Raw genomic sequence first — 72,089 nt, forward strand, 5'->3', positions numbered from 1 at the left:
CTAAAACAAGACAAAATTATCCACTAAACATAAGCTCTAAAACGTATATCTTAAGAGCTGTGAGCACATATTCATCTTTGCTGGTGTGAAACACATCTCTTCTACTGGAGAAAGCGCTCAATGCTCGTAAGGTATGTACGCACTTTAGGGCTCATGTTTACTGATCTTTTTTTTCCTTGTTTTGGTGTAAGGCACCTGTCCCCAAATTTCTAAACGACATCTTGAAACACCCTGTAAATCTGCAAAATTATATAATTGTACGACATGACGTTCAGGAGATACGTCGTCATAAACATTGAGCTTCGTGAAACTGGCAACATCAAGGCGAAATTTGATACAGATACAGGGAAAATATGTGTGAAATATGTTAAATATACGTGAAATATGACATGTGCGTTCGTAGGTTAAGCTGCGGGTAAAAAGCTCCTCCTAAACCCCTGGATCGATTTCATCTCTAATTTGATACACATGTTACTTACTACCTGGAGATACTGAGGAGGTAAGAACCGCCAGCCTCCTATTGGGGTGCAGGTGATGGACAGAAAAGGGTTGGGGAGGAGGATATGAAGAGACTGAGAGGAGTAAAGAGGCGAAGGACACAGATGGGAGGAGAAGCAGATGGGCAGAGAGAGAGAGAGAGAAGAGAGGAGGAGATGGATAGAGAGGGTGGATGAATATCAATTGGATAGAGACAGAGGAGGAGAAAAGGATAGAAAAGGGGAAAAGGAGAATGGTAGAGAGAGAGAGAGAGAGAGAGAGAGAGAGAGAGAGAGAGAGAGAGAAGGAGGACAAAGGAAGGAGATGAACAGAGATACGGGGAAGGAGGACTAATAGAAAACTGGAATAAATGTGTACCTGGGCAATGCTGTGTACATAGCGGGTAATTAAAAATAAATTAAAAAAGCCTTGCTGTGGTGATAGCAGTGAGTCGGTAGTGGTTTAAGAAATCTGTACAGCCTGCCGCGAGATTGGCCCGTCAGTTAGGAAACAACAGCGCCGGATGGCGAGGCGTTTGTGAGAGCAGGCAAGTAGCCGAGGGCGTTCCCCGTAATCTGCTGTGAAACGTGGCAGGGCGGCGGTTATGAGGGCAGTGGGTGCAGGCGGGCGCTCGCTCGCACAGTGGCAGCGAACAGAGGCAGCAGCAGCAGTTGTCCAACCCCCACTCCCTCCCACAGCCACCCACTCGCCGCCAGTTCCCGCCCCGCTAAACTCGCCCGTTTCATATCTCCACACCTCCGCCTGCGCGCAGTTTCTCGCCTCACGTGTAAGTGCCTGTTGGCCGCCAGTTATGAAAGAGATATGCGCAGCTGTCCGATACGCAACTTTGAAGCTTCAGGTGGCCGAAATTTAGTTCGCATTTTCAGAAAACTACCATCACTCTGACGTTTTAATTTTCTTAATGCTGAGCAATAGATACATCATGACAACCTCGAGTGCCGTACACATCGAGTTCTTTAAAGAAGCTACCTTTTTTCTTTAACAGTAGACGTAGAGTACAAATACAGTATGTTTGATTACAGAAAAGATGTATAACGAGATGGATGAAAGAAGTTTTGCCATTGGCATCATTCAATAGATACATATATAGACCAGATAAACTCATGTTCGTGACATCAGTAAGCTGGCTATCCACGAAACATAATTGCATCAAGAATACCGAAGTCTATCCGGACAACATAGAAACACGTAACATACATCATGCAAGGAAAATCTGACATATGCAGTATACCAGTGCGGTACTGCATAGTGTACATGTAACAGACGTTGTAGGCAGAGGTCATGAACAGACGTCATCTAACATCTATTGGGTTGGTGCATAAGTTCGCACCGTATTTCCGTAAGTTTAATAAACATTACAGTAATTGGTTCACTCTGACTCGTTCGCTTTACATTTTGAGATAGTCGTTTAACATATTAAGGCTTCATATTGCCTGCCTAAGTTCATCTATCTTTGCGAATGTCTTTCCTGCATTCTGATTTTAGGCTATATGTCCTACCTGATTTAGCAGTCCTGGCTTACAGTAGAACTTAGGCACCTGCCTTCTTTTTTTGTTATATATATATATATATATATATATATATATATATATATATATATATATATATATATATATATATATATATATATATATTCCCCGTCTTTAGTCAGAAGACTGGTTAGCTAGACCTCTCAGCACTAGTCCATCCAATGTAAGCCTCTTCGTCTCTGCAGAACTATTGCAACCCACATTTATTCGAACCTCCTTGTTGTAACCAACCCTTGGTCTCGTTCTACAACTTTTATCCCTCCCGTACCCTGCTCCTATACACTTCCCTACATTACCACACTGACGAGTCCTTGACGCCTCAAGAGGTATCCTATCATCTTTCAGCCGCGTTACGGTTTAAATTTCTTTTTCCCTAGTTCGATTCAGTACATTCTCATTAGTAGTCAAACCTGCTCGTCTAATTTCGGCATTTTTCTACAGCACTGCATTACAAATCTTTTTGTTATCTTCTTGTCTGAAGTATTTACTGTTCACGTTCCACTTCCGTACAAGACTACACACTAGGTAAACACCTTCAGAAATGTCTTCCTGACACTTAAGAATATATTAGATGTTAATAAATCCACCTGTTTCAGAAATGCTTTCCTTGGTATTGCCAGAGTGCAATTTACATCCTCTTTACTTCGGCGATCATGAGTTATTTTACTGCCCAAATGGAGAGGGTCAGCAGCTACAACTTTGTCTTACTTCTTGTCTTCACTACCTAACAAAAAGCCGAAGTATCCATAAGACATAATCGGATGTCAATATAAGTACGTTTCGTACAGTCCATTGGCAGGTATGTAAATGATTCGAGTTGCAAATTCCCTGTGACAGGTAAAACAGCCACCAGAGAGCTTTTGTATCCTTTGTGTTTAGTGTTGTTACCATACATGAGTGGCCTGAACTGCGTCAGATGTTGATGATCACTGTTACGGACTCGAACATGCAGCTTACTCGTGTGTGTCAGCAACTGACTACATTACCAGGTTTGAAGCCCATTTGGCGGGCTTGGCTTGTCGCATAGTGTAATGTACAGGTTTTCAGATGTGACAGTCACCCGACGTTGGACTGCATGGCAACGTGAAAGCATGAGTAATAGTAGTCAAGGGTCCGATCGACCACGCCTGACCACAAGGAAGGATCATTGTTTTGCGCACCAAGTATATTTGCGCCTGCCATCCTGCCGTCCAGCAAAAGTAATGGACTGAATGCAACATTCTGCTCATCTTGCACTGTTGGACAGAGGCTAGAAGCAGCCACACTAGGGGATCAGTGAGACATGTGTAAGCTACTGTTAATACTACGAAACAATCGGCAACGTTTGCAGTGATTCCATCAATGAGAAGCATGGACTATTGATGAATGGGGTTACGTTGCGTACAGCGATGAATCGCGGTTCCGAACTAACAAGATTACGGTCGTCAACATGTACGGTAGCAACGTGGTAAGAGGTCCCAGTCCTCCTTTGTTTTGGAGAGGCACGAAAGAGTTATTCCTGGCGTCATAGCGTGAGGAGCCATCAAATATGACGTCAGGTCATGACTGATAGTTACAGAGAACTCTGACGGCACAACGGTACTTCACAGACATCCTGCGTCATCTATTATTTCTGATCCAACAACAACATGGTGTCATATTTCAACAGGACAACACTCGTCCAGACATGGCACGTGTCCCAATGAACTGTCTGCGTTATGTCTACGTACAGCCGTGCCCGCATGATCCCCAGATATGTCTTCGATAGAATACGTGTGGGACGACCGCTGACGTCAAATCCGTCCAAGTGAAAGTATTCAGGATATCAGGGACCAGTCAAAAGCTGAGGACCAGTTTGCGTCAGGGGAGGATGTAACGTCTTTATTACACTTTACAATAGAATTAGTGCGTACTTTCAGGCCAGAGAGGGTGCAACGTCATACTGAAAAGTGGGTTCCTACTGACAAGTTTTTTGTAAATCACTAAAATAATATCAAATAACCTCTCAACCTTTGAAGTTTCATTCCGCTTCCTCCTCCCCTTCTGTGCGCTTCACTTTCTTTGTCAGGCAGCTTAATTGAGCAAATTCCATTACCCTTTCTTCACTTCTTTTTATGTTCATCCTTGCCGCAGAGAAGCTACAGCTGAAAGTTGACGATCACTTCCAAGGATACGTCGAGTAGGCCGAGCTGCTCGCAACAGCGACGCAGGTAGGCATCCGGGATTCATTCCAGTACAGTGTGGTGTATGAGGAGCCATCAAATATGACGTCAGGTCATGACTGATAGTTACAGGGAACTCACTTAGACGGATTTGACGTCAGCGGTCGTCCCACACGTATTCTATCGAAGACATATCTGGGGATCATGCGGGCACGGGCAGTACCTAGACATAACGCAGACAGTTCATTGGGACACGTGCCATGTCTGGACGAGTGTTGTCCTGTTGAAATATGACACCATGTTGTTGTTGGATCAGAAATAATAGATGACGCAGGATGTCTGTGAAGTACCGTCATTCCATTCTCCTTATTGTATTCGAACCTGCATTGTACCTACACTTTCTTCTTCCCATTATTGGCTCTCATTCATAACTCTGCTCTCGACGAATCTGGCTTTGTTTACAAATCACGTGTTCATGTTAGGAGACAACAGAAAACTATCTACGACCGATGACTAGCATTCCGGTATACCTAGTATTGTTTGCACCATGTCGCGTGTCTCACTGTGACACTGCGCCTCCCCCTCCCCCCCCCCCCCCCCCCCCACTCCACTGGATGCGTAGCAGTAACTGTTTCTCAACTGACTCATAGAACTCTGCGTCTGCAGTATTACTTGCAGCGAACAAGAGTAAAACGTATATCGATGATGTTTCGTTGAATGGTTCGCAAGTTGACGCTGACGCTTGTTGATGGTCCAACATTGAAATCTGTAGAAATTTGCGGAAGGGTTGCACTTCTGTCACGTTGAACGATGTTCTTCATTCGTCGTTGGTCCCGTTGTTGTAGGATCTTTTTCCAGCCACAGCGATGTCGGAGATTTGATGTTTTACCGGATTCCTGATACTCACGGTACACTCGTGAAATTGTCATACGGGAAAATCCCCACTGCATCGTTACCTCGAAGATGCTGTGACCCATCGCTCGTTCCCCGACTATAATACCACGTTCAAACCCACTTAAATCTTGATAACCTGCCATTGTAGTAGCAATAAACGATCTAACAACGGCGCCAGATACTTGTTGTCTTATATAGACGTTGCCGACAGCAGCGCCGTATTCTGCCTGTTTACATATCTTTATATTTGAGTACGCATGCCTATATCAGTTTATTTGGCGCTTCAGTGTATTTTACAACGTCATGAGACGGGAACATCAGTCTGACTAAGATAGTGAAAATGGAAATTTCAGGTTAACTTCTGATTTGTTAAAATGATTATCATCAGAAAACTTCATACGGATTAATACAACTCAAACCATCTGCTGCACTTAATACAGTGACATTCTGCTCGATTCTTTAGTCGACAGTTCGACAATATTTAAAAAAAAACACAGAAATATCAACGATGTTTGGTGACAGAAACAACGACTTGCTAACTTCCGATAGGGGATCAAACATGGGAGGTGAACGTAGTCAGAATGCTGTAAATTGATCTCACTCTCTTACTTTGCTACACGGTTCGCTGGAAAACCTAACAGTGACACTGTCTCCACATATAACATCTAACTGTGAGGAAAACAGTAACAGCTTATCTCCTATCGCTGAGCAGAATAAAAACAGAGGAGAAGTTTGCACATTTCGTAATTAATTTAAGAAATATAGCTCGCTCTCTCAAGGTATGATGGTGTGGCCACTCTCATTACAAATTCCAATATTATTCATTCCTATTCAAGTGAGTGGCAGGTCCGCCCCGGTAGCTGCGCGGTCAGCGCAAGGGCCCGGGATCGATTGCCGGCCGAATCAGAGAGTGAGATCAGAGAGTGCGTGTTGTGTTGTCCTTACATTCGTACCGTCACAACTGAGATTCCACTACTGAGTTGGCTGAATGGGCACAGCCGGGAAGTTAACAGAAAAAAAAGTGAAAGGCAGCAGAATTTTCAGACTACAGCCTGTCTGACAAAAACGACTATCAAAAGGCCTCTTCTGACTCCGTGCCGTCTGCCCTTACAAACACAGAATAGGAGACACTTCATAGGTGCAACCGCTCAGTGCCAACTACCTCACAACAACATGAACTGCTTTACAGCGCGAGTCCCCTTAGGACAGCCCACATCTGTCCACAACAGACTGACCGACTTCGTACAACTGACTCTCCTTCTTCTTTTCAAATTCTACGTTCTCATGTGGCCCTATCCGTTCAGTGGCCGATCTACCGCTTCCAAGGACCAAAAGGAAAATTTAAGTACTTCGGATGTAGCAATATCGAAATTTATTAAAGTGCAATCGGAAAATAGAAGCTAAGAACTCTCCCGTAATCCCGTACTTCATCCAGATACAGGATGGCTGAAACAACAGATACCTTTCAACTCTCGTATCAAATAGCGACTTGTACAACTAAGTGTTGTTAGAAAATAAGAGAAATACACCAATGAAGTAGAAACATCTCTAATATATATATATATATATATATATATATATATATATATATATATATATATACAACTGCGTTTTTTTTAAAATAGGAACCCCCATTTTTATTACATATTCGTGGAGTACGTAAAGAAGTATGAATGTTTTACTTGGACTACTTTTGTCGCTTTGTGAAAGATGGCGCTGTAATAGTCACAAACATATGGGTCTCAGTTTTAGACGAACAGTTGGTAACAGGTAGGTTTTTTAAATTAAAATACAGAACGTAGGTACGTTTGAACATTTTATTTCGGTTGTTCCAATGTGATACATGTACCTTTGTGAACTTATCGTTTCTGAGAACGCATGCTGTTACAGCGTGATTATCTGTAAATACCTAAATACCACATTAATGCAAAAAAAATGCTCAAAATGATGTCCGTCAACCTCAGAGCATTTGGCAATACGTTTAACGACATTCCTCTGAACAGTGGGTAGTTCGCCGTCCGTAATGTCCGCACATACGGACATTATATATGTTTGAAGAAAATACACGCAACTGTGTTTCGTTCAAGGTCCAACGTGGTAGTTATTTCTGGTTCAGAACTTCGTGTATGTAACACTCTCTGTGGCCCATGAAAGACTTTGAAGATGAACGACAGTAGCAGTGACGGGGTGTCTTGTGGCGGTGGTGTTGCAGATCAGCTTCTTCCTGACGTCGTACGTGCTGCCGCTGCTGCTGATCGTGAGCCTGTACCTGCGCATGCTGATGCGGCTGTGGCGCGCCGGGGCGCCTGGCGGCCACCTCTCCGCCGAGAGCCGGCGCGGCAAGAAGCGCGTCACGCGCATGGTCGTCGTCGTGGTCGCCATCTTCGCCGTCTGCTGGTGTCCCATACAGGTGAGCACTTCATAAAGTCTCTCACTATGGAACACGATCGCTTACAGCTATTTTGTCTAAAACTGACATGGTGAGACCGTGGCTGTGTATAAATAATGTAGGTTCATTCTTACAAAGAAGAAGACAGCAACCAGCCACTAGTGGCAGGTTGCTGTGTTCTTCTTTGTAAGAATCAACCTACATTAACGATCGCTTACAGTTACACTGAGGGCAGTGGGAAGTGCTATGCCATGAACATCTTGACCGAATGATGCCAAACTGATACCCCAATATTATTTCATCCTTATGCGAGCTTATTTTTAACACAGGAAAAACTATTCTTACAGATGAACGATGACGTACGAGGGTCGTTCAGTAAGTAATACCCCACATTTTTTTTTTTTTTTTGAAAGAGGCATTAATATACACAGACAAACGGTCTTATTGGTGCTTCATGTTTGATGATTGTACTGCGCGACGGTGAAACTGCGAACCCTTATGGCAGATGTCAGACCTGTAGTACATCGTCAAAATGCGGTCTACATAAGACTCACATTACAAGCAGCGCGCTGTTATTGAATTATCGTGCGCAGAAAAAGAAACCGCGGGGAGCATCCATAAACGTCTGAGTGCCGTGTATGGCGATGCTTTAGTTGATAAAAGTGTGGTATCGATAGCAACGATGCCACGGCATAGGTTCGTAAGTTGGCACTACGAGTCACCGACGACAGCGCACTCTAGCCGGAGCGGGAGAGCTCTACGATCTCCGCTCCAGTTTCAGCCCATTTGATCAAGAGCAGACGGCCGGGACACTCAGCTTGAGCTTCGCACCTCATTGCAAAGTTATGTAATATGTTTGCATATGTTTATACACTGGTTGGTTCAAATGGCTCTGAGCACTATGGGACTTAACATCTGTGGTCATCAGTCCCCTAGAACTTAGAACTACTTAAACCTAACTAACCTACGGACATCACACACATCCATGCCCGAGGCAGGATTCGAACCTCCGACCGTTTATACACTGGTAAAGGTGCTTTAACTGTATTTGAAGTACCGACGCGTTTATCTTTTCGTGCTCCTACCCACGCGCCGCCTTCCAGGCGGGATACAAAGAAAGTACTGTTGGGCGATAGGTAAATAAAGTTACAGCATAAGGAAATGCAGAATCAGAGCTACATGATCAGCCACGCTCGGGACGTCCTGTCACAGCCACTGCTCCAGACACGCTGAATCGTGCAGATGCAATTATTCGTGCCGACTAGCGCATCACAAGTCGACAATTGTCTCTACAGTAGTCGGTCAGCATTGGACGTGCATCTGCACTGACCGAAACTCTCAGATATTCAAAGAGGTGCTCGCGATGGGCTCCACGAATGCTCACAGCGGACCACAAAATTCAAAGAAAGGCCATTTGATCTGAATCATTGGAGCGTTTTTAGACCGACGGAGAGGTCGTTCTGTCACGGATCGTTATGGGGCACGAAAGCTGGGTGCACCAGTTTGCGCCGGAAACATGGCTACGCCTACGGGACAAGAGCTTTTACAACGTTGGTGTACGGTCATAGAAGGTGATGGAGACTACGTAGAAAAAGAGGACGTGGACGAGACATGTTGATGTACATTGCCACCAAATTCTGACTCTTAACAAAAAATACGTTCTGAGAAAAAAAAGTGTGGCATTACTTATTGAACGACCTTCGTAACTACATCATGTCTACTGTGTCTAACTTGAATGGATTTTTGGAGACGTAGATCGCAACGCACAATGTCCAGACGACGTTCTAGGCACCTTATCGCCACCTTTCAGTCATATTCATGGCTACCACTTGCTTGCATGTAACGCGAATCTTTCGTCCAGGACAAAGTTCCAGACAACTGAGTAAAAGCGCCAGTTACTCCTGTATAAAAGGAAGGTGAAAGAACGGACCCTCACAGTCACAGGCCGATATTCGTAACATCCGGTTACTGCGGAATCCTTGAACACATGCTGAATTAGAAGGTAACAGAATTGGTTGAGACAGAAAAGCTTCTTGCAATTTTGTCATATGATGACATGGCTGGAGACCGTGGCTGTTGTTTGAAGACAAATGTTGATAGTGTTGAGACAGCAACCAGCCACAAATTTATTTTCAGTTCCTTTATTCAAAAGGTACCGTTACCAGTTTCGAATCGTTATGATTCATTTTCTCGTTACAATGTTTTTTTTTATAGATTGTCATAAAATATAAATAGTACATAATTATAAGCACGCCACACGGATGGTTGCGTTACAGATTTACACCGGGATGTGACTTACGTGAAATGTCGGTTTAGAGTGTTTGTTTTCATTGCATTCATCCAACAGATGTGAATACATTCCCAGTGCATTCTTATCGTTGCACACGTAAATTTTTCTCACTGAACACTTTAGATTTGTCACAGAAAAGATTTCTAGCACACACCACATCTTTTGATACAATACAAAATGCTTACAAACATATGACTGACAAAAATGCTACAATATATCGTCACATCATGAAGATGTCCCATGTTTGGATAAAGATAATAAATTCACTTATGCGACTGAAACGCCTTCTACACTAGTACAGAGAGATATTGATTTTGTGAGTTTTAGAGCGAATACTGTTACATTAATTACAAAGTTGATACTTTTGAGTACTGTATAGGTAAGACAGTACATTATTTATTTACATTTAGCATCATGAGAATTGTAGGAACATAAATTTGCTACTTGATCTGCAGATAGGCGTAGGAATATTATTTGCTTTGGAGGGTTGAAAATATTTATGGAAAATTTTCACGAAAGGGGTGTTAGCTAACACTGTTTGTTCATTAAGGATATAGTCTGGGGTGCTGTTTTTGTGTTCGTGTATCTCAGTTTCTTCTAATATATTCATAGTGGCTCCTTTTTCTGTTAGATGTAAAAATTTTAAGTTGTTCTCAATGTTTCTCACTGAATGGTTTTCTTCAGCAATATGAGCTGCAATTGCATCTTCTGTCCACAAATCAGTACGAATTTAAAAAGCACTCGATGCGACAAATCAGCTCGTCCTCTTCTAACATGATACCCCACAAACCATGAATGGAGGGCAACAGGCAGATTCCATAACCGTAGTTTTCCGGCGAGCTTTTAACACGGAGCCCCTCTGAAGGCTGTTGACAAGGGTCCGAGCTTACGGATTATGTTCCCAGACAGGGATATAGGAGGCTGTAAGATGAAGATCAACAAAAGCAAAACGAGGATAATGGAATGTAGTCGAATTAAGTCGGGTGATGCTGAGGGAATTAGATTAGGAAATAAGACACTTAAAGTAGTAAAGGAGTTTTGCTATTTGGGGAGCAAAATAACAGATGACGGTCGAAGAAGAGAGGATATAAAATGTAGACTGGCAATGGCAAGGAAAGCGTTTCTGAAAAAGAGAAATTTGTTAACATCGAGTATAGATTCTGAAGGAATTTGCATGGAGTGTAGCCATGTATGGAAGTGAAACATGGACGATAACCAGTTTGGACAAGAAGAGAATAGAAGCTTTCGAAATGTGGTGCTACAGAAGAATGCTCAAGATTAGATGGGTGGGTCATATAACTAATGAGGAGGTACTGAATAGGATTGGGGAGAAGAGATGTTTGTGGCACAACTTGACTAGAAGAAGGGATCGGTTGGTATGACATGTTCTGAGGCATCAAGGGATCACCAATTTAGTATTGGAGGGCAGCGTGGAGGGTAAAAATCGTAGAGGGAGACCAAGAGATGAATACACTAAACAGATTCAGAAGGATGTAGTTTGTAGTAGGTACTGGGAGATGAAGAAGCTTGCACAGGACAGAGTAGCATGGAGAGCTGCATCAAACCAGTCTCAAGACTGAAGACCACAACAACAACAACAGGTGAGCAGCTCGAAGACTTTTTTAGTACCACAGCCCACTACGTTGTCATCGACAGCGAGTGTTCACCAGAGACAGGGGTACAGTCAGGAGAGCCCCAGAGAAGTCTCATAGGACCGCTCTTGTTCCCTGCGTACATAATTGATCTGGCAGACAGGCTGAACATCAATTTACAGCTGTTTCCTGATGACGCTCTGGTGTACGGGCAGGTGTCGTCCTTGAGTGACTAGGGGGATACTACATGACCTAGACAGAATTTCTAGTGGGTGTGCTGAATGGCAACGTGTTCGCAATATATAAAAACGTAAGTTAATTCAGACGAGTAAGGAAAACCATCATGTAACGTTCGAGTACAGCATCAGTAATGTGATGATTCGCACAGTCACATCGATTAATCATCTAGACGTAACGTTGCAAACTAATACTAAATGGAAGGAGCATGTAAGGGCGCTAATAGGAAAGGCAATGGTCGACTGCGTCTTGTTGGAAGTGTAGTTCGTCTATAATGGAGACGGAGTACAGAACTAGAGCAACGCATTGCGGAGTACTGTTCGAGTGTTTGCTTACGTAGATAACAGCCTAAAAGAAAATAACAAACAAATAAATAATGTTTGCGATCACCACCAGATCGATTAAAGGAAGACATCGAAGCAATTCAGAGGCATCCTGCTGGATTTGTTACGGGGAGGTTCGATCAGCACGCAAGTAATGCGAAATGCTTTGTGATCACAAACGGTAATCCCTGCAAGGAAGACGACGCTCTTTTTGCGAGGGTCTATTGCGGAAATTTAGAGAATCCGCATTTGAGGCCAACTGCAAATCGACTCTACTTCCGCCAACGTACATTTCGCGTAAGGACCACGAAGATGCAATGCGAGAAATCAGGGCTCGCACGGAGGGTTATAGACAGTCGCTTCCCTCTCGCTCTATTTGTGAGCGGAACAAGAAAGGAAATAAGTAGTGATAGTGGTACGTTGTACCCTCCTCTATGAACCGTATGGTGGCTTGCGCAGTGTGTGTGTGTGTGTGTGTGTGTGTGTGTGTGTGTGTAGATCTAGATGTAGGACATGGTGGCATTATGCTGACAGATTACATACAGTTGGCTGTAGTACTTTGTCTGCAAAACCACTTGTGACGAGATGGAATCTAAACACAGTGTGGCAAGAAAGTCAAAGTAGGGGTCTTTCCAGAGGACTACGCCCCGAGAACATTAGGATTGTTCTGATGTCTCTGACGAAAAAACGGATGAGAAACGTTGAAATTCCAGAAGGGGTTATATGCGAAGTGTCGCCACGTACTGTCGGGTACATATTAGTGGAAGCTGCGCTCAGATCTCGTATTCCTATACGTCGTTTACTGCTGACAACATATCACAGAGGCTGTAATACGAGAGTCAAAGGGACTTATGACCTTGAATTTCAGTACCTTTCACTCCAAACCAACCAGTAAACCAGAGTCAATTGTAGCACTGAGGGGCACTCCATGAAAGGTAGCTTGCTATAAATACAGCAAAATGTAAGTTAATGCAGAAGAACACTAACGTTTGAATATAGCTTTAGTAATGTGGTGCTTCACACAGTCACGTCGATTAACAATCAGATGTAACGTTGCGAACTGATAAGAAACGGAAGGGGCATGTAAGATCGCTAGCAGGAAAGGTAATGCTCGACGTCGGTGTGTTGGGAGGGAAAGTGTATGTCGTCTATACAGGAGACAGAGCGTAGAACGTTAGTGCTAGTGCTAGACTTGAGCCACGTGAATATGGTGGGAGACTGCATTATAATATAATTATACATGTGTTGAGTAGTTTTAGAACACAAGAGAAATACAAAATCTTCGCTGATCAGACTGACAGATGCTCCATGTATAAATTTATTGTATTACTTCCTAGTCAAACATGAGGCCAACTTGACAACAACAGGAATTACGAAAGTCAAGAGAATCTCAGAGTGAAGAACACTTGATGTGATCTTCAGTCCAAAGACTGTTTGATGTAGCTCTCCATGCTACTCTATCATTTGCAAGCCCTTTCATCTCGAAGTACCTACTGCAACCTACACCCCTCTGAATCCGCTTACATTATTCATCCGTCGGTCTCCCTCTACGACTCCCCCTCCCCCTCACGCTCCCCTCCAGTACTGATTTGATGATCCTTTGAGCCTCAGAATGTGTCTTCTAGTCAGATTGTACCACAATTTTGTCTTCTCCCCAATTCTTTCCAGTACCTCCACGTTAGTTACGTGATCTACCCATCTAATCTTCAGCATTCTTCTGTAGCACCACATTTCAAAAGCAGCTAGTCTCTTCTTGTCTAAATTGTTTATCGTCCACGTTTCACTTCCATACATGGCTACACTCCATACAAATACTTTCAGAAACGACTTCCTGACACTTAAATCTATACTTGATGTTAACAAATTTCTCTTCTTCAGAAACGCTTTCCTTGCCATCGCCAGTCTATATTTTATATCCGCTCTACTTCGACCATCGTGAGTTATTTTGCTCCCAAATAGCAAAACTCATTTACTATTTTAAGCGTCTCATTTCCTAATCTAATTTTCTCAGCATCACCTGATTTATTTCAACTACATTCCATTATCCTCGTTTTGCTTTTGTTGATGTTCATCTTATATCCTCCTTTCAAGATACTGTCCATTACGTTCAACTTCTCTTCCAAGTCCTTTGCTCTTTCTGACAGAATCACAATGTCATCGGCAAGCCTTAAAGTTTTTATTTCTTCTCCCTGGACTTTAATTCCTACTCAAAATTTTTCTCTTCTTTCCTTTACTGCTTGCTCAGTATACAAACTGAATAACATCGCGTATAGGGTACAACCCTGTCTCACTCCCTTCTCAACGACTGTTTTCCTTTCGTGCCTCTCGACTGTTAAACTGCCATCTGGTTTCTGTACAAATTTTAAATAGCCTTTTGTTCCCTGTATTTTGCCCCTGCCACCTTTATAATTTGAAGGAGAGTTATGCAATCAACATTGTCACAGCTTCCTCTAAGTCTACAAATGCTAGAAACGTAAGTTTGCCTTTCTTTAACCTCTCTTCTATGAGCAGTCGTAGGGTAGTATTGCCTCGCGTATCCCTACATTTCTCCGGAATCCAAACTGACCTTCCCCGAGGTCGACATCTACCAGTTTTTCCATTGAACTGTAAAGAATTCGCGTTAGTATTTTGCATCCGTGAGTTATTAAACTGATCTTTCGGTAATTTTCACACCTGTCAGCATCTGCTCTCTTTCGAATAGGGATTATTATATTCCTCTTGAAGTCTGAGGGTATTTCCCCTGTCTCATACATCTTGCTCACTAAATGGAAGAGTTCTGTCGTGGCTGGCTCTCCGAAGGCGATCAGTAGCTCTAACGGAATGTTGTCTATTCCCGGGGCCTTGTTTCGACTTAAGTCTTTCAGTGTTTTCTCAAATTCTTCACACAATATCGTATCTCCCTTCTCATCTTCCTCTACACCCTCTTCCCTTTCCATAATATTGTCCTCAAGTACATCTTCCTTGTACAGACCTATATACTCCATCCACCTTCTTGCTTCCCCTTCTTTTAGGACTGGTTTTCCATCTGAGTTCTTGATATTCATACTCTTAGTTCTCTTATCTCCAAAGCTCTCTTTAATTTTCCTGTAGGCAGCATCTATCTTACCCCATGTGATGTATGTTTCTACATCCTTACATTTGTCCTCTAGCTACTCCTGCTTAACTATTTTGCACTTCCTGCCGATCTCATCTTTTAAACGTTTGTATTCTCTTTCGCCTGCTTCATTTATTGCATTTTTATATTTTCTTCTTTCATCGATTAAATTTATCTCTTGTGTTACTCAAGGATTTCTACTAGCCCCCGTCTTTTTACCTACTTGATCCTCTGCTGCCTTCATTATATCATCTCTCAGAGCTACCCATTAATCTTCTACTGTATTCTTTTTCCATGTTCTTGTCACTCGTTCTCTGATTCTCCCTCTGAAACCTTCTGCAACCTCTGCTGTTTTCAGCTTGTCCAGGTTCCATCTCCATAAATTCCTGTCTTTTTGCAGCTTCTTCAGTTTTAATCTGCAAATGTGGACACGTGTGAATTCTGAGTACATCTTTTGTGCGTAGCCCATTTTCAGAATATTAACCTTATGAGAACATAAAATGATTTATACTCAGCCGGAAAACGCGAAGTCCTGGCCAAATGTTCCATGATTGTGGAGAAAACAGTTCCAACCAAGAACTATATTTTTCACAATACTAGCAAGAAGCACCTTCATAGGTTCAATATAGCTCATGAGCCTTGAAAAGGATTTCTACCCCTCTTAGAATGACATGTGACTCCTGGTCATTCCCACGTTGACGTACATTTAATGGTTGGTTTATCGATTTAACAAACGTTACAAATTGGATTGGATGAACATTAGACTACAATAAAAAGCGAATGGAAACAACAAAATGAATCAGATTTTTTACATGACCCTTGCCAGTCGGTATCACCCTGAGGTTCTGCACGCTGTGAAGGCAGACGCCGAGAAATCCTAGAAACAAATGGCAACGCACCACGCTATCCCTTAAAACTTATGGTAAGAGAAACCGCTTAAGATGACTTTTCCATCGCTAATCTTTGTGTCAGCAAAAACGTTGGTACACCAGTTTTTTAATGACCTAGAAATGTATCAGATACCGGTATGTACGTGATGGAACGATATGAGAAATGATGAAATAAGCGAAGATGAAACGGACTTATTACAACCAGAGATTTACCATTCTTCACTGAAGCATCTGAGGATATCAACAACTTATTTCCGAATTCGTCGTTTTAATTCATACAGTTCTTCAGTAATCCCTGTAACCTCAACTCTTATGGTAGACCCACACAAAAAGTGCATAAACTTGCTAATGGGCGCTAAAACTGTTTGTAGCTCATCCATCCTGAACAACAGCAATAAATTGTCTAATGTCGGAGACAGTGGAACAGCATATATCCTTGTGATAACAGGATTATCTAACATTTACCGCACTGCTGTCACTGACACCCTCGCATCAACACACTGTCGTACATTCCACTTTACAGAAATAATGCGCTACCGAAATCCCGTGAGCTGTGGCCAGGGGATGTCTCCGAAATATCTTTTGCTCTAGGGATGCTCAGCCTACGAGGTATGTAAGTGAACTTCTGTGAAATCTGTAAAATGGCGGATAGCTGCTGGCAGGGTTGAAACTAAGCGGCTATAAGTAATTCTCTCGGGGAAAATGATAGGCGTACATCTATAGTTATTCTAGCCATTTCATGAGCTTCTGTTGAGACATGCTGTCCTGAACTATGAACCAGCCTGTGCGATGCCTGTCTTAACTCATAGGGACAAGGTAGTGTGATACCTTCAAATACTAATATGTTTAAAGTGGATCGATGGAGTACACTAGAAATGCATTAAATACCTGTAAAACTGAATGCCAAATACTTAACATGTACATTTATTATATAACCTCCTAGTTAAACGTGAGACTCACGTGGTCATCAAAGAAAGATGCGAGTAATACAAATGCTCCTCGGAATATCTGAAAGCACACAGCACATACTGAGTCTCACATATGGTCAAAGCTCGGTCCGGAAAGGGTGTCCAAGCTACTTAACGAAACAAGTACCAACAAGCGATACTAAATGGTTATTCCAAAAACACGGATCCAGTTTAATTAATATTCACGAAATGTGAATCGCATATGAGTAATCTATATACAGATGAACACAAAGTTTCTAAGTTGACAGACACGGGTTATAATTCAGCAGTGTATCTCCCTCCTGCTGGTCATGTTCTCATTTTGACTCATGCGGTCGGCCCGTGCTTCGACCTTTGGTGAGACGACCAGTTTGTTGAAGTTGCTCGAAGCAACGCCTGGGGCTTTTCCTAGTAGGTGGAAGAATCAAAGATAAAATGCCCTCTGTGTTGAAACTGCTCGCTAACTTCTTCAAAACTCGAAGCACCGTGTGCTGGTGCACGGGTGCCGCCTTTCGACTGATGCGCACTGGCTGGCAACGGGCGCGAAGACGATCGCTGTCGTTTACAACTCGTTACCATTCTATCGGCGGTAAACGAAACTTTAGATCCTCTTTTTTTCCAAAGGTATATAAAGTATTCATTTCAGATTTGTAATTCATTAAATACAAATTAATTACATTGGATCCGTCCTTTTGAGTAATCGCCAATACCGAACTGGCGAGAAGGACCTACATAAGTTCAAAATAAATTATGACACTTGAATGGCACAGTCCTTATGTCCAGCATATATTGTTGTGCACTAATTTCTCCCTCTATTATCCCACATGGCGCTGACCATACTCAAAGTGAGATACATCTAACGAGTTGTTCAGCAATCTGGCGTAACGGGTATTCGTACGTATCTGATATTCGAAGCTCGAGTTAAACATGACGGCATGGATTGCGTAAGTCTGAGGGAAATAAAATAGGACAAGTTGTTGTTATTTTTAGCATAGTAAAAATAAGATGGCAAGCTTACAATTCTTACTCCATTTTCTTTTATCTCAACATGTTATTAAAACCCGTCTTTCTACGTATCACTGCGTTGGTTAGTTTTCTAACTGTAACAGTTCAGCTTTCAGAATCTTATCGCGTTAGTTTGTAAAGTCAGGCTTGGGTAACGCTATACTAAAAGAGAATAGGCGTGCATGTCCTGGAAGAATAAGATGGAAGAATCTGAAATGAACAAGAAGATAAGGAATGGAAAGAAACCGCGGACTGGATTGAAGAACAAGTATCAGAAGGTTTTACGTGTTCTTTGCTGGGCAGCAGGAAAGGAAGAAAAAGGAAACCAGAAGTAAGGAGTAACAAGTAAGGAGGAGCACAAGAGTCATCGGAGGTTGTCTCGAATGAAATACAGCCCACAGTTGTACTAAATTATGTTTATTTTAAACCTTGACCATGGATTCTGCTACAATAATATAGCCTTCTTCAGAAGTCACACACACTAATAAATGAAAAATGTCGTAGCCCAGCTGCGGCGTCAAGACCAATAAAACAACTTCAACAGACATAAGCCTGTTTCGGACAGAAGTAAAATTACAAATGGCAAATTTTACACAGAGCACAACATAATCATAGCTAACACTTGGTTTAAGAATCATGAAAGAAGGTTGTATACATGGAAGAACCCTGGAGATACTAAAAGTATCAGATAGATTATATAATGGTAAGACAGAGATTTAGGAACCAGGTTTTAAATTGTAAGACATTTCCAGGGGCAGATGTGGACTCTGACCACAATCTATTGGTTATGACCTGTAGATTAAAACTGAAGAAACTGCAAAAAGGTGGGAATTTAAGGAGATGGGACATGGAAAAACTGAAACAACCAGAGGTTGTACAGAGTTTCAGGGAGAGCATAAGGGAGCAATTGACAGGAATGGGGAAAAGAAATACAGTAGAAGAAGAATGGGTAGCTTTGAGGGATGAAGTAGTGAAGGCAGCAGAGGATCAAGTAGGTAAAAAGACGAGGGCTTGTAGAAATCCTTGGGTAACAGAAGAAATATTGAATTTAATTGATGAAAGGAGAAAATATAAAAATGCAGTAAATGACGCAAGCAAAAAGGAATACAAACGGCTCAAAAATGAGATCGACAGGAAGTCCGAAATGGCTAAGCAGGGATGGCTAGAAGACAAATGTAAGGATGTAGAGGCTTGTCTCACTAGGGGTAAGATAGATACTGCCTACAGGAAAATTAAAGAGACCTTTGTAGATGAGAGAACGACTTGTATAAATATCAAGAGCTCAGATGGAAACCCAGTTCTAAGCAAAGAAGGGAAAGCAGAAAGGTGGAAGGAGTATATAGAGGGTCTATACAAGGGCGATGTGCTCGAGGACAATATTATGGAAATGGAAGAGGATGTAGATGAAGGTGAAATGGGAGATACGATACTGCGTGAAGAGTTTGACAGAGCACTGAATGACCTGAGTCGAAACAAGGCCCCCGGAGTAGACAACATTCCATTGGAACTACTGACGGCCTTGGGAGAGCCAGTCCTGACAAAACTCTACCATCTGGTGAGCAAGATGTATGAAACAGGCGAAATACCCTCGGACTTAAAGAAGAATATAATAATTCCAATCACAAAGAAAGCAGGTGTTGACAGATGTGAAAATTACCGAACTATCAGTTTAAAAAGTCACAGCTGCAAAATACTAACACGAATTCTTTACAGACGAATGGAAAAACTAGTAGAAGCCAACCTCGGGGAAGATCAGTTTGGATTCCGTAGAAACACTGGAACACGTGAGGCAATACTGACCTTACGTCTTATCTTAGAAGAAAGATTAAGGAAAGGCAAACCTACGTTTCTAGCATTTGTAGACTTAGAGAAAGCTTTTGACAATGTTGACTGGAATACTTTCTTTCAAATTCTAAAGGTGGCAGGGGTAAAATACAGGGAGCGAAAGGCTATTTACAATTTGTACAGAAGCCAGATGGCAGTTATAAGAGTCGAGGGACATGAAAGGGAAGCAGTGGTTGGGAAGGGAGTAAGACAGGGTTGTAGCCTCTCCCCGATGTTGTTCAATCTGTGTATTGAGCAAGCAGTAAAGGAAACAAAAGAAAAATTCGGAGTAGGTATTAAAATCCATGGAGAAGAAATAAAAACTTTGAGGTTCGCTGATGACATTGTAATTTTGTCAGAGACAGCAAAGGACTTGGAAGAGCAGTTGAACGGAATGGACAGTGTCTTGAAAGGAGGATATAAGATGAACATCAACAAAAGCAAAACGAAGATAATGGAATGTAGTCGAATTAAGTCGTGTGATGCTGAGGGAATTAGATTAGGAAATGAGACACTTAAAGTAGTAAAGGAGTTTTGCTATTTGGGGAGCAAAATAACTGATGATGGTCGAAGTAGAGAGGATTTAAAATGTAGACTGGCAATGGCAAGCATATCGTTTCTGATGAAGAGAAATTTGTTAACATCGAGTATAGATTTAAGTGTCAGGAAGTCATTTCTGAAAGTATTTGTATGGAGTGTAGCCATGTATGGAAGTGAAACATGGACGATAAATAGTTTGGACAAGAAGAGAATAGAAGCATTCGAAATGTGGTGCTGCAGAAGAATGCTGAAGATTAGATGGGTAGATCACATAACTAATGAGGAAGTATTGAATAGGATTGGGGAGAAGAGAAGTTTGTGGCACAACTTGACCAGAAGACGGGATCGGTTGGTAGGACATGTTCTGAGGTATCAAGGGATCACCAATTTAGTATTGGAGGGCAGCGTGGAGGGTAAAAATCGTAGAGGGAGACCAAGAGATGAATACACAAAGCAGATTCAGAAGGATGTAGATTGCAGTAGGTACTGGGAGATCAAGAAGCTTGCGCAGGATAGAGTAACATGGAGAGCTGCATCAAACCAGTCTCAGGACTAAAGACCACAACAACAACAACCGTATGTCCTCCGCCACTACCACTGTTATACTGATCGGAGGTGTTGGACGTTTCCAGCATTCGTGACGGTGATTACGATAAGTAGTTTACTGGTGCACTGAAATCATTACCTACACCTAAAGAGCTATGTTCCATCTATGGAGAAGTAGGGAAAATAGGTGGAATTGTGGTGCACATGTGTTTGGTACTCTACTTGTTTTGAAGACGCTGCATATTCTGGACAAGACACGCCAAGAATAAGTTTGTGATTACTCGTTACCCAAGAAATGGTCAAACTAATTGTTGAACTGTGAGAATGAAAGTGATTACACATTCCAAGCTGTTAGAAATAAAAGTTTACTGTGCAGTCACTGGTTTATTTTCTCACAACCCGTTTAGAAGGTCCATGCCATAATCTTCAGGTGCAAAATTGTATTTTTACGTCCCTGGTGTTAATGTAGAGCACAGACCCATTTCCACAGCAGCAGATCAAATGCAAGGTAGGATATCTTTCGTCTTTTGCTGGTGATCAAGTGCTTTTTCAGGAAAGTAATGATAAAAAAACACCAATTTGTAGCAGTAAAGCATACGTGTAAGGAAAGTAGGGGATAAAATGCTGCCTACTGGTACGTGCAACAAGTAACAGTGTTTAGCATCTTTTGGATTCTACTTCCCTCTTATGTACACTTTACTCTTACAAATTCGTTATTTTAAGTTCCAGCTGCCTTTTCTGCAAAACCATTTTCTTCCATTCCCCTCAGGCCTGCTGTAACTTTGTTGGTCCATGTCATTTATGTTCCTGGGTTTCTATCAAAAACGTTAAAATCATTTTTGTTATTCTCATCTAACCTTTTTGGTGTCCATAGAATACAACTCTTCTCTTCCTCATTCATTCCAGTTTTTCATAAACTTATGTATTACTTCTTAATTTCCGTTTGTCATATTTGACTCAAACATTTTTCTGATTATTTCGTTTCCTTCTTTTCTATGTCACCTAATTGTCTGACTTTATTTAACGAAAGGCATTCTGAAGCACAAAGAAATTCTGTTCTAATAAACACGTTGTAGTGTCGGAGTTTTGCGTTTATGGACATAGATTCCTTGTTATGCAGATTCTTTCTTAACTGAGTAGCCACCTCCGGTTTCCTGTCGTCATTAAGTTAGCTTCTTTGTTCAAAGCATCTGGTTGTATTATTTCACATGAATATTTCAATTTTGTAGTCTTTTTTATTCTCTCACTATCAGTTTCCATGTATTTTGGTGGCTCCTTCGCATCTGCCATATACTCTTTATTCAGAAGATATTCATAGTCCCGCTTTTCAAGCTGTCTCCTGTAGGAGATTCATCTGCATTGTCGCATTTTCATAGATTCAGCTAGATGAAAAGATCGTCGGCAAAACCAAACAATAAATACACAGGTTATCCCCTTTTCCCCCTACAGCTGTTCTTTTAATTCCTTCTTCTTCTTTTCTAGTACACTATTCAAAAGCAGTGGGGACAATCCATCTCCTTGCCTTACACAAGTTTTATCACAAAAACCTTGGAGATTTCGCCTAAAAATTCACTTTTGCACTTTCTGATTGCAAATTTTAGATTAAAAATTTGTTCCACGCAGGATCGACCTACTTCAAAATCTCCTTGGACTCTTCTACTGTTCCAGTTGATTGTCCTCTCTGTTTTGTGATGCTTTTGAAAGAATTTTGTAACTCATTGCAAGGAGGAAAATTTCTCTATAGTTGTTGGGGTCAGTTTTCTCTTCTTTTTTGTGGATTGGGTGAATTAATGCTGTCTTATAATCCTATGGTATAGCTTCTGTTCCCCAGAGTTTTTGAAAGATTTCATGTAGCTTCTTGACTGTTCCAACAATTGCAGTTTTCCACATTTCAGCATTCACTAAATCTTCCCCTGGGGCTTTATAATTCTTCAAACCTTTAATGACACTTTAATTCTGAGTTTGTGTAAGCGCATCCTCGATTTTGTTCTTGAAATTTTGGTTTTGGTTTCTCACAATTTAAAAACAACTTGAAGTAGCTTGCAAATATTTTTCTTGGTTGTTTAGGGCGAATTCTCCGTCTTATTTCCTTTCCAGTCTGCACGTTGAAATTCCCTAGTACAATTTTAACGTTCTTCAATGGAACCTTTCATGGTTCGTGTTCCAGTGATTCCCAGAAGCTTTCCTCTTTTTCTGTATTCCCTTTAGTGTCCTCATTTATTGGAACAAGGCAGTTTGTAAAGGTAGAAGAGAACAGAAAGAATTGAGAGCCCTTCACTTGCAGGATAAGAACCTATGACCGAATTAACTATTGTTCTGCTTACCACGAGTCCTGTTCCTAGATATGGAATGCCTTTTCCCATTGGATTCTAGTCTTTCTTTCCATTCAGAATCCTGTATCCCTATGATTCTATCATCAATAGATATAGCTTCTTGAAGAGCCAAAAGTAGTATTTTCTATTCGTCTAATACTTTAATATCAGCTTTTCTTTCTCTGTTTTCAAAAGTGAATATTTGTTTAAGATGCCAAATAAGAATTTCCTCTTTGTTCTTGATTTTCCTGTAGGGTTCCAGAATATTGTGAGTTCTCTACCTTGCACGTTGCTCTAGGATTATGATGGGCTGGTTGCACCAGTTCCTGCGATGCAGGATTTCCTTCGTAGCTTACCTCCTGGGGTAGTTGCATTTGCAGAAATATCCGTCATGCATAAACTATTTGATCTTCTTGTTGGGGAACTGGTACGTGCCAATTCACATCTAAAACAGAGACTCCAGAGTGTTATTACAGCCACCCCTCACATGGGGTACTAATGCTGACCAAATGCCGCCCGATACGGGAACAAAGGCGTTTGGATTTTAGTTTGTAGCATTGGCGGCCGAAGACTTCCGGCATAAGAAGTCAGCCTCATTCTGCCAACGGCCTTGTCAAAGAGGTCGGAGGAGCGGATAGAGATTCAAGGCACTCTCTTGTCCTAGGGGTGGGAAATTGCCCCTAAAGGCGGAAGAATCAGCAATGATCAACGACATGAGGATGCAGAAGGCAATGGAAACCACTGCAGTAAAGACACGTAACGTGTATCCACAGGACATGTGACCTATAATTGAAGAAGTGTCATGATGATCTCTCCATTGGCAAAAGATTCCGGAATAGTCCCCCATTCGGATCCCTGGGAGGGGACTGCCAAGGGGGAGGTTACCTTGAGAAAAAGATTGAATAATCAACGAAAGGATAACGTTCTACGAGTCGGGGCGTGGAATGTCAGAAGCTTGAACGTGGTAGGGAAACTAGAAAATCTGAAAAGGGAAATGCAAAGGCTCAATCTAGATATAGTAGGGGTCAGTGAAGTGAAGTGGAAGGAAGACAAGGATTTCTGGTCAGATGAGTATCGGGTAATATCAACAGCAGCAGAAAATGGTATAACAGGTGTAGGATTCGTTATGAAGAGGAAGGTAGGGCAGAGGGTGTGTTACTATGAACAGTTCAGTGACCGGGTTGTTCTAATCAGAATCGACAGCAGACCAACACCGACAACGATAGTTCAGGTATACATGCCGAGGTCGCAAGCTGAAGATGAACAGATAGAGAAAGTGTATGAGGATATTGAAAGGGTAATGCAGTATGTAAAGGGGGACCAAAATCTAATAGTCATGGGTGACTGGAATGCAGTTGTAGGGGAAGGAGTAGAAGAAAAGGTTACAGGAGAATATGGGCTTGGGACTAGGACTGAAAGAGGAGAAAGACTAACTGAGTTCTGTAACAACTTTCAGCTAGTAATAGCGAATACCCTGTTCAAGAATCACAAGAGGAGGAGGTATACTTGGAAAAGGCCGGGAGATACGGGAAGAATTCAATTAGATTACATCATGGTCAGACAGAGATTCCGAAATCAGATATTGGATTGTAAGGCGTACCCAGGAGCAGATATAGACTCAGATCACAATATAGTAGTGATGAAAAGTAGGCTGAAGTTCAAGACAAAAAAATGGTTCAAATGGCTCTGAGCACTATGGGACTCAACTGCTGAGGTCATTAGTCCCCTAGTACTTAGAACTAGTTAAACCTAACTAACCTAAGAACATCACAAATATCCATGCCCGAGGCAGGATTCGAACCTGCGACCGTAGCGGTCTTGCGGTTCCAGACTGCAGCGCCTTCAACCGCACGGCCACTTCGGCCGGCAGTTCAAGACATTAGTCAGGAAGAATCAATACGCAAAGATATGGGATACGGAAGTACTAAGGAATGACGAGATACGTTTGAAGTTCTCTAACGCTATAGATACAGTAATAAGGAATAGCGCAGTAGGCAGTACAGTTGAAGAGGAATGGGCATCTCTAAAAAGGGCCATCACAGAAGTTGGGAAGGAAAACATAGGTACAAAGAAGGTAGCTGCGAAGAAACCATGGGTAACAGAAGAAATACTTCAGTTGATTGATGAAAGGAGGGAGTACAAACATGTTCCGGGAAAATCAAAAATACAGAAATACAAGTCGCTGAGGAATGAAATAAATAGGAAGTGCAGGGAAGCTAAGACGAAATGGCTGCAGGAAAAATGTGAAGACATCGAAAAAGATACGATTGTCGGAAGGACAGACTCAGCATACAGGAAAGTCAAAACAACCTTGGGTGACATTAAAAGCAACGGTGGTAACATTAAGAGTGCAACAGGAATTCCACTGTTAAATGCAGAGGAGAGAGCAGATAGGTGGAAAGAATACACTGAAAGCCTCTATGAGGGTGAAGATTTGTCTCATGTGATAGAAGAAGAAACAGGAGTCGATTTACAAGAGATAGGGGATCCAGTATTAGAATTGGAATTTAAAAGAGCTTTGGAGGACTTACGGTCAAATAAGGCAGAAGGGATAGATAACATTCCATCAGAATTTCTAAAATCATTGGGGGAAGTGGCAACAAAACGACTATTGACGCTTGTGTGTAGAATATATGAGTCTGGCGATATACCATCTGACTTTCGGAAAAGCATCATCCACACAATCCCGAAGACAGCAAGAGCTGACAAGTGCGAGAACTATCACACAATCAGCTTAACAGCTCATGCATCGAAGCTGCTTACAAGAGAAAATTGAGAATGCGCTAGATGACGATCAGTTTGGCTTTAGGAAACGTAAAGGGACGAGAGAGGCAATTCTGACGTTACGGCTAATAATGGAAGCAAGGCTAAAGAAAAATCAAGACACTTTCATAGGATTTGTCGACCTGGAAAAAGCGTTCGACAATATAAAATGGTGCAAGCTGTTCGAGATTCAGAAAAAAATAGGGGTAAGCTATAGGGAGAGACGGGTCATATACAATATGTACAACAAATAATAAGAGTGGACGATCAAGAACGAAGTGCTCGTATTAAGAAGGGTGTAAGACAAGGCTGTAGCCTTTCGCCCCTACTCTTCAATCTGTACATCGAGGAAGCAATGACGGAAATAAAAGAAAGGTTCAGGAGTGGAATTAAAATACAAGGTGAAAGGATATCAATGATACGATTCGCTGATGACATTGCTATCCTGAGTGAAAGTGAAGAAGAATTAAATGATCTGCTGAACGGAATGAACAGTCTAATGAGTACACAGTATGGTTTGAGAGTAAATCGGAGAAAGACGAAGGTAATGAGAAGTAGTAGAAATGAGAACAGCGAGAAACTTAACATCAGGATTGATGGTCACGAAGTCAATGAAGTTAAGGAATTCTGCTACCTAGGCAGTAAAATAACCAATGACGGACGGAGCAAGGAGGACATCAAAAGCAGACTCGCTATGGCAAAAAAAGCATTTCTGGCCAAGAGAAGTCTACTAATATCAAATACCGGCCTTAATTTGAGGAAGAAATTTCTGAGGATGTACGTCTGGAGTACAGCATTGTATGGTAGTGAAACATGGACTGTGGGAAAACCGGAACAGAAGAGAATCGAAGCATTTGAGATGTGGTGCTATAGACGAATGTTGAAAATTAGGTGGACTGATAAGGTAAGGAATGAGGAGGTTCTACGCAGAATCGGAGAGGAAAGGAATATGTGGAAAACACTGATAAGGAGAAGGGACGGGATGATAGGACATCTGATAAGACATGAGGGAATGACTTCCATGGTACTAGAGGGAGCTGTAGAGGGCAAAAACTGTAGAGGAAGACAGAGATTGGAATACGTCAAGCAAATAATTGAGGACGTAGGTTGCAAGTGCTACTCTGAGATGAAGAGGTTAGCACAGGAAAGGAATTCGTGGAGGGCCGCATCAAACCAGTCAGTAGACTGATGACCAAAAAAAAAAAAAAAAAAAAAACTTTCGCATTGCCGCTAAAACCAAGGTTTCCTCAGCGCCAGTTATGCCCTACCAGTGATTTTCATCACCGTCTTCACTGCCGTTGAGGTCTCCAACGTCAAACTAACAAGCGGACCGCACTAGGTACTATCACCGGGCCGGAGAACAGAGGGTTTTTTAAGGAGGTGTTAATCCTCCCCCTCCGCATCTCATCCTTTCTCAACCGAGCTTGCAACGCCATCGGTGGAGTTTTATTTATATTTATTAACGGCAAAGTGACACGTAATTTACACGGCGATTATTTTCACGCGCACATACTTAATAACTTCGCAAGCACAAAGTTCCCCAAACACTGGGGATAATTACCACGTGAGGGAGGGAATTCATCTTATATTTGCAGATAAACGTTATTGTACTGCTTGTCAGATTCACCGGTAAATGATTAAATATAGTAAAAGTAGAGATACTTCAACTATTTTGCTTTCAGTTGGTTTTAAGGGAAATTATGACGAATACATAAAAACAATCATTTGTGCTTAAGTAATCAGTTTTCCACCATTTTTCCTTAATTCTTGGTTGTCAAATTTTACAAATTCTGGAAAATTCCACTGAGTGAAAGTTTTATTGGAAAACTGCGCTGGAAACACCAAACTGCACAAAGTGAACCCACGTTCCTCTAAATATTTGCCAGCCCTCAGTAATATACGGTTCCGCATGGTGGTCGATGCAGACGCCACCGATTCCTGAAACAAATACCAGCACGCTATGTCACCTGAAGCTCTTAACTACCGGACGAAACGGCCAAAACTCAGTAAACAACCGCGAAGCAGTCTTACATCGAATAAGTTATGTGCCGCTGTGCGAACGAACTATTTCATTCCTATAGGCTTAGAGAGGTAGAAATTCATCCAGCCTTAACTCGTTTGTGATATAGAATTCTAAGTGATGATAAAAGTAGGAATGAGAATAAACACTCCTTCCAAAAAGAACCTACGAATGGCAAGACTCAATACTTTGTCCAGCACAGAGTTTTATTCTTCCAAGAATTTTCAGTCTGCACGATAGTTTAACGGGGATCTCAGTCGAAAAATTAGGGCGGTAAATTGACAGGCTGCAAAATAAAGCTAGATGCATACTGCGAAAGATGGGCTCTGTGATGTTATACCTCAGCCCTCGGCCATCTGAAAACGTCGACCTGTAGAGAAATGGAGATTGGCTGGAGCTGAGTCGTGACGTGGCAATCCCTATTGACTTTTGAGAGCTTGTAAAACTTGACAATGCAGCGGATCTAACTGGCAGATCTGCTACCTCTCTGATCTCCAGTTCTCGTTACTATGATCAGTAGCGAACGGAGGAGCCAGTATTAGCCGAGTCTGATCAATTTATTGGTGATTAATAACAACGGTCTAGAGGTGGGAAAATGGGACACGAGGAAGATGAGCAGAATCAAGATAGGTAGTGCGTTATTCAGCATTATTTCTGTAGGAGTACAAAAGAGTGGATGTAACATGAGGAACTGTGTCTTCCAAACAGGGAGCAAGTATTATATAATGCCTATCGTCGACATCGCACTTATACTGTAGGAAGTGTCAGTGAATTACGTAAAGTGACATTCTTTAAAATCGCGAAGGGCAGGAGAAGATCTTGGTACAGAGCCTTTCGGTGTCATTCAACATTTAAATCAAACATATCATTCGCACAGATCGGAGATTAGGTTAAATTAGCCAGTACAGAAGCAAGTAATTTAGATTTGTTGGAACTAGGCAAGATATTAAGGCGAATAAATGTTACCCTTTAGTTATTTTTTACTTTCAGCTTTTTATATTCAAATAATTAGTGTTTCAGCGCTGTTAAGTCTTTCTTCTAGTGGACTATGTATCGCAGGAACAAATGAACTTCAGAAAGTCTTTGTTGTTAGACAACGGCTCATAGGCACGGGTACTTAACTTTTACATCTACATGTACATTTATACTCCGCAAGCCACCCAACGGTGTGTGGCGGAGGGCACTTTACGTGCCATTGTCATTACCTCCCTTTCCTGTTCCAGTCGCGTATGGTTCGCGGGAAGAACGACTGTCTGAAAGCCTCCGTGCGCGCTCTAATCTCTCTAATTTTACATTCGTGATCTCCTCAGGAGGTATAAGTAGGGGGAAGCAATATATTCGATACCTCATCCAGTACCGAGCGAGGTGGCGCAGTGGCTAGCACACTGGACTCGCATTCGGGAGGACGACGGTTCAATCCCGCGTCCGGCCATCCTGATTTAGGTTTTCCGTGATTTCCCTAAATCACTCCAGGCAAATGCCGGGATGGTTCCTTTGAAAGGGCACGGCCGACTTCCTTCTCCGTCCTTCCCTAATCCGATGAGACCGATGACCTCGCTGTTTGGTCTCTTCCCCCCAAACCAACCAACCAACCTCATCCAGTAACGCGCCCTCTCGAAACCTGGCGAGCAAGCTACACCACGATGCAGAGCGCCTCTCTTGCAGAGTCTGCCACTTGAGTTTGTTTAACATCTCCGTAACGCTATCACGGTTACCAAATAACCCTGTGACGAAACGCGCCGCTCTTCTTTCGATCTTCTCTATCTCCTCCGTCAACCCGATCTGGTATGGATCCCACACTGATGAGCAATACTCGAGTATAGGCCGAACGAGTGTTTTGTAAGCCACCTCCTTTGTTGATGGACTACATTTTCTAAGCACTCTCCCAATGAATCTCAACCTGGGACCCGCCTTACCAACAATTAATTTTATATGATCATTCTACTTCAAATCGTTCCGCACGCGTACTCCCAGATATTTTGCAGAAGTAACTGCTACCAGTGTTTGTTCCGCTATCATATAATCATACAATAAAGGATCCTTCTTTCTATGTATTCGCAATACATTACATTTGTCTATGTTAAGGGTCAGTTGCCACTCCCTGCACCAAGGGCCTATCCGATGCAGATCTCCCTGCATTTCGCTACAATTTTCTAATGCTGCAACTTCTCTGTATACTACATCATCATCCGCGAAAAGCCGCATGGAACTTCCGACACTATCTACTAGGTCATTTATATACATTGTGAAAAGCAATGGTCCCATAACACTCCCCTGTGGCACGCCAGAGGTTACTTTAACGTCTGTAGACGTCTCTCCATTGATAACAACATGCTGTGGTCTGTTTGCTAAAAACTCTTCAATCCAGCCACACAGCTGGTCTGATATTCCGTAGGCTCTTACTTTGTTTATCAGGCGACAGTGCGGAACTGTATCGAACGCCTTCCGGAAGTCAAGAAAAATAGCATCTACCTGGGAGCCTGTATCTAATATTTTCTGGGTCTCATGAACAAATAAAGCGAGTTGGGTCTCACACGATCGTTGTTTCCGGAATCCATGTTGATTCCTACATAGTAGATTCTGGTTTTCCAAAAACGACATGATACTCGAGCAAAAAACATGTTCTAAAATTCTACAACTTTTCCTCTCGCTTGAAAGTTTCAAATATTGGTAGGGATTTTAGATTAATTAAGCCCACCTGTAAGTGTACCGCAGAGCTTCATGGTCCATGCATTCTAGGAGACAATATGGCTGGTAACATTAACTGCCGTGAAAATTTTTTCCAAGTGAACAAAGGAAGAGTTTTCGGGGTAATTAGTGGCAGGAAATAACTGTGCAAGTCTCTCTGTTTCTGCACAACTAGTGAAACCTGTATCTATGTGCACGTGCTTACTGTAGTACAGAATATCTTCCACCTGCAACTTCCCCCTCCTTCTTCCCCTTTACCGAACTGACTATTCTTTGACGCGTCAGGATGTGTCCTGTTCTGTACTTCCTTGAGAATTACTCAGACTACCCATCTCATCGTCGGCATACTTTTGTAGCAGTACATTTGAAAAGCATCTATTCTACTCTTCCCTGAACTGTCTCTAACAGCATCAGCAAACCTCAAAGTTTTTTGTTGCTTTTAGGTCATCCCATTCAACCATCTACATACGTAATATACTTCAAGCCGTCTTCCTGAACTTTAATTCGCTTTCCTAATTTCTGCTGGATTTCTTTTACTGCTTGCGTAATTTTCAGACTGAATAACAGCGGGGGGGAGACTGAAACCCTGCCTTCTCACCTCCTGTTCCATTTCATCTCCTTCCACTCTTATAACTGCTGTTTCTGTACAAGATGTAGATAACATTCTAATTCCTGCTTTGTATCCCTGCTGCCTTCAGAATTTCAAAGAGTATGTTCCAGTCAACACTGTCAAAAAATTTCTCCAAACCTAGAAATGCTGCAGACATAGTTCTATCTTTCTTCAGACTATCTTATAAGATAAGACAGTACTTCCTTGCATTTCCTCACATAACTGCAAAATCCAAACAGATCTTTCCCATGGCCAGCAGCTGCTAATGTTCCCATTCTTCCATATAGAGGGTAACTCAGCTGCTGCTACCAATGACATTTTATGCAAGCCTACATGACAGAACAATTTTGTTGGCCACAACGCTCTACAGATGTGAAGCACATGGTCAGAATCTCGCTGAATAATTGGTAAAATAGACGAAGACATCTTAGAGCTATTGCACAAATATTGTTTATGAAACTAGTTTAATTCATTAACGCAGCGTGTCATATATTAATCTTTTCATTGGGTTGTATACCGGGAAGTTGTTGTTTCCACGCTTCTCGTCAAAATGATATACGATGATGATGATGATGCTTGGTTTGTGGGGCGCTCAACTGCGCGGTTATCAGCGCTCGTACGAATTCCCAACCTTTGCTCAGCCCAATCGCGCCACTTCCAAGAATGATGATGAAATGATGAGGACAACACAAATACCCAGCCATCTCGACGCAGGCGAAAATTCCTGACCCCGCCGGGAATCGAAGCCGGGACCTCGTGCTCGGGAAGCGAGAACGCTACCGCGAGACCACGAGCTGCAGGCTCATTTTGATGTATCCAGACAATTTCATTGTATCTGATGATGAAACACGCTTCATAAGACAACGTTTCTAAACTATTTACGAAAGATTAAGTACTATAATCAGAGCAAACATCCAAAACTTGTATTACTACACCACTAATTAAACAGGAAAAAGTAAGGTACATCTTGATCCAAAAAAATGTGTAACTAATGGCCAATTCCACTTGTATTTTTTACAGTTTGATTCCGATTGCTAACATTCGCCCAGTGCTCCGAGAGGTAACTTAAACCGATTTTGTGGCTGTCATCTGTTTAGATAGTTTTCCTGATACAGTAATAGTGCGGTTGCGTAAAACGACATCGACAGAGGCAGCAGAGTGACCCATATAACTCGAATCAATATTTTGCAACCATGACTGTTACATAATGGTTCGTTAATATTCATACCAGTCAACGACTGCCTTCTTTATAACTGGAATTATTACATTGTTCTAGAAGTCTGCGGGAATTTTTGCTGTCTCACATAAATTGCACCCCAGGTAGAATGTCGTGATATGTTCTTCCAAGGACTTCAGTAATTCTAAGAGAATTTAGTCTGTTCCACATGCCTTGTTTCTAGGTAGGTCTTTTCCTAAGCCTCTCACATTTGTCTCTCAGTGTCTCACTTCTAATCTCTTGTTTATTTATTTTCTTTTCTCTTTAGATTATATCGTCTTCAAGTTCAGTACCTTTCTACAGACCTTCTGTATACTTCTCTTACTGCCAGCTTTCTTTTCTTTGTTCACTACTAGCCTGTCATCTGCGCTCTTGGTATTCACTCGCCTGCTTTTTTGCTCTGAACGATTATTCCATTTTCCTGTCGGCGGCATCTAATTTTCCCATATTCATCGAATGGTTTTACAGCTTTGCATTTTTTTTCTATAGCCATCACAGGTTTGTCTTTCTATAGATCGCGTGCTATCCAAGGATTTCCCCTATTTCATCTCTCAGAGTTAACCACTGGTTGTTATCATTTCCCCTATTTCAACCGTTAACTACTGCTCGCTTTGAGTCTCTCAACACCATCTGGTACTTTTCTTGATTTCTGCAATTCACAACCAACACTTTAACATCCGAGTCCACACCTTTCCCTAGAAATGAAGTGCAGCATAATATCTGATATCAGTATCTCTGTCTCACTGTCATAAAATCTGCCTGAAATCTTCCTGCACCATATCTCTTCCACGAACAGGACCTTCTCTCTTGATTTGTAAACGAAGTGTTAGTAGTGATTAAATTTTTTACTACATTCAGCCTTACGGTCTGAATAATTCATCTCATCACATAAAAGGTGTTCGGAAATTCCCGTTACAAATATCTCGGACTTAAGGGTGGAGTGAGTAGGAGCACACGCCTGAAAACGTACTGACTGCGTTCTACGACGGTTTCGGTTCAGATGCGTAACGCGTCCACATTTGCTGAGGGAAGGAGAAAAATCTCAGAGTTGCTCGTCCCGTTAAGCAGTAGGGTAGACAGGATGACGTGTATTCCGTCAGACGCTCACCTGATGTCACTTAACGCCTGCCTTGCTGTGAGACCTATTCAATGCCCGTGCATCTCCGATAGAGATATGCTGGTACGAGATCTGGCCGCTGTACTGAAGAGACACCACGTAGGCAGCAGAGTGTGTACCAGAACATGCTTCGTACGTCCAATGTAACAACGCTGGTGATCGCCACATCGAGCCGCTGTTGTAATGCATCAGCAGTGTTCTGTACCTACCGTACGCTGGCGTCCTTTTTATTTTGCATAATGTAAACACATAATGTTTAAGTGTTAATACAAAAAATGTCTTTAAGTTGTAAATAGATGTTTCGTTATGTTTCCTTTCGAAGTGTTACCTGATAAGCGTACTGCGTCACGCCGGATTTAATTTCTCAAGCAAAAGTGGATGTGTTAAAAATCTGAATTGCCACCATCGTAGAAAGAAAACGGCACATGGATTTCTATTCACAATATTATGTACTCACTCTTTTCTACAAGTCCTGGATGTTTGTAACGGGAATTTCTGAATACCCTCCATTATTTCAATCCTTCATCATCTGCGGAGCTGGAAGGCATGTGTGTTTGTACTACTGTGGCCGGCGTTGGGTTTGAAACTGCTTTGCATATGTCCAGGCGCTCACAATTTTCCTAATTTTCTCCTACAATTTCTCGTATTTGATTGTTTGTTCAAAACTCTGTTCTCACCTGACCAGAAGTCCTGTTCTTTCTACCACCAGACTTCACTAAGTTGCGCTATATCTAATTTCAGCTCAACCAGTTATCTTTTCAAATTCTCAGGTCTACATACCCGATTAAGGGACCTCAAATTTGATGCTGCGTCATATAGAACGCCAGTTTTGTCTTGATGGCAGCATCTTCCTGAACATTCGGATCCGCTGGAGATCCGAATGGATCTCGTTTATCTCAGAAATGTTTTACTGAAGAGCACGTCATCATTAAACCAGAAATTAGAGCTGCATGTTCTCCGGAAATATCACAGTTGTAGGGTCCCCTTGCTTTCAACCGTTCGTATTACCATCATAACAAGTCCACGTTGATTAATATTACAGGGACAGATTAGTTGATCATTCAGACTGTTGCTCAATTAAGGGCCGCAGCTTTGGCATGGGCCTGGGTTTAGCTTATAGGCAGTGGCGCATCCAATCTTGAGAAGACAATATGCAAAGAAATACAAGACCTGCGACATCGCACCCACGACACACATGCAAAGGGCATTCATGTCTCTCCTCACAGGTTAAACAGGCTCTTGTTTTCAAAATTACCGAACGCAGAAATAATGATCTAGTCTCAATGGGGAGTTGTTTATCAGACGCAGAAACTGCACTGAAACGGAGATAATGACAACAATGATCACTTATTCAACTTCTCCACATTAAATTAGTTAAATATCATACTATCACAAAATAACTATACACATGAAGGTGTTGTTGCCTAAAACACAAATTTTTAAAAGACAAAATAGAATTTTCAGTGAAATAGTTGTTTCTTTGGAATAATATGTTCAAGAATCCAGTAGGATATAATGTGATACCGTGAAATTATCGGCTGTCAGTAAGCTACCAAGCTGCCCTGCCAGCAACACGTCAATGAGCTTCATATGAAACGTACACGTGATAATGTTTGAAGTCTAGAAGGATGCTGGAATGGCGCACTCAGGGGAAAGGAAGATAGTTTAGTAATAATTACATGTCTATTTAATCTTTATAGAAGTACAGGAAAACTGTGGAACACAAATTTACTTAATGAGAACGACTGCAAACAAACTTGCGGTATTTAATCTCATGAAAAAATACCATAAGAACCCCACTCATAAATGCAGTACTCTTAAATATACGCTATGCAAGGTAACGAATCTCATTGGTAGAAATAACAGCATTTTGAACGAATCAGTTGGGAGCAGAATTCTGCTGATTCTCTACACTGGGTCGTGTCGGACCTCCTTCTGCCCGGCGTGCCGCAGCAACTGGACGTGGCATCGACTCAACAAGTTATTGGAAGTTCCCTGCAGAAATTTTGAGCCATTCTGCGTCTACAGCCGTCCAGAATTGCGAAAGTGTTGTCAGTGCAGGATTTTGTGCACGAACTGACTTCTCGTTTACGTCCCATGAATTTTCGATGGGATACATGTAGGAAGATCTTTGTGGCCACATCATTCGCTCGAACTGTCCAGAACGTTCTTCAAACCAATCGCGAACAATTGCGGCCTCATGACATTGCACGTTGTCATCCATAAATGTTCCATCGATGTTTAGGAACATGAAGTCCATGAATGGCTACAGATCGTCTCCAAGTAGCCGAACACAGCTATTTCCAGTCATTGATCGGTTCAGTTGGACCAGAGGACCCAGTCCATTACATGTAAACATTGCCCACACCATTGTGGAACCACTACCGGCTCGCATAATGCCTTGTTGACAACTTGGATCCATGGTTTCGTGGGGTCTGCCCAACAACCCTACCATCATTTCTTACCATCTGAAATCGGGAGTCATATGACCAGGCCACTGCTTTCCAGCCGTCTAGGGTCCAACCGATATGGTCACGAGCCCAGGCGAAGCTGTGCAGGCGCTGTGGTACTGTTAGCAAAGGCACCCGCGTCGATAGTCTGCTGCCATAGTCCATTAACGCGAAATTTCGCTGCACTGTCCTAACGGATACGTTTCTCAGACGTTCCAGGGGTTATTTCACACAATGTTGCTTGTCGGTTAGCACTGACAACTCTACGCAAACGCCGCTGCTCTCGATTCTTAAGTGAAGGTCCTCGACCACTGCGTTGTTCGTAGTGAGAAGTAATGCCTGAAATTTGGTGTTATCGGCACTCAGTTGACACTGTAGACCATGGAATATTGAATTCCTTAACGATTTCCGAGAGGGAACGTCCCATGCTTCTAGCTCCAACTATCATTCCCCGTTCAAAGAATGTTAATTTCCGTCGTGCTGGCATAATCACGTGGGACACCTCTTCACTTGAATCACCTGGGTGCAATGACAGCTCCGGAGCACTGCCCTTTTATACCTTCTGTACGCGATGCCACCGCCACCATCGCTATCCCACGATTTCTGTCACCTGAGCGTATATATACACATCAAAAAACAAATGTTTGCATCACCTCGGTTCCGAGAATTCTGAAACCTGTACAGAAAATTGAAATAGAGATCAACATAAACGTCAGTTCGGCCCTTTTTATTGCTCATGGAAACCACATATTGCATGTTGTACCACCATACAGCGAGGCCTCCAGAGGTGGTCGCCCTGATTGCTGCACATGTCAGTACCTCTAATACCCAGTAGCACATCCTCCTGCATTGATGCATGTCTGTATTTGTCGTGGCATACTATCCACAAGTTCATCAAGGCGCAGTTGATCCAGATTGTCCCACTCCTCAACGGCGATTCGGCGTAGATCCCTCGGAGTGGTTGGTGGGTCACGTCGTCCTTAAACGGCCCTTTTCAGTCTATTCCAGGCATGTTCGATAGAGCTCATGTCTGGAGAACATGCTGGCCACAATAGTCGAGCGATGTCGTTATCCTGAAAGAATACACAAGATGTGTACGATGGGGGCGCGGATTGTCGTCCATGAAGACGAATGCCTCGCCAATATGCTGCCGATATGGTTGCACTATCGGTCGGAGGATGACATTCACGGCTGGTCCCGGCGGAGATTCGAGTCCTCTCTCGGGCATGGGTGTGTGTGTGTTTGTCCTTAGGATAATTTAGGTTAAGTAGTGTGTAAGCTTAGGCAATGATGACCTTAGCAGTCCCATAAGATTTCAAACACATTTTTGATGACATTCACGTTTCGTACAGCCTTACGGCGCCTTCCATGACCACCAGCGGTGTACGTCGCCCCCACATAATGACACCCCAAAACAGCAGGGAACCTCTACCTTGCTGCTCTCGCTGGACAGTGCGTCTGATGCGTTCAGCCTGATCGTGTTACCTCCAAACACGTTTCCGGCATTTCTCTGGTTGAAGGCATATGCGACACTCATCGGTGAAGAGAACGTGATGCCAACACTGAGCGGTCCATTCGGCATGTTGTTGGGCCCATCTGTACCACGCTGCATGGACTTCGCCATGGACGCCAAGAGTGAAGTTGAGCATCATGCAGCCTATTGCGCACAGTTTGATTCGTAACACCACGTCCTGTGGCTGCACGAAAAGCATTATTCAACATGCTGGCGTTGCTTCCAGGGCTCCTCTGAGCCATAATCCGTAGGTAGCGATCACCCACTGCAGTAGCAGCCCTCGTGCGGCCTGAGCGAGGCAAGCTATCGACAGTTCCTGTCTCTCTGTATCTCCTCCACGTCCGAACAACGTCGCTTTGGTTCACTCCGAGACGCCTGGCCACTTCTCTTGTTGACAGTCCTTCCTGGCACGAAGTAAAAATGCGGACGCGATCGAACTGCGGTATTGACCGTCTAGGCATGGTTGAACTACAGACAACACGAGCCTTGTACCTCCTTCATGGTGGAATGACTGGAACTGATCGGTTATCGGACCCCCTCCGTCTAATAGGTGCTGCTCATACATGATTGTTTACAACTTTGGGTGGGTTTAGCCACATCTGCCGGCCGTAGTGGCCGTGCGGTTCTAGGCGCTGCAGTCTGGAACAGCGAGACGGCTACGGTCGCAGGTTCGAATCCTGCCTCGGGCATGGATGTGTGTGATGTCCTTAGGTTAGTTAGGTTTAACTAGTTCTAAGTTCTAGGGGACTAATGACCTCAGAAGTTGAGTCCCATAGTGCTCAGAGCCATTTTAACCATTTTTTTTAGTCACTTCTCTGAACAGTCAAAGGGACTGTGTCTGTGATACAATATCCACAGTCAACGTCTGTCTTCAGTTCTAGGAACCAAGGTGATGCAAAACATTTTTTTTTTTTTGTATGTGTATAATCTTTGACGATGTTGAAGTATTACTACTACATTCCGTTTAGAACTACTTTGAAAACGGAAGAGGAGAATTTAAAGTTACTTAGACAGTGAACTGGATAGAGGTGGAGCATTATCTGTGTTTTAAAAACGTGAAAAACGTAGGATATAGAGAGAGAAGTACTGTTGTAGGAAGCCGGCATTAGGAAGATAGCCACGGCATTGTCAGTGGAAGAGTGTCGGTATCCTATCCAGCTCATATAAGTATATCGAAATGAGAATGGTACAAATGAGATTTGAACACTGCTTTTTTCCAAATATGAGTCCAATAATTTAATCACAACACCTCACGTAGTCACCTGTTTTGGAAGGTGTCCTGTGTTGATCGACGCTAACTAGCAAAAAACTGGAGGACATTAAAGAACTAGCAGCAAAAGAAAAAAGGGGTAAGAGGTTAGGGTTTAATGTCATACCGAAGATAAGATCATTGGACACAGAGCACTAATTAGTATTTGGCAAAACAGCATTAAGAAATCGACTGTGGCCTGTGAAAGGATCCATTTTAGCACTCGCCTTTTCTTCGGAGAAACATTATACGTACTGGATACTTGTGCACAGCTACGTACTGCGGGAATATAGCCCAGCGTCCCACTGTTCTTGAAGTAGACTGATCCTGCGTAGATCTCACTTTTCATATTATCTAAAATAGGAGGTTAGTCCTTGACGCCAAATACTACGCTAATCGCCCGTCCTGTGTGAGAACCTAGAATGCTTATCGCAACGTTACGCTTGTTGAAGAATCGCATGGCGCGTAGTCACTCACTGTTATGTCTGTTGCACGAGTAAATACCGATAACGTCAAGACGTGCTCATCTCTTGTGCTGTCTCTTTTCATGTGTCTATCCTGACAATGTTGTTGATCGTTTGTGGTGTAATGTCTCTGGTCGCACTGACATTCTGTGTAATTTATTACCTTTGGCGCTCCATCGGTGTTAGTATTGACATGTTGAAGGACACCTTTGCTAAGACAGTAGCAGTGGCACTTCCCACTAGGCGCAAAGCCACGGGAGTGAGATATGTTTAATGACCCTTGGCTGTCACTTTCTCACGATATCTGTGCATCAGGCTTCAAAGCAGTGGGCACGAAACCAGTCGTTAGTGTTTTCCCATCGAAAGACCTTTTCTCTTTTGCGACCAGGTAGTTTCTAACTTCTTCTATTGCATTTGAACTCTGGCTCTCTGTATTTCTAAGCAGTATTCTGTTGTTTACTACAAAAAGTCTGTGTTCATTTCTGCCATATCCTCCTTTGCATCTTTCAGCCTGTTAATTTGGCGCTTCTGCTTTCCGTGTATTCTAGGGTTCCATAACGACTCCCTTTGGTGATACGTGTTTGACGTAGCTCTAGACCCTCTCTTTTTCTTAAGGATATTCTAAGTTTTTCAGGTTTCTTATATTTCTCCCCTATAGTTCCTTATTTTATTGTAATTTCTAATTCTTTCTGGCTCTCTAGAATCGTCCTCATAATTTCTTTCTTTTTATTTCCAAATTCTCTAAGTTTGTTTAACAGGAAAAATTCGACGGCATTCAAATATTTTGGTTTCATCACTGAACCGTAGTGCCAGAGTGTTGTATTGATTAAAATTGATATTTTGTTATAAAAATTTTGGCCTAAATAGTACACAGTTTCAAATACTTTTCTTGCTCTTTCCATTACTGCAGCAGCTAGTATCCATATTGGTGTTATCCATTGCTTTAAGTACTTAAGTTTCGGCCTTGTGTTACTTATAACTGGTAAGATATATTTGTGTAAGATCTGTTTTGTTCTATATCTTAGTTATATATTTTCAAATAATATTTTAATTCTGTCTTTTCAGTGATCCGCTTGTATCTTGGTAGTTTGTCTTCTGCCAGTATTACCATGTCATGTGCAAATGCCAGATAGCCGATTTTTACGTTAGAGCATCGTAATGTTATTATTGTTATTATTATCATTAGTGTTATTATTGTCGCCATTCAGAAAGGACAACGTGACCAAGTGCACTACGACAGCGCAGACGTGAAAATAGTAGAGAAACAGACAGTTCCAGACATAATAGATATCTTTAGAGAAGAAACAACGGCTTTACAAACCAACCCATCTCAGAAAGAAAGAAAGAAGGACTGTTTCCGCTCAATCGTCACTTAAGATTGTCGGTTTCTTAAACATAATTTTACAGTAATTGTTTCCAGTTGTGATTCGTATCGGTTAGTACATGTACATAGTACATTCTCCGCAAGTTACTGTAGATTGCGCTGCACACCTTTTGTCCTAGCAGAACATGCGATTTTCTGTCCTGTTCCGCAAGCGCCCACTGAACAATGCAAAATAATTATTTATTCCCATGATCCCTGTGTGAGATACACGATGATGACGGTAGAAAGTTCCCGCAGTGTTCCTCCAGTACAGGTTCCCCAAATTCACCCAATAGGCTTTCGAAAGAACTATGTCACCTTTCTTTTAGTGATTCACGTTTTAGTTACCTGAGTATTTCTGTTACAGTTTCATATGGGCTATGCTGACCTTCTATGATTCTAGCAACACATCTCTGATTTTGTTCAATCTCTGTTGCCATGCCTACTTGATAATCAAGAGGAACAATACTCTAGAGAAGATTCGTTTTCAATTGAAAGTGACTGTACATTGAGTAGCGATTCCTCAGGTGTGCCGTTAACTACATGTACAGTTAAAAAATTACTATCGCACTTGGAGCCGTGAGTAGAGCTTACCGATTTTTAGTTGATGTAAATAGAGCTACTTACGTTAGCGCAGATAATGTGAGAATATTTTTTATTTATGATGTCGCTGCTGGTTTGTTGCCTGCAGACCTTGTATCTACGCTGCCAGAAAAGAATGCAGGGCCATTAAGTAGTATGTTCATGGCATTGCAACATGTGCGTACTGAGGGGATGTAGTGTTAGTAATGCCTTGGCCACAGTCACCGGCGATCAGATGCCGCTCATGAGGCCACACTGTGAATCTTTTGGCACTGAGGGCAGTAACGGTGCTGAGCTTAGAGATGAACAGTGTTTGCAACATTCATTCTATGGCACAACAAACCCTCAACGATAAGTACATACTCCCGTCGAACAGCTTCAGCCATTCCCCCCAGGGGGTCCACAACTCTTCGGTGGATACATGCGTAGCGAGCACGGGACCCCGAGCTAATGTGGCCCTCCTTCCTTTCCGGGCTACATACCCTCCCTTTCCGCATCCTTCCCCGTCCCCCATCTTCACCCCCCCCCCCTCACCTTTGGCTCTTTCCTTCCCTTTCTCCCCCTCTGGGAGTATGGTTTGTGCCTACGTCCAGAGACGGACGCTCGAAACTGTTCCAAATTCCTTGCTTTCTCCACTTGCAAGTCTTCGTCCTTCCTCTGTCTTTCTCTTTTCCTTCCCTCTTCTCCTTGCCCTTTTCTCCGCTGCTGCGTTTGAGACCCCTCTTCTTTCCTTTCCCTTTCTCTTTTTTCCTCCCTATGCGTGTCTGAAGGCCGACCCACGCACTTCCATGCGTAGCCGGTGACGGGGTAACGCGTAATTCCCCCTCCCCCCCCGGGTAGACAGGTAGGACACGTACGTACCCCCTGGTAACGGCCAGGCCCAGGGAGGGGTGATTACCCGAGCTGATACCTTCCGAAAGTGCCGATTGGTCCCTCCGTCCGTTTGTCGGGAGGTGTGACCTGAGGTGTGAACAATCACCTAAGGCGGGAGTGCCCTCAGAGAAGGCTCCCACAAGGGAGGAGCGCGCCATCGGAGCCGCCGGTAATCATGGGGGATTCTTCTGCAATGGTTTCCTCACCTTCCACTATGTCTGCTCACAAGCGTAAGTTCACTGAGTCTCAGCCACAGACGGTTCTTCCATCGTTGCCACAGTTCCTTGTTGTTTCTCAGTCTGACGAAGGTCACGACTTCTCCAAGGTCAACCCTTTCATTATTCAGAAAGGTGTCACGCAATTGCAGGTCCTGTAAAGTCTTGTTCCAGATTACGGAATGGCACCCTGTTGTTAGAAACAGTCAGTGCCCTCCAAGCACAAAAATTGCTTCGTACTTCTCTACTACACACCTTCCCTGTCCGGGTGGAACCGCACCGTACTTTAAATTCCTCGCGTGGAGTCGTTTATACACGCTCCCTCGATGGATTGTCTGACGAAGAAATTCAGCACTACCTGTCTGACCAGGGCGTAACGGCTGTACATAGAGATATGAAAAGGGTTGACACGAACATCATTCCAACCCGCACTGCCTTCTTGACCTTTGACAAAGTTCAGCTCCCATCGAAAATCAAAGCAGGCTATGAGATAATTTCCGTTCGCCCTTACGTCCCAAACCCTACGCGTTGCTATCGGTGTCAGCGGTTCAATCACACCAGCCAGTCCTGTTCCAATCCGGCTAAATGTGTTACGTGTGGCAAGGATGCCCATGAGGGTGCTTGTCCACCTCCATACCCTCGCTGCATCAACTGTATGGGTGACCACGCTGCTTCCTCTCGAGATTGCCCCGTTTTTAAAGACGAAAAGCTCATCCAGGAAATCAGCGTGAAGGAAAAGGTGTCGACCTTTGCTGCTCGAAAATTATTCGCCAGTCGACAGCCCACTGTGCCTCAGACAGGAAAATACAGCACTGTCCTTGCTTCTCCTCGGCCAACAAAGGAGGCGACCACGCAGACTTGCGACCTCACCTTTAGTACCACGGTCGTCAAATCGGCCAGCGCAAAGATCGCCCGTTCAACCTCACCACTTTCGCCTGCCCACTCTCTGGCTCACCCTTCGTCGGGTTCTGCTAAATCTCGAGCCCAAAAGTCAGACACCAAGACTTCGAAACAAGAGCATACTCGTGAAGAGTTTTTACGTACCGCAACTCCCCAACCATAGCTTCCTCCTTCATATAAACATCATACTTCCAAGAAGGCTACAAAGAAACCCAGTTCCTCTCATTCTCTGCCAAGGCGTGTCCCATCTACAGCCCCACCTGGCGGAAATCGCCCTCGGCCGTGTTCTGTGTCGATGAGGCGCACTGCTGGCGGCCGATCAACCGGCCGATCGCTGGTGGCAGGAGCTGCTCCTGAACAACCTATGGATCAGGATCTTCTGCCTTCGGCTGAATGCCATACCATGCTGTCGGTCGCAAGCTCCGAGCAGTCGTTGAGTTGACAGCGACCTTGGTCACATTCCTCCATTTTCTGTTCACCCTATGTCCATTATCCACTGGAATATCCCCGGTATTCGAGCCAATCGGGATGAATTGTCCATCCTCTTACGATCCTACTCGCCGGTCATCTTCTGTCTTCAGGAAACAAAGCTGCGTCCCCATGACCGCTTTGTTCTCCCTCATTTTCAGTCCATCTGATATGATCTCCCCTCTGTTGAAGGCACTCCAGCACATAGAGGACTCATGATTCTTCTCCATGAAACTCTCCATTCTCACCCCATCCACTTAAACACTTCCAAGCTGTCGCCGTCCGTCTTTCCCTTTCCGGATACACGTTCTCTCTTTGTACTGTATACATTCCATCGTCCACACCAATGGCACGAGCTGATCTCCTTCATCTTCTTGGTCAGCTTCCACCCCCCTATTTGCTGGTTGGGGACTTCAATGCCCACCACCCGCTTTGGCGATCTTTACATCCTTGTCCACGTGGGTCACTCTTGCTAGACGTCTTCCACCAAGCGGATCTAGTTTGCCTCAACACTGGGGTCCCTACATTTTTGTCTGCCTCCGCGACAAATTTATCTCATTTGGACCTTGCAGTCGGTACTGTTCCGCTAGCTCGGCGCTTCGAATGGTTCGCCCTTGATGATACACACTCGAGTGACCACTTTCCATGTGTCCTTAGACTGCAGCCTCAAATGCCATACTTGCGCCCGCGACGCTGGAAGTTTGCCCAAGCTGATTGGACACTTTTTTCGTCTCTAGCGACATTCGATGACAGTCACTTTCCCAGCGTCGACGATGAGGTCACACATATTACCGACGTTATTCTTACAGCTGCGGAACATTCAATACCACGCACCTCCGAATTTCCCCGGCGCCCCCCAGTTCCTTGGTGGAACGAGGCATGCCGTGATGCAATACGTGAGCGGCGACGTGCTCTCCGCGTTTTCCGCCACCATCCTACTTTGGCCAACTGTATAGTTGGTTAGTGTTACAAGGCCAGATCAGTCAGTCATCCAGACTATTGTCCCTGAAGCTACTGGAAAGGTTGCTGCCCCTCTTTAGAAATCACGCGTTTGTCTGGCCTCTCAACAGGTACCCCTTCGTTGTGGTTGCACCTACGGTACAGCTACCTGTATCGCTGACGAGTGAGATGATAGATAGTTCAACATTGTAGGAGTTTATGATAACAAATTCAGACCAAATGAAACACACAGAATCTGGTGCCCAAAGAGTACACATTGTAGCCTCTCTGGCGCCAATCTGTGTGTGTATCCTCGCGTGCAAATGATCATAAAGGCGGGGAATGACATTCTGCTGTAGAATTCCCCAAGCATCTCGAGCCTTTTATCCTGCGCACCCTCTGGTCCACCGGATTCAGGACTGTCTGCGCTTGCTCCACCTGGGGGGCGTCTCGGTGGAGTTTCTCTGGCTCCCGGGACACGTTGGTATCTGTGGAAATGAGTCGGCGGATATTGCAGCCAAGGCTGCAGTCTCTCTTCTTCGGCCAGCTATTCAATCGAGTCCCTTCGCCTATCTACGGAGCGTTTTATGTCGTCGTGTTGTTCATTTATGGCACGCGCATTGGTCGACACTTCCCCATAATAAATTGCGGGACGTGAAAGCTCTTCCTTGTGCTTGGACCTCTTCCTCCCGAACGCGTCGTCGGGAGGAGGTAATTTTAACTAGACTCCGGATAGGGCACTACCTTTTTAGCCATCGACATCTTTCAAGCGGCGATCCTCCCCCACTCTGTCCCCACTGCTCTCAGCTGTGGACGGTAAGACACCTTTTAATTGAGAGCCCCTATTTTAATCCGTTACGCTCTCGTCTACACCTATCGCCTGATATATCGTCGATTTTAGCAGATGACACGCGCTCAGCCGACCGCGTTCTCAAGTTTATTAGTGCCAGTGAAATGACGTCAGTCATTTGAAGCTTTTTTTGGGGACAACCAACCCCTTTCTGTAGTGGATTTTTAAGCCTTCCTTCTGCTTTTAGTTTCTCCATTGCTGCTGGTTTTCAACTTCGGTTTTTTACTGTTTCCCACGTCACGGACCGGGCGCTAATGACCATAGCAGTTTTGCGCCCTAAAAAACCCAAAAAAAAAGCTTCAGCCATTTGAACAGGGTCACATTGTGGACCTGCGGCAAGCCGAATGTCCACATCGACGGATTGCTGCACATGATTGGCACATTGTATCGGCGCTGTGTCGGTGCTTTGAGCAGTTGTCTGAGGAACATTCCCACACCTGAAGATCAGGTCCTGGACGTCTGCGTAGTGCAGACGCACGTCAAGATCGACGCACTGTGGGAGTAGAGGTGGCCGACCGATCATCATCCAGGGACGAAATCTGGCCAGATGTTGCACCTGCTGTGTTATCAAGGACCATTGGGAACCGTCTGATAGCAGCAGCGTTAAGGTCACGTGTACCTCTGGCTGGGCTACTACTGACACCACGACACATGACTCCCCTGGTGGTGTGAAAGAGTTGAATGGAGACTGGAATGGCACTCTGTTGTCTACAGTGAGGAGAGTGGGTTCTGTCTGTATGCGAGTGATGGACGTACACGTGTACGGCGTAGATACAGTAAGAGGTCTATTCTGAAGTGTATTCGTGCAAGACACACACGTCCCACTTCAAGCGTCATAAAGTGGGGGGAAGGGGACGGGTTACGCATAATTTACAACTCGCGGTCACATTTAATGTTTCTGCATGGTAAAGTAACCAGTGCTCACAACATTGCACAAGTTGCTACCCCGTGCAATTGCCATTTCTTCGACAGGAAGGTGATGCGCTTTTCCAGCAGGACAATGCACGTCCACATACGGCTGCCGCGATGCAAGGTGCTCCTCGTGTTGTACACCGCTTGACCTGGCCGGCACGATCTCCAGATCTCTCGCCCATTGAACTTATGTGGGACACGACGCAGCCATAACTTACTCGCTCTACAGGCTCTGCAACAACCAGCATCGAATTGCAACCAAAGGCTCGAGATGCTTGGGGAATTCTACAGCAGAATGTCATTCCCCGCCTTTATGATCATTTGCACGCGAGGATACACACACAGATTGGCGCCAGAGAGGCTACAATGTGTACTCTTTGGGCACCAGATTCTGTGTGTTTCATTTGGTCTGAATTTGTTATCATAAACTCCTACAATGTTGAACTATCTATCATCTCACTCGTCAGCGATACAGATAGCTGTACCGTAGGTGCAACCACAACGAAGGGGTACCTGTTGAGAGGCCAGACAAACGTGTGATTTCTAAAGAGGGGCAGCAACCTTTCCAGTAGCTTCAGGGACAACAGTCTGGATGACTGACTGATCTGGCCTTGTAACACTAACCAAAAGGGCGTTGCTGTGATGGTACTGAGAACGGCTGAAAGCAAGGGGAAACTACAGCCGTAATTTTTCCCGAGGACATGCAGCTTTATTGTACGGTTAAATAATGAAGGCGTCTTCCAGAGGTAAAATAGTCCCCGATTCGGATCTCCTAGCAGAGACTACTCAGGAAGATGTCTTTATCAGCAGAAACAAAAGTAGTGTTCTACGGATCGGAGCGTGGAATGTCAGATTCCTTAGGTTACAAAATTTAAAAACGGAAATGGATAGGTTAAAGTTGTATCTAACTTTAACCTATCCATTAGTGAAGTTCGGTGGCAGGAGGAACAAGATTCCTGGTCTGGTGGATACAGGATTATACATACAAAATCAGGTAAGGGTAATGCTGGAGTATTTTTAATAATAAATAAAAAATAGGAACGCTGATAAACTACTACAAACAACGCAGTGAACGCATTATTGTAGCCAAGATAGACACAAAGCCCACGCCTACCACTGTAGCACATATTTATATGGCAACAAGCTCCGCAGGTGATGAAGAGATTGAAGAAATGTATGATGCGATAAAAGAAATTGTTCAGACAGTTAAGGAAGATCAAAATTAATAGTTATTGCGGGTCTGGAATTCGATAATAGGAAAAGGAAGAAGAGGAAAAGTAGTAGGTTAATATAGGCTGGGGATAAGGAATGAAAGAGGAAGCCGCCTGGTATACTTCTGCACAGAGCATAACTTAAACGTACCTGACACTTGGTTTAAGAATCATGAAAGAAACTTGTATACGTGGAACAGGTCTGGAGACACTGGAAAGTTTCAGATAGATTATATAATGGTAAGACAGAGACTTAGGAACCATGTTTTAAATTGTAAGAAATTTCCAGGGCCAGATGAGGACTCTGACCACAATCCTTTGGTTATGAACTGTAGACTGAAACCGAAGAAACCGCAAAAAGGTAGAGTTGGGATCTGGATAAACTGAAAGAACCAGAGGCAGTGCCGGCCGCGGTGGCCATGCGGTTCTAGGCGCTTCAGTCCGGAACCGCGCGACTGCTACGGTCGCAGGTTCAAATCCGGCCTCGGGCATGGATGTGTGTAATGTCCTTAGGTTAATTAGCTTTAAGTAGTTCTAAGTTCTAGGGGACTGATAACCGCAGATGTTAAGTCCCACAGTGCTCAGAGCCATTTGAACCAGAGGCAGTAGAGAGTTTCAGAGACAGCATTAGAGAACAATTGACAATGACCGGGGATAGAGATACAGTAGAAGAAGAATGGGTAGCTTTGGGAGATAAAGTAGTGAAGGCATCAGAAGACGAAGTCGGTAAAAAGACGGGCACGAGGGCTAGAGGGAGTCCATGGGTAACACAAAAGATATTGAATTTAATTGAATAAAGAACAAAATATAAAAATGCAGCAAATGAAGCATGCGAAAAGGAATACAACCGTCTCAAAACGAGGTCGACAGGAAGTGCAAAATGGCTAAGCAGGGATGGCTAGAAAACAAATGTAAGGATGTAGAAGCATGTATCACTAGGGGTGAGATAGATATTGCCTACAGGAAAATTAAAGAGAACTTTGGAGAAAAGAAAACCACCTATATGAATATCAAAGGTCAGATGAAAAACCAACCCTAAGCAAAGAAGGCAAAGCAGAAAGTTCGAAAGAGGGTCCATACAGGGAGGATGTACTTGAGGGCAATATTATGGAAATGGAAGATGACGTATATGAAGACGAAATGGGAAATATGATACTGGTTGAAAAATTTTACAGAGCACTGAAGGACCTAAGTCAAAACAATCCCCCGGGAGTAGACAACATTCCACTAGAACTACTAATAGTCTTGAGACAGCCAGCCATGGCAAAACTCTTCCATCTGGTGAGCAAGATGTATGAGGCAGACAAAATACCCTCGGACTTCAAAAAGAATATAATAATCCCAGTCCCAAAGAAAGCAGGTGCCTACAGGTGTGAAAATTACCGAACTATCAGTTTAATAAGCCACGGCAGCAAAATACTACCAAGAATTCTTTACAGACGAATGGAGAAACTGGTAAAAACCGACCTCGAGGAAGATCAGTTTGGATTCCGTAGAAATGTTGGAACACGCGAGGCAATACTGACCCTATGACTTCTCATAGCAACGAGGTTAATGAAAGACAAACCCACGTTTCTATCATTTGTAAAATTAGAGAAAACTTTTGACAATGTTGACCGGAATACTCTCTTCCAAATTCTGAAGGTGACAGGGGTAAAATACAGGGAGCGAAAGGCTGTTTACAATTTGTACAGAAACCAGATGGCAGTTACAAGAGTCGAGGGACATGAAAGGGAAGCAGTGGTTGGGAAGGGGGTGAGACAGGGTTGTAGCCTCTCCCCGATGTTATTCAATATGTATAGTGAGCAAGCAGTAAAGGAAACAAAAGAAAATGTTAGTGTAGGAATTAAAATCCACGGAAAAGAAATAAAAACTTCGAGGTTTGGCGACGACATCGTAATCATGTTACACACAGCAAAGGACCAGGAAGACCAGTTGAATGGAATGGACAGTGTCTTGAAAAGACGATATAAGATCAACACCAACAACAGCAAAGTGAGGATAATGGAATGTAGTCGATTTATTTCAGATAATGCTGAGAGAGTTATGTTAGGAAATGAGACTAGTAAAGTAGTAGATGAGTTTTGCTATTTGGGAAGCAAAATAACTGATGATGGTCGAAGTAGAGACGATATATAATGTAGACTGACTATGGCAAGGAAAGAGTTTCTGAAGAAGAGAAATTTGCTAACATCGAGTGTAGATTTAAGTGTCAGGAAATCCTTTCTGAAAGTATTTGTACAGAGTGCAGCCATGTGTGGATGTGAAGCATCGACTGTAACTAGTTTAGACAAGAAAAGAATAGAAGCTTTCGCAATGTGGTACTACAGAAGAATGCTGAAGTTTAGTTTGGTAGATCACGTGACTAATGAGGATGTATTGAATAAGATTGGGAAGAAGAGGAATTTGTGGAATAACTTGACAGAAGAAGGAATCGGTTGGTCGGACACGTTCTGAGGCATCAAGGGATCACCAGTTTAGTGTTAGAGGGAAGAGTGGAGGGTAGAAATCGCAGAGGGAGTCCAAGAGATGAATATACTAAGCAGATTCAGAAGAATATAGATGGCAGTAGTTATTTGGGGATGAAGAGGCTTGCACAGGATAGAGTAGCATGGAGAGTTGCATCAAACCAGTCTCTGGATGGAAGACCGCAACAATATCAGAAGATATTATTTTGGTACAATAGAGCAAAGGACGTGTTCGAAACAGTAGCTGATTTATGAAAATATAATACGGATATCTGTTTAGACAAGTGTAGCAATGTAAATTTATATGAAAACTAGCCGCTCTCAGGGAGTAATTTACAGAGGCAAAGCTTACCTGTCTTAAACTGGGATCAGGTGCAAGAGATTTCGTTTTCTGAGAGGGGCTCGTGTGTTACGAAAATTTCGAGTTCATGCAAACTGTTGTTCGTCTCCTGTATGTCGCAAACAGTGACGTGTCCGCTAGTCCCGAAGTCAGCGTCAGCTGCGGACAGAGGGAGAGCCTCGCAGCTGTGGACGGAGCCGAGCGCTCAATTTCTGGAAGCTTACACTGGCGTGACTGATGGGTCACCCGAAAGACGAAGGCAAACAAGCGCTACGGCCTGCGACGAGCGACGTGATGAATCACAGGTGCGACACACTGATATTCTTGTCGCGGTTAGGAATCTGACGCTACGAAATTAGTCACACTAAGGTAAACGCTCTCTCTGTGCGCTAATAAGAAATTAAGCGTGCCTCAAGACAAGAATGGGAAGCCTTCTAATAGTCTGTGCTTCATAATAGACGGCGATTCTTTGTTTTCCCTTGCAAGGCTTTGTGAAAATTTAAGTGGTTGACATCACAATGACCTCGAAGTTCCCTTGAGTGCCTGCCCCCGAAAGGTTGCCATTAAGTGCTTTTTTTTCCCTCACGACATTGTCGTGGTGGCTATATGAGACATCAGGCAGCTTTTATCTTGTCGTTTACAATATGCAGGCTCTTTGCATGTGTATAATGATGTACCTTATCGAAACTAAAGAGAAAGTAGTTGTTTTCTCTTGCGTCACGGACGCTGTTTGCTTAAGTCTGTATAATTTACTAGTGGTATTGGCACGTGGCATTGCACACTAATACATCCTGGTGGGCCAAGATATAAGCTGATGGTGACATAAGAAGGACTTTGGATTAATCACGACGGTACAGTCGATTTTCCTTCTCCCTCTGTTTTCTTTTCGTGGCATTTTGTCCCCAACTGTATTTCACACTCTTCAATCGTTAATTAATACACATGATACAAGTGTCAGATTGATGATCAAATGGATATATTCAAACATCAGAATTCCATAGAGTAACCTGATAAATATCGTAAGCTGAGTTTGTAAGACAACCACAATTGCAATGAATATTTTTTATCAGCCTGCTTCGCTCGATTTAAGAAGAGCATCGTCAGATACTGTGGAATTTACAAGGTATTACGGCATAGAATGTTAAATTTACCTAGTAGAACATATTCAGTTTACAATATGATAACTTACGTTCAATGTAGTTGGCTGATTACAGGCCTATGTCAGAGATTAAGTAGCTCGTATAACAGTATTTGTAACATCTGTGGTCAAGTACCTCCAAAGATAACGGCAGTATTTTTCTAGTGAACGAATCAGTCATATATGAAATTACCTAAAGAACAGGTATTGAGATCATTGCTGCTTTAATACGTACCCACTTCTGTATCTTACTTGTTTTTTCTCTGCGTCTAACAGTCTTCCTGTAAACACACCACTTAATTCATAACTTGATGTTTTCCACACTGTCGTAACTGCGCCGCCAAGTGGACCACACCTGTCAATATAGATTATCTGTTTTGCGTCCATGTATCCACACTTCAATACCTGACCTGCTGTACTTTGAATAGTCTTGTAATATTCTGGCCAAAAATCATATAAAGCGTCAATAGCCATAAGAATTTCTTTCTTCCTTGTTTTTCATTTTACTCGAAACCTATATATATTTCATGGGACACTTCTTGCGAAAATGCATTGAGAAGTGATGGTCATGTTCTGCACCTGTAATGAAACTCGTAGTCTTGACCAAAAAAATTGTTATTTTATTTCCTCCTCGTGTGTTTCGGCATTTCACCATTGTCTCACACCCATACACTTTAAATTTTCAGAAATGCTGAAACACGTAAATTACAAGACTATTGAAAGTACAGTATCTAAGTTCTGAAGAAATGCATTTTGTTGCTTGTGGTCTGCTGTGTAAAGACTGATTTGATGCACCTCTCCACACTATTATACCACATGCAAGCCTCTTCATCTCCGCATAACTACTGCTACATGAACCCAATGCAACCTGACAAATGTGGTCTTCGTTCACAACTTTTATCTCGAACAGCTCTTCACATTTGCGAATTGACGAGTCCTTGATGTCTCAGGATGTGTTCTATCACCCGACCCCTTCTTTTAGACAGATTGCACCATAAACTTCTTTTCAAACAGTGCGAAACAGTACTCCCTCGTTAGGTATTCAATCTACCCACCTAATCTTCGGCATTTAAAAACTTTCATTCTCTTCTTGTCTGAATTGCATTTCGTCCACGTCTCACATCCATAAAAGGCTATACTTCTGAAAAAATACCTAACGAAAAAGACTTCCTATAACTTAAATTTAAAACCTATGTTAACAAATTTCTCTTCATCAGAAACGCCTTTCTTGCCATTGCCTGTCTACACCTCACATCCTCCCTACGTGGATCATCGGCTACTTTTCGTGTCTCATTACCTAATCTAACTCCTTCACCATCGCCTGATAAAATCTGTCTATATTCTACCACCCTTGTTTTACTTTTATTGTCTTTCTGTATTCAACTACCCTTGTTTTACTTTTACTGTTTTTCATCGTATATCCTCCTTTCAAAACACTAACAATGTTCTTAAGCTGCTGTTATAAGTGTTCTTCCGTCTCCCACGGAATTATGTCATTAGCGTACCTCAAAGTTTTAATTTCTTCACCCTGAATTTTAATTTCCTTTTCAAATTTCTCCTTGATTTCTTTTACACGTTGCTCATTGTCTACATATTGAATTAATCGAGGATCAGCTGCAACCGTGTCTTATTCGGTTTTCGACTTCTGTTTTCCTTGAACGTGCTTAGACTCTTATAACTGCGGACTTGTTACTGCATAAGTTATGAATAAGTTTTCACTTGTTATATTTTTCCATGCTACCTTATGGATTTCAAATAGTGTAGTCCAGTAGAGATTGTCGAAAGCTTTCTCTAAATCTATTAATGCTGCCAACGAAGATTTGCTTTCTTCAATGCATCTTCTAAAATAAAACGCTAGGTCAGTTTTGCCAGACGTGTTCCTCTATTTCTGTGGAACCCAAACTGAACTTCCTCGAGTTCGACGTCTACTAGTTCTCTAGTTGTTCTGTAAGTAACTCATATTACTGTTTTCGGCATGACTTACACTGAGGTGATAAAAGTCATGTGCTAGCGAAATGCGCATATACGGATGGCGATAGTATCGCATATACGAGCCGTATAGGGGCAGTGCATTGCTGGAGCTGTCATTTGTACTCAGGAGCGATTATGGCTGAATGACGGAAAGTGACGGACTGAACGCGGACTGGTAGTTGGAGCTGGGCGCAGGGGACGTTCCTTTTCGGAAATCGTTACGGAATTCATTATTTCGGGAGCCACAGTGTCAACAGTACGCGGAGAATGCCAGATTTCAGGCTTTACCTCTCACGATGGGAAACGCAGTGGCCGACGGCCTGTACATAACCTCTGAGAGCGGCGGTGTTTGTGTACAGTTGTCACTGTTAACAGATAAGCAATACTGCGTGAAATAACCGAAGAAATCAATGTTGGACATCGACTAACGTATCCTTTAGGACACTTCGGTTATGGCAACAGACTTCCGACGCGAGTGCCTTTGCTAACTACTCTTTGGCTCGTGAGCCTGTTGGTTGCTGCTATATGACTGGAAAACCATAGCCTGGTCAGATGAGTCCCGATTTCAGTTAGTAAGAGCTGATGTGGGGTTCACCACGTATCAATAAAACGTTCTCCATTTTCAGGCCGCGTCAACTCGAATAAAATCCTCGAGCTTTCGATGACCGTCTCCGCCATCGTCGTCAGGAGTTCACTGACTGCAGGGGCTGCTACGGTTTCTCGCTTGTATAGGCATGATGACATCATCAGCAGCCCATCAGATAGACCCACCGTGGAGCGCGCGCGTAAGTCGGCCCGGGAAGTTAGCGGAGCTATTGCCCGTGGCAGCACCGGTGACGTCAGGTGGCACCAGGGGCAGGCGCCACGTTTGAAACTGCCACTCTCGCGTCACGCATCTGTCTTTGCTTTCTTCCGATGCCCAACGCCTGCCCTCATGCCCTGCTGAGCGTGTACCCCTGGTCCCCGTTGAAACTGTTGTCAAACGAATCTCGGCCGCTTCCTTTATAACGGAGTCCCAATATGTAGATGCATGAGCCAACACTTTTGTATTTTCGAACTGTATTTTATGTCCGTTTTCTAGGCAATGCTCCGCTATGGCCGACTTGTTTTATATGGCGCTTGTGCTCAGTGCAAAGCTCCGCACTCGTGCGAATTGTTTATCCGATATACATGCTGCCGCATTCACAGGGTTCACTATACACGCCGGACACTCGAAGAGCAATGTCGTCTTTAACAGGGCGCAACGTATCTCGTAACTTGGGGGCGGGCCGGAACACTGGTCTTAGCCCATGTTCCTGCAGCAGACGTCCTAACTTGCTGCTAGTTTCTCCAAAGTATGGCAGGAATGCAGTCCGTTTGGTCTCTTCTACTGATTCACCTGGTGTCTTCCGTCGGTTGCCCTTGAAAGCGTTTGCGATGTCTCTTTTGCTGTATCCACTTTCCCCGAAAAGACGTTTTAAGTTCTGCAATTCAGACTGCAGGTGGTCGTCGTCAGAGACAATCTTGTCTCTACGAACGAACGTGTTCAGGACCGCTTTCTTGTGTACAGGGTGGTGGAAAATATTGGCGTTCAAGTACCGATCAGTGTGTGTTGGTTTCCGGTACACTGAATGACCAAGCTGGCCTCCTGTCTTCCGGTCAACCAAAACGTCCAAGAATAGTAGCTTTCCGTGTTTGTCCACCTCGACAGTAAATTTAATGTTGGGATGGATACCATTCATGGGATCGACGAGCTGCTGTAGTGTATCTTCACCATGAGGCCAAATCAGGAAGGTGTCATCAACGTATCGTAGAAAGCAAGACGGCCGTAATGTCACAGTTTGCAGAGCCTGCTCCTCAAAGTTCTCCATGAAGAAATTAGTGACTGCTGGAGACAGTGGTGATCCCATAGCTGTACCGTCCGTCATCTCATAATATTCACCGCAGTACAAAAAGTACGTTGTCGTTAGGACGTGACTGAACAACTTAATGAATCAAGCTGGAAAATGTTGGGCAAAAGTTCCAGCGTATCTTGTATTGGCACCCTAGTAAAAACGTCCAGGCTAACCATTAGGTCCTTTTAGCCTACCTTCATTCTTTTGAGTATCTCAACAAATTTCTGCGAGTTGACAACATGGTATTCACAATGTCCCAATTTTGGTGCTAATAAACCTGCCAGATGTTTTGAAAGTCTGTAGGTGGGCGAACTGATTGCACTAACAATGGGCCTCAGAGGAACACTTCCCTTGTGTGTCTTTAGTAATCCATGGTCATCGAAAGCTCGAGGATTTTATTCGAATTGACGCGGCTGGAAAACCGAGAACGTTTTATTCAAGTATGCTGTCGCGTAAGACTCCGCGTTCACCACGTGTGTCGCACACCCCACGAAGCAATGGACGCAAGTTGTCAACAAGGCACGGTGCCAGCTGGTGGTGGCTCCATCGTGGTGTGGGCTGTGTATGCACGGAATGGACTGAGCCCTCTGGTCCAACTGTACCTACCATCGGCTGGAAATGTTCTGGAACTTGGAGCCCATTTGCATCCATTCATGGATTTGATTTTCCCAAACAACGACGGAATTTTTATGAACGACAATGCGCCATGTTACCGGGCCACAATTGTTCAAGATTAATTTGAAGAACATTCTGGACAATTCGAGCGAATGGTTTGACCAGCCGTCGAACATTTATGCGACATACGAAATTTGAAAATTTGTGGTAAGTTCCTATGGGACCAAACTGCTGAGGACATCGGTCCCTAGTCTTACACACTACTTAATCTAACCTAAACTAACTTACTCTAAGGAGAACGCATACACCCATGTCCGGGGGAGGACTCAGATCTCCGGGGAGAGCCACGCGAACTGTGGCAAGATGCCCATGACCGCGCGGCTACCCCTACCCCGCGCGGCCTATGCGACATAATCAAGAGTCAATTCGTGCACAAAATTCTGCACCGGAAACAGTTACGCAGTTATGGCTGTAGAAGCAGCATGCCTCAATATTTCTTCAGGGGACTTCCAACGACTCGTTGAGTCCACGCCACGTCGCGTTGCTGCACAACGCCCAGCAAAAGTAGGTCCGACACGATATTAGGAGGTATACCAAGACATATGTCGCCTCAGTGTATTAAACTGATAGTTCCGTAAGATTCACACTCGTCAGTACTTGCCTTTTTTTGGAACGGTAATTATTACCTTTTCTTTGATTGTATTTCATCCGTCTCACCGATCTACTGCATCAGGTAAATAGTTTTGTCATGGACCTCAATAATTCAGAGGTAATGTCGTCTACTGTAGGGCCTTGACTCGAATTAGATCTTTCTGTTCGCTGTGAAATTCTTCTCGCACCATCAAATGTCTCATCTCTACCTGGTTATCCTTCCCATTGTACAATACTGTTTTCAGGTTCATTTCCCTTGTACAGGCCTTCCATATATTCCTTCCATCTTTCAACCTTCCCTTCTGTTTTTAGTAATGGTTTGCCATCTCAGCTTTTAATACTGAAACAGCTGCTACTCTTTCGTCGAAAGCTCACTTTGATTTTCCAATAGGTGGAAACTGTCTTTCCAGTAGACATGCATGGTTCTCCAGCCTCTTTTTTCTGCTGTAGACATTTATGCTTCGTCATTTTGCACATACATAGGAGGTCGAGTTGAAAAGTAATGTCTCCGAATTTTTTATATCGGCTGAGGCATTACAACTTATGAGTATTACTCGGTCGACTTTTCCGCCTTGCTACAGCAATTTGCAACCCTCGGCCGTTAGAGGGCTCCGAATTGTAACGTACAACATGGCGGTGCGTGAGCGATCCTCGGAAACTGAAATCACGAATCCGAAGAGTTCGTCCACACTTGGAAAACCCTCTCCTTCAGCCTGACAATGCCAGACCACATACGACCGCTGCGACATCTACAACAATCCGACGCCATGAGTTCACTGTCATCTATCTTCCATATAGCCCCGACTTGGTCTCATCCAATTTTCATTTGTTTCGAAAATTTAAAGAATACCTTCGAGGTCTTCACCTTGATTGTGATGAAGTGTGCGAGCAGAGGTGATGTGGAGTGACCGTGCACAAAGTCGAGCATTCTGCGGGAACGGTTTCATCAAATTGATCTCTCGTCGGGAGCACTGTCTTGAGAAATAAATACACTACTGGCCATTAAAATTGCTACACCACCAAGATGACGTGCTACAGACGCAAAATTTAACCAACAGGAAGAAGATGCTGTGATACGCAAATGACTAGCTTTTCAGAGTATTCACACAAGGTTGGCGCCGATGGCGACACCTACAACGTGCTGACATGAGGAAAGTTTCCAACCGATTTCTCATACACGAACAGCAGTTGACGGGCGTTGCCTGGTGAAACGTTGTGATGCCTCGTGAAAGGAGGAGAAATGCGTACCGTTTCATGCTTTCATAAAGGTCGGTTGTAGCCTATCGCAATTGGGGTTTATCGTATCGGGACATTGGTGCTCGCGGCATCGGTGGGTTCAAGAGGGTGATACGGAACGCCGTGCAGGATCCCAACGGCCCCGTATCACTAGCAGTCGAGATGACAGGCATCTTATCCGAATGGCTGTAACGGATCGTGCAGCTACGTCTCGATCCCTGAGTCAACAGATGGGGACGTTAGCAAGACAACAACAATCTGCACGAACAGTTCGACGACGTTTGTAGCAGAACGGACTATCAGCTCCGAGACCATGGCTGCGGTTACCCTTGACACTGCATCACAGACAGGAGCGCCTGTGATGGTGTACTCAACGACGAAGTTGGGTGCACGAATGGCAAAACACCATTTTTTCGGATTAATCTAGGTTCTGTTTACAGCATCATGATGGTCGCATCCGTGTTTGTCGACACCGCGGTGAACGCATATTGGAAGCGTGTATTCGTAATCGGCATACTGGCGTATCATCCGGCGTGATGGTATGGGGTGCCACTGGTTACACGTCTCGGTCACCTCTTGTTCGCATTGACGGTACTTTGAATAGTGGACGTTACATTTCAGATGTGTTACGACCCGTGGCTCTACACTTCATTCGATCCCTGCAAAACCCAACATTTCAGCAGGATAATGTACGACCGCATGTTCCAGGTCCTGTACTGGCCTTTCTGGATACAGAAAATGTTCACCTGCTGCCCTGGCCAGCACATTCTCCAAACCTCTCACCAATTGAAAAGGTCTGGTCAATTGTGGCCGAGCAACTGGCTCGTCACAATACGCCAGTCACTACTCTTGATGAACTGTGGTATCGTGTTGAAGCTGCATGGGCAGCTGTACCTGTACACGCCATCCAAGGTCTGTTTGACTCAATGCCCAGGCGCATAAAGGCCGTTATTACGGCCAGAGGGGGTTGTTCTGGGCACTGATTTTTCGGGATCTATGCACCCAGTTTGCGTGAAAATGTAATCACATGTCAGTTCTAGTATAATATGTTTGTCCAATGAATACCCGTTTATCATCTGCATTTCTTCTTGGTGTAGCAATTTTAATGTCAGGTAGTGTATATAGACATGAAGAATAAAAATGTAATGTGTTAATAATTTCTTCTACTTTAAAAGTGTTACACGTTTCCAGATACAAAAGTCAGAGCATCAGTTTTGAGCATGCCCTCGTACGTAGATATTATCTTCAATCATTATCGTTTGTTTGCCCACACTCTGTAGAAGACTGATGTGAGTGTCACGTAGCTCTTTCATAAATGTAACCTGCTCCCCTTACCGGTGTTGTGGTGTTTATTTATCAGAGGTGTGTCGTGTGCTCGGCAGGTGATCCTGGTGCTGAAGACGGTCGGGATGTACGACATCACGACGGCGAAGGTGATGCTGCAGATCGTGTCGCACGTGCTGGCGTACATGAACTCGTGCGTCAACCCCATCCTGTACGCTTTCCTGTCGGACAACTTCCGGAAGGCATTCCGGAAGGTGATCTACTGCGGGCCGGCGGGCGGCGGCGGCGGGGCGCAGCGGGGGCGGAGCGTGGGGCAGCGGCCGAGGGCCGACGGCGTGGCGGCGGGGGCGGGCGCCAACGGCGGCGACGCGCAGCTGCGGCCGCTGCACGCGCACACCGCCAACGGCACCAAGACCACGCGCGCCGACGCCTCCACCGACGACCTGCTCTGAGCTCCCACCAGGTCGGTGCGCCGCTCGCCTCTGGTTCACACCCAACCCGTTCTCTGCAGCTTAGCAGTCCAACTCCTTCCAGGTACCTCCACACACGTGGCCTCTATTAGACACTCAGTTCATTCTCTGTAACTTAGCAGCCCATCTATTTCCAACCTAATTCTTCATGCGTGACACTATATTAGTGGCGCAGTGGTTCAGTCACTCGAGTCGTACCGAAAGGGAGCGGCGTTGAGGTTCTTTAGTTGTGTCTTCCTTGGGATCTCTAAACCACTTGAGGCGCGGGACGAAATAAGCACAACGGACAGATTGGCCACCCCTATGTGCCGCCACACTAGTACCGTCTACCGTCGCTTCTAGCCGTTTTGGTAGGCTAAAGTATTACGGCATTAGGTACGAAGAAAGGAAGATTAGCGCTTAACGTTTCATCGACAACGATGACGTTAGAGACGGTTATGACATTATGGAAAAAGCCCAACAATGTTTCCCTTCATATCTGTAAAGTAGGACATAGAAGATGGTTCCCTAGTGTCAACAAAGAGGGAAGAGGTTGAACTGTGAGTGGGATCACATAAAGTTGAAGGTGCCAAAGTACTCTGTATAGGGTTCGACGCTTTTCTTCATATGTAACAATGACATTAAACTTTGAAAAGACTCTCTATATGCAATTCAGAACCTGTAAGAGGTTTCCACGCAGCATATGCGTAAAGTATGAAGAAGAGCAAGTAGAAGAGGTTGACAGTCTTAAATTCCTGGGATTACAACTTGATAATAAATTCAGTTGGGAGGAGCACACCACAGAACTGCAGAAACGCCTTAACAAATCTGTATTTGCAATTCGAGTGTTAGCAGGCATAGGCGACATAAAAATGAAAAAGCTTGCGTACTTTGCCTACTTTCATTTCATAATGTCATGTGGTATAATATTTTGGGGTAACTCTTCAAGTCAAACAAAAGTTTTCAGAGTCCAAAAGCGTGTAATACGTATTATTTGTGGAGTAAATTCACGGACGTCCTATAGGAACCTCTTCAAAGAACTGGGTATACTAACTATTGCCTCTCAGTATATTTACTCCTTAACGAAATTTGTCCTAAATAATATATCTCTATTCCCAACAAACAGCTCAGTTCATACATACAATACCAGGAACAAAAATTATCTGCACACAGACTTAAAAGCACTTACTTTAGTTCAAAAAGGGGTCCACTACTCAGGAACACTCATCTTCAACAATTTGCCAGCAAACAAAAAAAATTTAGTTACAAAAGGGGTAACTAAGAGAAACATGGAAACCGTAGAACGATTTGCGGATAAAATAAGGTCTTATACCTCGGATTCAATTGGTGATAGAAAGACAGAGCCAAGTGTTTTGGATAGCCTCTTGTAGACCCTGCGGAAGGATCGTCTTATTGTAACTATTCTACATTACAGGGTCAAACTTCGAATATTACACACTTCTTCCACTTTACGCAAACGGAGTACATCGGTTGGTCCTTTTTCACTTGATGTGATCTACAGTGTATCTTGAGAGGCGTTGTGGGGGAACCATTGCGTTCATGGGCGGTTCCAGAGAAAACCGAAAAAACTTGATTCTTGGTCTACCAAAACCAAGCCGCAGATTCCAAGACCGCTACGCACAACAAACGGCTGAAATTTTTGTGATGTATTCCTAAGATTAAGATAATTCTCATTCATTGTTCCATCTCATATTTTCAATTAGATTAAATGTTTTGATCGCTGTGGATCATCTTCAGATCTAAGTAGTTGCGTCAGCAACTCATCTTGTCTATTCACAACCACTTATCAGAGCACTTTATTCCTAAGATCCCGATCTCGAGCAAGCTTGAAAATTTTCGTGATAGATTTATCCATTACTGAAACACAGAGGTTTGAAGTTAGCCAAGTAGTACACGTAAAATGCTCACTTACAACCCAGTGTTTATAAATTGACGTAGCATGGTGAAATAATCTGTAAAGTGTGTATGTTACCATCAGAAGGTTTTTGGGAATCCCATGTTGTAGTGCTGAGCAACATGAAAAATTTTTGTACACTTCAAGTCCGGTCTGAGTTGTAAAATTAATTCTGAACTATTTCTGTTTCACATAAGTAAACTATCAAAATTTTACTGACGCATAAAGTTCTTTCCATATAACTCCGTTTAAAGGACTGACTGAAAAGTAGAATACTAGCTCCCTCTTTCTACCTTCCTTAACACTTTTAAAAATTTTCCCAAAAATTTTCGCACGCGAACATATTCGCGTTTTTTATGCTGAGAGAGACACAGTGCCAGGGGGAAACAAATGGAAGCGTAAAAAATACTGGAATATAGTATACAGTGGTTGTGAAATAGAAAGTGCGAAGGAGACAATGGCAGTGTGAGTGAAACGAATGCACGCACTTGTAGTGGGACGTAGTCGACAATGACAGAACAGTACCTGGAAAAGAGTGAAGGAAGCAGGGAGAGTGTGGAAGCTGGTGAGAGCCAGTGATGAGAGACAGAGTCTTCGACAATGACAACGAGGATGAGAGAGATAGTGACAGAGCGAAATGACAGCGTCAGTGGAAAGGAATCAATGAGGTAGTAGCAAGACGGAGAGAGTCACAGTGAGAGGAGCCAGTAGTAGTAGAACAGAACGAAGGAAACTATGGCTGTGAGACAGGAAGACAGTGACACAGAGACACAAACAGATAACAGCAATGAGTACGGCTGACTGACTGGGTGAGAAAGGACAAGCGAGGGTGTATGGGGATGAGTGGCTTACAGCGATGGAACAGTGGATGTGAGCGAGTTACCGTCAGGGGAGCTTGCGGGAGTGAGAGGTGAGTTGCTGGTTAAAAAGAGCACAGATACACTACTGGCCATTAAAGTTGCTACACCACCAAGATGACGTGCTACAGACGCGAAATTTAACCAGCAGGAAGAAGATGCTGTGATACGCAAATGACTAGCTTTTCAGAGCGTTCACACAAGGTTGGCGCCGGTGGCGACACCTACAACGTGCTGACATGAGGAAAGTTTCCAACCGATTTCTCATACACAAACAGCAGTTGACCGGCGTTGCCTGGTGAAACGTTGTGATGCCTCGTGTAAGGAGGAGAAATGCATACCGTTTCCTACTTTCATAAAGGTCGAACTGTAGCCTATCGCTATTGGGGTTTATCGTATCGCGACCTTGCTGCTCGCGTTGGTCGAGATCCAATGACTGTTAGCAGAATATGGAATCGGTGGGTTCAAGAGGGTAATACGTAACGCCGTGCAGGATCCCAACGCCCTCGTATCATAAGCAGTCGACATGACAGGCACCTTATCCGCATGGCTGTAACGGATCGTGCAGCCACGTCTCGATCCCTGAGTCAACAGATGGGGACGTTTGCAAGACAACAACCATCTGTACGAACAGTTCGACGACGTTTGCAGCAGCGTGGACTATCAGCTCGGAGACCATGGCTGCGGTTATCCTTGACACTGCATCACAGACAAGAGCGCCTGTGATGGTGTACTCAACGACGAACCTGGGTGCACGAATGTCAAAACACCATTTTTTCGGATGAATCCATGTTCTGTTCACAACATCATGATGTTCGCATCCATGTTTGGCGACATCGCGGTGAACGCACATTGGAAGCGCGTATTCGTCATCGGCATAGTGGCGTATCACCCGGCGTGATGGTATGGGGCGCCATTGGTTACACGTCTCGGTCACCTCTTGTTCGCATTGGCGGCACTTTGAACAGTGGACGTTACATTTCAGATGTATTACGACCCGTGGCTCTACACTTCATTCGATCCCTGCGAAACCCTACATTTCAGCAGGATAATGCACGGCCGCATGTTGCAGGTCCTGTACGGGCCTTTCTGGATACAGAAAATGTTCGCCTGCTGCCCTGGCCAGCACATTCTCCAAATCTCTCACCAATTGAAAAGGTCTGGTCAATTGTGGCCGAGCAACTGGCTCGTCACAATACGCCAGTCACTACTCTTCATGAACTGTGGAATCATGTTGGAGCTGCATGGGCAGCTGTACCTGTACACGCCATCCAAGGTCTGTTTGACTCAACGCCCAGGCGTATCAAGGCCGTTATCACGACCAGAGGTGGTTGTTCTGGGTACTGATATCTCAGGATCTATGCACCTAAATTGCGTGAAAATATAATCACATGTCCGTTCTAGTATAATGTATTTGTCCAATGAATACCCGTTTATCATCTGCATTTCTTCTTGGTGTAGCAATTTTAATGGCCAGCAGTGTATGTTCACATGGCAGAATTTTTGGCAAAAATTTTAAAGGTGCTGAGGAAGGTAGGATGAAGCAGCTGGAACCACACTTGTCAGAGTCTTTTACATAAACAGGAGCATATTCGCATTGTTGCGCTCCGATAGGAGCATTATTACGCGGGTTAATTTACTGACGAGGAATGCAATGAGTGTCCGCAGTGGACAGACATGTCACTGCCGCGTCTCAGGCTGTTACAACTCGACGGTGAACCAATACAGTCAGAGCCGCTTCACATCTACACAGACGTGAAGATCATGGCCTAGATCTTCACTCCTTCCTCGTGCGCACCAATTAATTAGTGCAATCCTACCGCTTTGTAGTAGCGGGCAGCCGAAGTAATAAGCCAGTCACTTGAACCTCGGGATGCCGCATCGGCAGGATAAGCCGATTGACTGTTGATCACTTAGGCCTCTTTGATACGGGAGGTCGTGCACCTGGCTGCGCTGAGCGGAGCGGCTTCAGTTAGTTGCTCTTCGGCACCCGGACGAAGAGTTACCGCCCACTGTGGTCTACAAATCATATGCGAGCTTAACTGCCGCCTTTCGGCAGGTAGTTGTAGGAAGCACTTATGGTCGCTGCAAGTGATGTCATCATGAAGAATCACTAAATACGAAAAAGAAAGACTGTCTACCACCTATTAAGTAATTCTCTCCTAAATTTAATCGTTCTCCATTGCTTCACAAGAAATTTAGATCAGGTGCTAAGAATTTGCCGTGTATACCGCATCCCAGTAACATTCTCCGTACATTACTGAAATGAGTGGACATAAATCTGAGGAAACATACAACAGTGAAATAAATGGTGGCCACTCTGAACTGGGTACCAAATAATTTTTTCTGTTATAAAAACCTTATCGTAACAAATTATTTTCTATAGATGTAAAAAAGTAAATTAAGAAATAGCCTAGTTTCGTGAAATTTTCTTTTCGAACTTTGTAGCTATGTAAGCACTGCATCTGTTTACAACATAGTGAAATCAAGTTTATCTGTGGCGCAGAACTGGCAAATGACTCACAGTGTTTTCGATGTCTGGGGCGCACCGATGGTAACGTTGAGAGTGTACGCAGTATTTCCTCTGTCTGTGGATGGATGGGGGGTGGTTACGTGACTTTGTTCTCCTGCGGTTCACTTCTCCTGTGGAGACAAGATGTCAAAATCTATGTTACGTAACACTAGTACAGTATCGGCCTGCTCTTCACTTCTGCAATGAAGATATCTATATCAAATACAGTTTTTGCTACCGTGAGAAAATACAGAAGACCTTTACCATACTGCAATCTACCAATCAGCTGCCGACAATAGAAAAAAAGATGTGCTGATTTAAAAACGTGTGCCGAAACCGCTCTGAAGTACACGGTTCTAGCGGCGTATCGCTTGACAAGTTGCAATAACTGTTACAGTGAACCGAGGACTGGCTCTGCGCCTCTCGTGTGAATTGACGCGTAAGGCTCAGCGCAAAACAAATCGCCTTGGTTCTGTCCACATGGATACACTACCTCCCATGTAAAAGGATCCTCATTACAAGTATTTCGTCTACTGCTTCACGCGGGTTTTTATTTGCCAATATTATCTTTCACACTGAAACAATGACAGGTCAGGTGCTTAAAAATGTTCCAGACAATATTCACAAAAATATTTTTGAAGACATTTAAAATAAAGTTTATCACAGTACTTGTGAATTTATTGTGTTTGACCAATCGCATGTATTCAGCAAATTTTGCTTTAAATATAAATATAATATAATATCCTTGAACGTGGCATACAAATCCTTAATGTATAGCGCGAATTAATAATACATTTCTCGCCATTAAAGCTGCAACAACAGGAAAGATAACAAATAACGAGATTTTAAATCTTCTCCCTCCACGGAATGTCAACGGCCTTGCTGCGGTGTTAACATCAATTCCCGTCAGATCATCGAAGTTAAGCACTGTCGGGTTCGTCTAGCACTTGGATGGGTGACCGTTGCCGAGCGCTGTTGGCAAGGGGGATGCACTCCTTGTGAGGCCAATTGAGGAGCTACTTTACTGAGAAGTAGCGGCTCCGATCACGAAAACCGACAACGGCAGGCCCTCCATATCGGCATTCAGTTACGCCTGTCAGTTGAGGATGACACGGCGGTCGGTCGTTACCGTTGCGCCTTCCGAGACCTGTTCTAACGGAGTTTAGTTTAGTAGTTTAGCCTCCACAGCATATACGCTGTTTGACTATTACAGGTACAAACGAAAGGGGCTAGCAAGCACAGCTCCAGAAACCAGTATGTTCACCGACACGACATGCGACTGTTGGAATTCGGGATCCGGACATGAAATTACTTCCCATAGGATAAAAATATTTCAGTGGCCCGCATAGATATTTAAATATTGTCCCCACACAATCGGCTAATACAGAGAATTAAAATATAACAGACACAACCGGGCTGCAACATTATTATTAACAGTTCTTGGTCCTCGGTCTTAACCAGTAATAATACCTGAGACAACTTCATCAGTAAGACATAAAATAGAAAAATAGCTCTTAAAATATACTAGAATCACAACAAATACATACGCATGGGTCTATTACAACCATCGTCACCTGACAGCTAGCACAACAAGCCATATGAATCGCTCAACCAAGCTGGCTATGGATGTCTCTTCATATATTCTTATGCAAAATACAAACAACTGATTATTCACATAAAAAGTAACAATATCAATTTTAAGCATTAATGCTCATGGCGCAGTTGAGACAAAACACTTTAGGACTAATAAAATTAATCATGCTCACAACGTGTCGTTCCCAAGTAGAACAGCTCTTGCGCTTAACGTACACGCCCGCAAACCTGCATGTCATCGATAAACAACCACAACTTGTCACACTACAAGCAAAGTCTTCCGGCCGAGGTAACCCGCGCAGAAAATGTGACTAGCAAACGTACACAATGCATCTCGTGCATAACACACAGTGCAATGTACCAACTACAAAACGACCAACACGTGTCAATACCCCTTTCTCCGTTTCCACTGCGATTGCTGTCCTTGCGGTCGGAAAAAATACACCACTGCTCAAACACGCTATTGTGTCCACACAGTGGCGATTCCCTGCACAGACCGTAGTGACGACCAGCTAACAGGACCATAACACATCAGATTCTGTAGACCGTAATCTACACCTGTGCCCGGAATTTGCTCGTTCCTATCTTTAGTTTCCTCATCGCCACTGTAGCATCCTCGTTTGGCACTGTGGGATCTTGTACCGTAGAAGCAAGGGAGAGGATGTTAAAACTTTGCCGTCCGCTCGTCTCGTACAAATGTATTCACTTGCGGTCGGCAGCGCTAGTTCGGATTATTTGGCTTGTCGCTGGCCCTTCTTGACATTATCGGGAGGTTATAAATTGTTAAGTTTTACTAATCTCGTCGTTAGTTCTCATAAGTTCACAAGCCTGTTCCCCTACTTTCATAAAATTTTGAAGATATACATACGTAAATAAATACAAAATTTGTTTGTTTCATATATTCGTTTATTTGCATTGTCTTTGGTACTTAGTACTTCTCTTTCGTATGATATCCAGCAAAACAGTCTCCAAGATTTAACGCAACTCCACAAGACTTGCACATTAAGTTTGTTTTCTCTTTTTTTTGTTTTTGGAACATACATGGCATTTCCCTCGTTTTCCTTTATTCGTTTCGGAAATAAATATTAGCTTGTGTTGCTTTATGTGACCGGAAAGTCTGCCAACCGGATCATGATGAGACGTACGCGACGTAGTGGCAATCCGCAAGTTTTGCTCAGGAGCAGGTAAATGATCTTTATCCACAAATCAGACACTTTCAGTAAAAAATCGTGAAATACGAGACTCTGTTAAAGATTACTTTCTGGAGGTGGAGAAAACAACCGTACCATTCGACATGGCGAACTCCACTCGTTTCATTTCATTATTTATCTAGATACCTAAGTATTGGCAAATAGAATTTCGGCAACCAAAAGTGTGGCCTCCCAGGTCCCCAGACTTAAATTTTTCCTTGACCTTGGATATATTTAAATGCTTTGAAGAACGTACTGTTCAGGGCAATAATCAGCCGTCCTCTGTATCAAGGTAGATGACAACAGCATGGGCAACACGAGACCTTACGTTATCTTGTTGGAAGATAACGTCATCAGATCTCAGAATACAGCTACTGTCCTCAATAGGTCATAAATGTAATAGCCAATGTCTAATTTATCGACTACACAAACCAGAACTGACAATCTTCTTGTTGCAACAATTTACCAACAGCTGTATTTATTGTAGAAATTTATTTTATTTTATGAACTTCTATGTGCTACCAGTTTCGGCATTACATTGATGCCATCTTCAGGCCCCACTCGTCATAGTCGTAATGGAAGGAGCCATATAACTGGATCCATGAATCAATCTTACTGCAACAGCTCTTGGTGGCCAGGCGACACAGTCTGTAAGCAGTCAGTTTGTAAAGCTCTTTCTCTTGAATAAATCATCCCTTTTTTTCTGAAACTGTAATAATATGTTTCTGTATGGGTACATCTACACATGTCTCATTCGGATAATTCTTTCGAGGTGAGTCACTTTTCTCTTCCGTTCTACATCCACGTGATTACTCTGCTATTCACAATAAAGTGCCTGGCAGAGAATTCAATGAACCACCTTCGAGCTGTCTCTCTACCGTTCCACTCTCAAACGGTACGTGGTAAATACGAACACTTAAATTTTTCTGTGCGAGTCCTGATTTCTCTTATTTTATCGTGATGATCATTTCTTCCTATGTAGGTGGGTGCCAAAAGAATGTTTTCGCAACCGGAGGAGAAAACTGGTGATTGAAATTTCATGAGAAGACCCCGTCGCAACGAAAAACGCCTTTGTTTTAATGATTGCCACTCCAATTCACGTATCATGTCTGTGGCACTATCTCCCCTATTTCGCGGTAATACGAACTGGCCTTCTTTGTACTTTTTCGATGTCATCCGTCAGTCCCACCTGATGCGGATTCCACACTGCACAGCAATACTCCAGAATAGGGCGAACAAGCGTGGTGTGAGCAGTCTCTTTAGTAAACCTGTTGCACCTTTTAAGCGTTCTGCCAATGAATCGCAGTCTTTGGTTTGCTCTATCCATAATATTAGCTATTTGATCGTTCCAGTTTAGGTTATTTGTAATTGTAATTCCTAAGTATTTAGTTGAATTTCCAGCCCTCAGGTTTGTTTGACTTATCGAGTAATAGTAATGTAGCTGATTTCTTTTAGTACTCATGTGAAAAACTTCACACTTTCCCTTATTCAGGGCCAATTGCCACTTTTCGCACCATACAGATATCTTATCTAAATCATTTTGCAAGTCGTTTTGATCATCTGATGACTTTACAAGACGGAAATGACAGCATCATCTGCAAACAATCTAAGACGGCTACTCAGATTGTCTCCTATGTCGTTAATATAGATCAGGAGCAACAGAGGGCCTGTAACACTTCCTTGGGGAACGCCAGATATTACTTCTGTTTTACTCGATGACTTTCCGTCTATTACTACGAACTGTGACCTTTCTGACAGGAAATCACGAATCCTGTCGCACAACTGAGGCGACACTCCGTAGGCTCGCAGTTTGGTTACAAGACGCTTGTGAGGAACGGTGTCGAATGCCTTCTGGAAATCTGAAAATATGGAATCAAGTTGACATCCCCTGTCGATAACACTTATTACTTCATGAGTATAAAGAGCTAGTTGTGTTTCAGAAGAACGATATTTTCTGAAACCGTGCTGACTATGTGTCAATAAATCGTTTTCTTCGAGGTACTTCATAATGTTCGAATACAGTATATGTTCCAAAACCATGCTGCAACTCGACGTTAGTGATATAGACCTGTAATTCAGCGGATTACTCCTGCTTCCCTTTTTGGGTATTGGTGTGACTTGACCAATTTTCCAGTCTTCAGGTACGGATTTTTCTGTGAGCGAGTTGTTGTATATAATTGCTAAATACTCTGAGATGAACCTGACTGGTATACAATCTGGACCGGAGGCCTTGCCTTTATTAAGTGATTTAAGCTGCTTTGTTACACCGAGGATATCTACTTCTATGTTTCTCATGTCGGTAGTTGTTCTTGATTGGAATTCAGGAATATTTACTTCGTCTTCTTTGGTGAAGGGGTTTCGGAAAACCGTGTTTAATAACTCTGCTTTAGTGGTACTGTCATCAGTGACTTCACCGTTGTTATCGCGCAGTGAAGGTATTGATTGCGTCTTGCCACTGGTGTGCTTTATGTATGACCAGGACCTCTTTGGGTTTTCTGCCAGATTTCGAGACAGAATTTCGTTGTGGAAATTATTAAAAGCATCTCGCATTGAAGTACGAGCCATATTTGGAACTTCCATAAAACTTTGCCAATCTTGGGGATTTTGTGTTCTTTTAAATTTGGCATGATTTTCTCGTTGCTTCTGCAACAACGATCTGACCCGTTTTGTGTACCATGGGGGATCAATACCATCACTTATTAATCTATGTGGTATATATCTCTCAATTGCTGTCGATACTAGCTCTTTGAAAACTTTCCACAACTTTTCTACACTTAGATCATCCGATCGGAAGGAGTGAAGACTGTCTCTTAATAAGGCGTTAGGAGCACTTTTATCAGCTTTTTTTAAATAGATATTCTTTGCGCTTATTTTTGATGGTTGTAGGTGTTACGGTATTCAGCCTAACAGCAACGGCCTTGTGGTCGCTAATCCTTGTATTCGTCACAATTCTCACTATTTGTCCAGGATTATTTGTTGTTAAAAGGTCAAGTATGCTTTCACAACCATTTACGCTTCGAGTGGGCTCCTGAACTAATTGTTAAAAATAATTTTCTGAGCAAGTCTAACATTCTGCATGGTGTCTGTTTGTTCTAAGTCGTGTCTCCCTACCACTTTCGCGCAACGACGCTCTGAGCGTGTTTTTTAGGGAATTGACTAGTTTGAAACTGGGACCTGTTGCTGGTAAGGAGACGCCAGACCAGGTGACATGTAGAGTTCAGAAGTGTTCAGTGAGACTAGCGATGATATAATCAAATATTTAATGATTTCAGCGTCAGCTCCACTGCACTCCCTGTAAAAGAATCTTAATACTAACTAAATTTAATGAAAGGGGCTCAAGGATTTCCCATTTTTAGTTACCTGGTAAAACAAGGTCGAAAAAACAGTTAAGATTACCACTGGAATTATTATTCTACTCACAAAACATTGTTTATAAGTTGTACTATTGATTGAAGGAAATATATTAATACAGGATGATAAAAACCAACTGCATTCAACAAAAATGTGAACGAATATTCCCTGAATGGGTTTCCAAGTTCTATAATGGATCGAAGGATGACCTATGCCATATCACATCTATAATCTAGGTTTAAATTAAGTTTCATAAAAGAGAAAACTATCAAAAATGGTCTACAGCGACCCTCAATTATCTTTAATCACTTATTTAACTTGTCATAAATTGCAGTGGCTAACGTGGCTTCTCAATAATTATATAACAGAAAATTCATCGCGTTTCAGATTTTAACTTCAAGTAGCAAATGTGAATACCACGAAGTTTAATTGATGATCGACACTAGTATTACGTAAAAAGGGGATGTAACAGATGAGACTTCTGCAGTTCTGATTGAAGTCTTATGCGCTGTTATGCGGCATCGCGTGCGTTCATTACCTTGTCGGTGGTTAGACAGCATCAGGGGCGGCGGGCGGCGCAGCTCCACACACCTCGCCGTTTCGATAGCAACTCTTTCGAACTTCTCCTTACTACAGTTTACCGAAGTTGGTTTAAGAAAAAGGTATCTGGCTGTGTTTCCAACTGACTAATCAGCGTCTCAATGTTAACCTTAAGCTCCGCCTGCAAAAATTCTGTTCAAAAATGGCTCTGAGCACTATGGGACTTAACTACTGTGGTCATCAGTCCCCTAGAACTTAGAACTACTTAAACCTAACTAACCTAAGGACATCACACACATCCATGCCCGAGGCAGGATTCGAACCTGCGACCGTAGCAGTCGCGCGGTTCCGGACTGCGCGCCTAGAACCGCTAGACCACCGCGGCCGGCCAAAAAAAAATTCTGTCCATCCAATGAGAAACGTTATACTTTTCGTGGTGGGGAAATGTTTTTAATGTTTGCTATGTAACAGAGACGCGTATAGTCTCACTCTAAAACTTGCAGCTGGTGTGGCCCTTTTAGTGATATCGTAAGATCTATACTGTTCTTCTGGAGGGCTCTATCTTTTAACATGGGCTGGGGGATAGACCTCTCGACGGTCGGCCAGCGATGTGGGTGTCGTAGGGCCTTCTAGCCTACACAGCTATGCTCT

The 72,089-nt window shown here is 43.4% G+C and overlaps 1 protein-coding gene across 1 annotated transcript; it reads left to right on the top strand.

Annotated features, from left to right (window-relative positions):
* The first annotated feature begins 1,081 nt into the window (after positions 1 to 1,081).
* Positions 1,082 to 59,547, top strand: LOC124775484 (allatostatin-A receptor-like). Its single transcript, XM_047250317.1, has 4 exons — positions 1,082 to 1,264; positions 7,275 to 7,472; positions 59,130 to 59,323; positions 59,406 to 59,547. The coding sequence occupies exons 1-4, from the start codon at positions 1,082 to 1,084 to the stop codon at positions 59,545 to 59,547; spliced, it is 717 nt and encodes a 238-aa protein (XP_047106273.1).
* Positions 59,548 to 72,089: the final 12,542 nt, after the last annotated feature.

The sequence above is a fragment of the Schistocerca piceifrons genome, chromosome 2, assembly GCF_021461385.2.
Source record: "Schistocerca piceifrons isolate TAMUIC-IGC-003096 chromosome 2, iqSchPice1.1, whole genome shotgun sequence".
Lineage (NCBI taxonomy): Eukaryota > Metazoa > Arthropoda > Insecta > Orthoptera > Acrididae > Schistocerca > Schistocerca piceifrons.

Coding starts and splice junctions, on each gene's coding strand:
- LOC124775484 (XM_047250317.1), top strand. CDS start 1,082: ATGAGGGCAGTGGGTGCAGGCGGGCGCTCGCTCGCACAGTGGCAGCGA. Junction 1,265..7,274: donor CGCAGTTTCTCGCCTCACGT/GTAAGTGCCTGT, acceptor GTGGTGTTGCAG/ATCAGCTTCTTCCTGACGTC. Junction 7,473..59,129: donor TCTGCTGGTGTCCCATACAG/GTGAGCACTTCA, acceptor TGTGCTCGGCAG/GTGATCCTGGTGCTGAAGAC.